This window comes from Macaca nemestrina, chromosome 15, assembly GCF_043159975.1.
Source record: "Macaca nemestrina isolate mMacNem1 chromosome 15, mMacNem.hap1, whole genome shotgun sequence".
Classification (NCBI taxonomy): Eukaryota; Metazoa; Chordata; class Mammalia; order Primates; family Cercopithecidae; genus Macaca; species Macaca nemestrina.
The window spans coordinates 83,914,493-83,975,683 of NC_092139.1; the positions used below are offsets into that span (position 1 = coordinate 83,914,493).

At 47.2% G+C, this 61,191-nt stretch overlaps 1 protein-coding gene across 1 annotated transcript; it reads right to left on the reverse strand.

Annotated features, from left to right (window-relative positions):
• Positions 1-2,743: 2,743 nt before the first annotated feature.
• On the reverse strand, positions 2,744-57,189 carry LOC105480791 (GRB2 associated binding protein family member 4). The gene is given in 12 exon segments (XM_071078922.1): positions 2,744-6,018; positions 6,907-7,011; positions 7,982-8,078; positions 14,324-14,414; positions 14,835-15,099; positions 18,136-18,221; positions 20,083-20,333; positions 38,444-38,651; positions 42,381-42,687; positions 56,655-56,731; positions 56,734-56,838; positions 56,988-57,189. Coding segments are annotated over 12 exon segments (1,938 nt in total). The 3' UTR covers positions 2,744-5,874.
• Positions 57,190-61,191: the final 4,002 nt, after the last annotated feature.

Here is a 61,191-nt window from a genome sequence, read left to right on the forward strand (position 1 = left end):
ATGGGTGAGTAGAGGCTCCTTCGGGGCCTTTGCTTACCCTGGGCACTCCTGCTTTTTTTGTGAAGCTTCAAACACTCTTGGCTTCATTTGAGAACAACTCACAGCCTTTTATTTCCAGGCTGCAGTGGCTCTTTGCCTTCCTGGATCAAGCCTCCCGCTGCCAAGTGTGTGCAGCGGGAGGCATGGGTGGAAAGGTAGCTCCGGTCAGGCCCCCACAGTGACACCCTCCCTGCCCCAGGACCCACCTGCATGTGACTACAAGAGCCTGCTTCATGGAAGAAGCTATTAAGCCCTTGTCCATGCTAGCACAGGTTCATAATGGAGCCTCTGGGGCCATGGCAGGGCCCCCTAGAGCCCCATTCTGTGCTGTGCTGCCCAAATCTCTCTCCAGTGATTCCACCTACTGCATTAAGTCTGGGGCCTTCACGTGCTGTAAGTATCATTCATCTACTGTCAACTTTGAGCACCCACATTGCCAGGCATCCCTGGGCTGTTGAGGGTACAGAAGTGAATGAAGGGGGTGAACAAAAAGGGGGAGAATAGCCTGGGACCAGGGACCCACAGGGACACCACTGCCCTCTCTGTGAAAGCGTTGTGTGGTCTCCAGGGCTCCAGCTTTGACTTGAACCTGGTCAACTACTTCCTGTTCCCTCACAGGCTGACAGCAGAGAGCTGCTGCTCCAGCGAGGTGGGTGCTGTCCCTAAGAGTGTTGAACAGACAGGGGCCTGAGCCAGCGGCCACACTACCTCATCCAAAGATTGCTGTGCTTCCCCTTCGATGCGGGAACTGCAAGATCCTGGGTGACATCGCTGCCCACTTGCTGGTGCCAGGCCAGAGCTGTGAACTAGCACTGAACCAGCACTCTCTGGAGTGTCCCGGGAGAGCTGTCCCAACCACTGCTAAGCCCGCAAGGGTGCTGCTGCCCAGCCCCTATGGGAAACTGCCCACACAGGTGGCCGCCTCCTGCTGTCTACTGCAATGTCCCATCCCTCTTATGCAAGGAAAGTCTGTGTGCTCTTTTACCAGCAGTGGCCCAGGGAGGGGCCCAAGGCTGAGCCGGGCTCTCCCAGAGTCTGGACCACGTCCACCCTCCACACGGCTGGACGGAAGCCATTTCCAAGGACAGCAACATCCTCACCTGTGGGAGAGCAGACCCACCAGATTCCTGGATTTGATCTCCTGGGTGGAGATGCATCCAGTCTCAGCCAAGCATTGGGTCAATATAGTATTTCCCTTCACTTTGAGTCTTTTAAAAATCCATCCATCCGTTCATTCATTCATTGCTCAGTGTCGGAATATATTGGTGATCCAAACAGACCTAACCCCTTACTTCAGAGGAACAGACATTGCATAATGAATTATGCAGTTATTTGGTAAGTGTGCTGTTCTACGAGTGTGAATGGCCAAGTGTCAGTGGGAGGTTAGTTCTAGCTCCTAACTGTGCCTGTGACTCCACCCTTTAGAGTTAAGGGTGGTATCAAAATATTTAACAACTGGAACAGCAAAGGCTTTGGCCAGCAGGATGAGTTTTAGCCATGGACAACCAGAGCAGTACCTGAGGGCTGAGCGGGGGCAGTCCAGTGACCTTCTTGTGCCTTGACCCTGCTATAGCCCCTTTTCTACGAAGAGAAAGACCCTTGTTCTCAAACAGTATGAAACCAGCCTCTCTGGAGTCTTTGAAAGCTGTTGCTCTTCCTGTATGCTGTACCCTTGATTTCCTCACTGCATCTGGGCAGCCTGATAGGGACCCGTGCTCCTCCTTGGTAAGGCGAGGACATACCCGTCCCCTTCACTTGAGATACAGCATGGAGTGAGAGCCCTGTGTGCTGAAGGACTTGCCTAGTTCTGAGGCTGGGAGGACCTAGAGGATTGAATGGAAGAGGGAGGAAGGGTGCACAGGATGCGGCATCCCAGTGGAATACTGTGGAGGGGACTCACCTCTCAGGTGCACCTGAAACCCAAATAACTGGAGATGTTTCAGACCCAAGAATTCTGGACTGCCCACAAACACCTGTTGCAGATGCCACATTCCTTTCCTCGCACCTAAGCAGCTGGGGAGGTTGAGAGGGGGTTGTCACATCTCCAGAGCTGGACTTGACACGGGTCAGGGCTAGCTGGGAGGCAGCCCCGTTTCTCCGGAACTCAAACCCATCTCCTTCCCGTGGGCACCATCCCATCCAGGAGCTGGAGAGGAGCACACGAGCAGCCACACTGGCAGGGCCGAGGACTAGCTGTCACACAGGGCCATGGTGCACCCACCATGGCTACACCCAGCTCCTTACCACAGGCACCATCCCATCCTGGAGCTAGAGAAACGCAGGAGCAGCCACGCTCACAGAGCCCAGGATCAGCCTTCACCACAGGTTTCCCACTCCAGAGCCTGCACCCGGCTCCTTTCCTGGACCCCACCCTATCCTGGAGTTGAAGCAGAGAAGTGGGGCATGTACAGAGCCTGGGAGCAGCCCTTACCACTGGGTCCCCAAGCACCATGCCTGCAGTGCCATTTGGGAGAACATGGTACAGGTAAAAAGGCACCAGGGACCTCAAGGGCTGCCCCACTTGTGCAGTGGGTGGAGGGGAGCTGTGAGATGTCAGACCTCAGGGACCTGTGCCAGAGGCCCAGTGGACACAGACACAGATGAGGCCCTCTCGGAACCCACCACTAGACACCCTTCTGAGAAAGACGAATTGGCAGATGCTAGCACAATGTCCAGTTTACAGATTAGGAAAACAGATTCTGTGATAAAGAGAATTTATTTTCTTTCTGAGCCAGGAAAACTACTTATTTCCTACTTAAGATGAAGTGAACAGACTGGCACAGTGGCCTTCCTCGGTCATTGGAGAAATGATTCTGAAACGCTTTTCTTGTTGACAGTGTGTGTCTGTGCCTACCCAGGGCAGCCAGGTGCTCAGGCTCACCCCAAGGTGGGACTTCAGTGAGTATGGGCTCCACTCCCAGAGAGACCCAAGCAGCCCACCCTGGGCTGTATTCCTCATGCACTTCACTGTTGTCCTGCTCCAGTGCCTCAGTACAAAGGAGCCTGCCAGCACGAGGCCTGTCCCGTGGCCACAGCAGAAACGACAACCACTTGAGCACACTCCTGTCACCCCAGGTCTGCTCACAGGGTAAATACACATAATAAAAGTTGTAGAAAAAAATGGATTAACTTCAGTGATTAGGCACCAACAGTGATTTGAAAAATGAAATGTCAGTTTTAAATGGTACCAAGTCAAGAACTTAAGACGGGGCTTCTCGCCCATTTTCTCTTAAGGAGAAACCAAACATTCTGTACAAAATGATTCTAAACAGCAAGATACAAGTAGCCAACAAATAAAAACAAGAACACACACTGCCGGACCGAATATGCCAGCCTGACTCTGCAGTGGGCTCTCAGCAGGCAGACGGCCCTTGTCCCAGGCCCCAGGGGCCTGGTGTATCCCAGAATGATGCCCTTAGTGCTGTGCAGGTCAGCCTCCCCTCCCCTACACTTCCTAGATCAAGGCCCAGGCCCAGAACGGCAGTGCTCACTTCCCTGTCCTGCATCTCCCTGGAGGTCACAGTCATACCGGTGGTGCTGTGCCAGGGCCTGGGACTGAGATGACAGCCTCACAGCATGCTGAAGGACCACAAGGCAGACTGCAGCTGAGCCTATGATCCCACAACCAGAATGGTTGTGCTTCTGCCATAGGAATGCGGTCTGTTTGACTGGTTTGAACTAAAGAAGTTGTCCATATCAAGCCAGGGAGGGACTGGCTAATTGGCCAAAGCTCTGGTGTTGCTCATCCCTCGTGATGCAGATCCTCCAGAAAGAAGTAACAGAGCAAGGAGCTCCCCGAGACCAGTAGAGCCTCAGCCTAGGAAGGGGCCAGAAAATATCAAATCCAACTACCCACTCCACAGATGGAAAAGCAAGGTCCTAGGGAGATGTCCTTGCCCCTGCTTCTCATTGTTCCCACCTGACTGCTCTCTAACTTTGCAGGTGGTGGGGGTGGGTGAAGGCGGCTCCCCTGGAGAGCCCAGCAGGACAAGCCCTCATGAGAGTTGCACTGGCTGAGGTGTCCCTTTTTGGGGTCTCACTCATGGCCAGGCCACCAGGGGAGGTGGACTTTAACCTCATGATAGGTCCAAGGACCCCTGTATTAAGCTGAGTTGACTTTTCCTTCTGGGCTGGTGGGTGGAGGGGTGGACACATGCTAGACATGACTGGAGTTCAGGCTTGGGAATAGAGCTCTGCTTCCAATAGGCCCGTGTCCTCTTCTCTTGCCCTTCTTTCCATCTCCACCCTAATCTCACCCTCAGGGTTTTGGTGGTCACAGGAACCAACAGCTAGAAGGAACCCCTCTGGAGATGGGACTTCAACACCTCAGTCTCTGAAGCCTCCACCAGGTTCATGCATGCCACGCACACTCAGAACACGCAGCACTTTCTCAGCAGCCTGGGATCAACAAGGAAGGTGACTGGGCTGGGAACTGAGATCAATACTGGGCCCCATTGTAGTCAGCTGGGGACAGGGAACAGCAGTTAAGAGCTGCGCTGTATGGGGTCTCTTGCAGAGGACCTTACAGGGACACAGTCAGGGCTGGGCCAGTCATCCAGCACCCTGCACACTCTGCCCAGTGTGGCCACCCGGCCATCACCATTCCAACTGTGGAAGCACAAAGGCCCGGCCCCTGCAGTTCTGAGCAGCTGGACCTGCACTCCAAAGTCCCTTTGGTCCCTCAGCACAAGGCTTTTCCAGTCTGTCGTTCCTTCTTCCTCCACCGCACCCTGGCCCTGCCCTCCTTCCCTGTAAAAATCTGACCTAACTTCCTCTCAAGCCTAACTCAGGCACCCCTTGTCCTAAAAACCACCTTCTCTGCCTCCACTCCCTGAGGAGTTTCCACTTTCTGGGCACCCCATCAGCACCTTCAGCCCATCTTGCCCATCACCACCGTCTGCGTCCTTGTCCTTTCCCTCACTGATGTGACCTTGTCAAGTTTGGGAAAAGGTCTGATAGACTCCTGTGTCCTCAGTGCCTAAGCCCGGGGCCTGGCCACCTGAGCCAGGGGAGAGGGCTCCTGCTGAGGGGTACATCCCCAGAAGCTGACCAGGCCCCTGGTCTGGTGAAGTGTGGCACTCACAGGTGCTGACAGGGTGTGGAGGCCGCCTCCATCAAACCCTGTGGGCAGTCATTTTTTGGAGGAGGAAAGTCTATTCACCCCAAGGTAGGTTGAAGTGTCTGCTCTGCCCTGTTCATTCTGAAACTCTTAATGTTTTCCCTTCCTTTTGCCTTTCCCTCTCTGCCTCTCCCACCCAGGAGCAGCTGCCATACTCTGGCCTCAGTCTGAAAGTGGGAGACCCTGCAGGTAAGAGCTGCCTTGCTGGGTCTAAGGATCTAATTCTTTTGCTTCTCAAGACCACCTTTAACCTTCCTTCTCAACTATCTCAACGTCTGATGGCCTTGCCTCTCCCCTGACCAAAAAATGCCAGGGCTGAAAAGGTCCATGTCCACTGTGGCCTGCGGGCCTCGGGTCCCAGGGTCAGCAGGGTAGCTCCTCATGTTCCAGGATTGAGGGGAACAGCCCAAAGGCTAGAGGGAAGAGGCTGAGGACCGTGAGCGAAGTGTGAGTGTGGAAATCTGTTGGGAGCCTGGGTCTGAGGAGCAGGAAGAGACTGAGGATGCTTGCTGGCAACCGCTCCTAGCAAGGGGGTGAAGGTGGGGACCACAGCCAGCCAAAGGCAGACGTGGGCCCCGAGTAGGCAGAGGATGTGCCTGGATCAGGCCTCTGCTCTCTGGATAAGGGATGCGGTCCCTGATACCACAGAGCTGTAGAGTGTGGAGGAGCAGCTCTGAAGCACTGTCCTGGCCCCGCTCTGGTTTTGGTGGCCCAAGTCACAGCTTGGCACCCCTGGGAGGCTCCAAGGACTGCCGCAGGCACATCTGTTCATGCATGGTCTTCTGCAGGGCCCAGGTCTTCTCCAGATCCACCTGGACATAGTCCACCTTCTCCCCGGACGTGACAGAGCCTATGGATGACTGAGGGACAGAGGGTGGAAGTGGGAGTGGGAGTGTCTGTGAGTTCCTGGTGAGGAAGGACAGGCTGAGGAGGGGGCTCTCCCAAACTGTCTCAGGGGGAAAGGAACTTCCGCCTCCTGCTCTCAGCAGCCTGTGGGGCCTGGGCTTTAAAGCCTCAACTCCAGGCTAACCTCTCCTGCTGCTGGATGCCACAGCCCTGCCAGCACTTCTCATCTCCCAGCTCGCAGGAAGAGCCAGGCCCTTCTCTGGCCCAAAGATTGGTCAAGGCCTTCCCCTCTAAACACTCATCCAGGGCAGGAAATTTCCCAGGTGTCAACAAGCACCAGCCTAGGCCTTTCCAGGGGTGCCTCGGTGAGCCCTATCTCCCCAAAGGGGGCAATGCACAGAGGTGGAGCTCTCCACCCTGCTGTCTAGACAGGCTGGCTACTGTCTAGTAGTAGACAGTGCTTTACTGTCTACCAGTAGGTGTGCTTTCTCGGGAGGCTTTCCAGGGCCCCGAAGTCCCTTCTGACGCCCCCGCATCAATGGCCGAGCTCTGGAACCCTCCCACACAGTGAGTTCTCCTCATAGAAGAGTTTGGCCTGGAGCCAGGTTGCTGAGTCCTGGGTCTCTCCTGATTTATTCCACAACCTCCACAGATCAAGTCTCCACACCGTCATCTGTCTGTCTCTACAGGGAGTCAGGGCAGGCTAATGAAGGCACCATGCTGAGAGGGAAGGAACAGGAGCCCCAAAATCCAGATCAGAGCACCACTGAGCATAAGAGCCAGGCACTGGGCTGACAGTGGCAGCCCAGCAGCCCGGTGCTGCTGGTGCTGAAGGGCCTGGCCCCACAGTCTCTCTCCCAGGACCCAAGGACTCTGCCCAACCCCAGCTCCACCCCAGGCACCTTGCTCGGCTGGAAGTCCAGGGCCACATAGTGGATGGTACCAGTGCTCCTTGGCAGGGCTGAACTGCTGGTGCCACCGGAAAAAGGAAATGCAGATGCCGCGTTCTGCTGTCACAAGGAGGAAAATCCTACAAATGAGTTTAGGACACAGACAGACGCAGCACCCAGTGGATCACACCTGCGAGCCTACTGGGTCCTACTCTGAGCCATGCACTGGGGCACACTCTGCTCATTCAAACCCTCTCAGCAGTCCTGTGAGCCAGGTTTTACTACTGTGCCTCTCCTTCATACACTAGATGCTGCACCCAATCAGTCCTCTGAAACTCCCACCCATGGCCCAGAGTGGGTCCATCCTACAAAGCAGCTGCCTCCCCCTCCAGCTCCCAGAGATCAGCAGTGCCCACCACCCCAGGCTGCACGGAGCCTACTCCCTTACTGCCCACCACCCCGGGCTACATGGAGCCTACTCCCTTGGCAGCTCTCCAGGAGACACACAGGGTCCCCCAGCCTCCTCCCTAGAAGGCTGCCACCTTGCTGGGACATTCCTGAAGTGTGGCTCTGGTGAGAAAAGCGGCCGCCCTGGGCTCTGGGTTTTGGCTGCTTTGCTGGTTGGCTGGCTCATTCTTCCGGTATCTATGCAGCAACTATCAAGTGCTGGTCATGATGCCCTCTTCAGTGCCAATCTAACAGGTATCCTGTGGTCCACCTGCATCTCCACGTCTCTCACAGCCCTCACCACGGTGAGGCATGTACATTTGTGTCTCCCCATGGCCAAGAAGAGACCTCCAACTCTGCCTCTTCCAGGGTAGGGCACCACCTGTATCACCATCGTGAGGGCGAGGCGGGCTGCCTCTGCTCTTCAAGTTCCAGACTTCCTTAAGGGGAAACCATCATATTCCTAACCCTGATGATTGCCTGATATGCCTGTGCTCAAGAAGGCTTGCAACAGGAGACCAAATCACACCTGACTGGGCTGGGGTGAGTCAGCTGGGGTAGCTACGCTGGGAACCAGGGACGTGAGTGTGGGTCCCAGGGGACTCTGATAGGCGGCTTACAGTGACCCCCAAGGACTCACCAAGAAAATCTCTCTCTCTCCACTGTCTTCTGAGTCTGTGCTGGTGATGCTCTGCATGGAGATGGGGTATTGGGAGGAGCTGGAGTAAAAGGTGTGGCTGTCGTGGGAAGAAGGCAAGGAGGACATCCTGGGTGGGGCTCAGGGCTTCTGTCAGGGCTCCAGCCTCCAGCTGGGCCCTGACTTGAAGCATCCAGACCTCACACTGTTACCAGATCAAGAACTGATGGCGCAGGGATCATTATTCCCCCTTTACAGATGAGAAGGCCGCCACGCCTCATGAGACACAGTCAAGATCAGCTATGTCCAGATCAACATCAGCGTCCAGTTTCCTGACCACAAGCCAATGGCCATCCCACTCACTCCACCACCAACCCAGTCCCAAGCTCCTGTTTCCACTGACAGACACTCACCTGGTCCCAGACCAGGACTCTGTGACAGGTGGCTTGAAGGAGAGCTCACTGATGACCCTGTTGTTTCTCAGGTTGGATGGTGTTGGATTTGCTGGAGCAGGAAAAGAACCTTCAGTCATCAGCCAGGTCTGGTTCCCTGTGGCCAGAATGATCCCCACCCAGGTATCCCACTCCTTCCTTGAACCCTGTGCTGGGCCAAGGCCACAAGGTGAGGTCATAGCAGCCTGGAACCTGAACTCTAGCTCTTCTTCCTGGTCTACATGTGGAGGGCACAGACCAAACTTCACTGGACACCTGCTGTGAGCCAGGGCCACTGTCCCAGACACTCTCTTTCCAAACAAACCCAGGAAGTAGGAGTTACTATCTTCATTTCACAGAGAAGAAAACTGAGGCTCAGAGAATTCACATGACTTGCCAAAGTCAGACGTTCCACATCTAGGATCCACCTGACCCCTAAGCGAATGAAGAGTCCCTGGACATTGTCAAGAGATAGAATGGGGAAAGACTTACCTTTCCGGTTAGGCTTGAGGCTGCGGTTGACAGGGGGCAACTGGACCTCATGTCCCTGGCTGACATCTTGGTGCACAGAAAGCTCCGTGAGTGGGAAGCCAAGCAGGTTAAAGCAAACAGGACATGAGCCCACAGCGGTGCAGACACCCTGAGAATCGCTGCCTGCTTGCTCCACAGCCACCAGGGTAGGGAAGCCTGGGTTCATGGGCACACAGCTGTCCTCAGAAGCAATGCTGTCCGACAGGCCTACGAGTGCTTTTCCTGGCTAGGAAGGGGAAAGTGAAAGAAACACAGCTATCACCAGCAAGAACAAGATAGGAATGAGAATTTCTAGACAAGGCCAAAAAGAGTCATGATTGGGTGTTTTGAACGAAACTCTTGATCACCTTGGCTGGGGGCTGCTGTCTTCAGCAGCCACCAGAGGCCCAGACAGAAGTGCTCCAGCCAGGAACCCCATGCATGGGGCCCCTCTGGGCAGCCTCAGGGGTCAGACTTTGGAGCAGCTTCCATGACACAGTCACACGTAAAAGTGGAAGAGTTTTCAGTTCTTACAGGTCCGGGGAGGTCAGGGAGCACAGAAAAAGAGAGCAACAGGAAAGAGGGTGGCAACTGGCAGTGTATCTTGCGGAATGGGGTGTGGATCACTTAATTAAGGTTGGAGTAAATGCCTGGATGATCCATTTAAAGGGAGCAGCAAGACAGTGGCGAGCCCAGTCTGCTGGCTGGGGGAGGTGAGTCTAAGTTCCTATCTCTGGCCACTGACTGAAGCCACATGGGTGTGATGTAGAACTGGAAACCATCGGGGTGACTAAGTCCTCTGCCTCTGTTCTGAGAAAGTTAAACCTGCATTCAATGTGGATGCCAGGGCAGCATACAATTATAAGCCTTCATTACATGGGGAGGGCTACACTTTGAAGCTATCAGAGTGACCCTGGAAAGACTCTGAAATCAAAGTAGAGGCAAGAAAAAATGAGATGTCTGGGCCCTTCTAGCTCTCAGGACCCCATGGGGTCCAACTACAATTTGTGACAAATCTATAGGATAAAATATCTTTAGTGGTTGGGTCCACTCTGGTTTCTGGATACTGGACCCAAGCAGAAGGCAGCACAGGCCGTGCACCATGCAGGTGTGGCCTCAAGACCCACCATCCACCTCAAGTCCTGACTCAGCACTGGCGGGTGTGGGGAAAAGAAAGAGAGATCAGACTGTTACTGTGTCTATGTAGAAAGAAGTAGACATAAGAGACTCCATTTGTTCTGTATTTGAGATACTATTAACCTGTATCACTACCCCTAACCCTGTCCTTGCCAGAGACATGTGCTGTGGTGACTCAAGGTTTAATGGATTTGGGGCAGTGCAGGATGTGCTTTGTTCAAAAAGTGCCTGAAGGCAGTACGCTGGTGAAAAGTCATCACCATTCTCTTAATCTCAAGTACCCAGGGACACATACACTGCGGAAAGTTGCAGGGACCTCTGCCTAGGAAAGCTAGGAATTGTCCAAGGTTTCTCCCCATGTGATAGTCTGAAATATGGCCTTGTGGGAAGGGAAAGACCTGATCGTCCAAAACCCATGAAGGGTCTGTGCTGAGGAGGATTAGTATAAGAGGAAAGAAGGCCTCTGGGCAGTTGAGATAGAGAAAGGCATCTGTCTCCTGTCCGTTCCTGGGCAATGGAACGCCTCAGTGTAAAACCCGACTGTATGTTCTACTTACTGAGATAGGAGAAAACCGCCTTAGGACCGAAGGTGGGACGTGCTGCAGTGCTGCTCTTTATGCACTAAAAAGGTTTATGGAGATGTTTGCATATGCATATCAAGGCACAGCACTTTTCCTTAAACTTATTCATGTCACAGAGATCTTTATTCACATGTCTTTCTGCTGACCTTCTCCCTCCTATGATCCTATTTGTCCTGCCACTTCCCCTTTTCCAAGATGGTAAAGATAATGATCAATAAATACTGAGGGAACTCAGAGACCGGTGCTGGTGTGGGTCCCCTAGGCCCACTTTTCCTTTGTCTCTGTGTCTCATTTCTTTCCTCAAGTCTCTCATTCCACCCAAGGAGAAACGCCCAAAGGTGTGGAGGGGCAGGCCACCCCTTCAGGCAGGTCAGCATCTCAGGCCCTGATCAAGGCAAGGACCATATCAGATGTCTTGGCCCTGGAAGGTGAGGTGTGGGGCGAGGTGCACTTCAGCAGACAAGGAGATTCCTCTCCCCCAACGGCTGTGATTAACAGACAAGGTATCAGGGAGGTACAGGGAGCTTGGGGCTCACTCAGGCTTGTGGGTGACCATCAAGCTGCAGGCAGAGCTGCCACAGAGTTGTGCAATGCAGCAGACCTAGGTACAGCCTTCCTCCAGCTCCTGCCCCATCTGCCCTCTGCCTTGGTTACCTAATTCCCACCATCTTTATAAGGGGCCTGAAGCCAGGCTTTGTTGCTTGTCTGACACCTTGGACAACTGTGGTTACCCTTTCCAGGTGGCAGCCTGGAATCCATCCACCTCACCTGACTCTGAGTACTGCCCTTGCCTTGAGGCTCACATGGAAGCACCCCTTCTCCAGAGGATCTCCTGGATAAGGTTGCTGAATCACATCACCCACCACCCCGGTAGCCTGTCCCCTCCGCCTACCCATACCAAAGGCTCACAGGGAAGCACTCCTGCTCCAGGGGACCTCATGGGTTAGAGCACCTGCTTAGAGCACCCAGAACCCCAGCATTCTGCACCCTCTGCTACCCACAGGGCTGGTGAGCCTTGTGATCCCATCTACTTAAGTACTCACTTTCTTCCAGACCTGGATACCTGTATCTCACTTATCCAAAAACTGAACCTATGATTCTGAACTGAGGCAAGAACCCAGGCGGGCTCCTAGGAGGGAGATGCTGTCACCCTTTGGGGGATGTGCTTTTAGTTCCCTGGAGTGTGACCTTTACCTCCCTGAGCCAGCCTGGGGACCCCTGGTTCAGTCATACTCACCAGGAAAGAACTGACTCCCTCATGCATGGACTCAGCAGGCCGGCCGGCATTCCCTGCACCATGCCGGGGGTAACTGCAGGAGGAAGCTATGACAGAGGAAGGAGATCCACATGTATCACAGCTGATCCATGTGTTGATGCCTCCCACACCCTCCCCAGTGCTGCTCAGGGTCTCACTGACGCTCCAGAGGACACGACTCTCCACCCCAAATGACAAGGTGTTACCTCTAACACAACCTTGCTCCCTACCACAACTCCTCCTGGGTTTCCAGGTCCAGCTCCAGTGTTACCCACAGAGTGTCTCTCCTAGACATCTACCCACAGGATACACTTCTCCTTCAACTCCTATGGCACCCACCACCCATCCCCTTCACCCACCTGCCACCTCCAGGAACAGTAAAGAGGGCTTGTACTGACTTCTGCATATCGGTTTCATTTCATTGTGTACATAAATGTGAGCTCTGAACAGCAAACCTGTTTTATATATGTCTCTATCATTTCAATTTCACAGCACAAGGGCCTTGCTCAAATTGCTGAAACACTGAAAAGACTGCAAAGAGTTCTAACCCAGGATCCAGGACCTCAGCATGAGGTTCATCTTTGCCACTTCTGACTTGCAACCCTGAATAAGCCTAAGTACCACGGGCCTCATATAAAACAGAGAAAACAAGGCTTTGCCCCACCAAACTCCCTCATAACGGGAAGAACAAACAAAGGCTTTGCAAGATGTAAGAATGGATGCAAAAGGAAAGGAGTTACTATTGATCTATTTCTTTTCATTGAGGAGAGGAGGTTATATGCAGATATAAAATACTCTCAGTGGAAAACAAATGACAAAAAAATCTAGGTATTTCAAATACAAGTTTAGACTTCAATCAAAGAGATCCAAATATAGGTTGGAAAATATTTTGAAGATCTCGTTTTGTTTCAACTGTGAGTCCACACTGGTTTGGCTCTAGTTTGGACTGATCTCCTCAATTTCTATTTTAAGTCTTTGCTTTGATTTACACATACATACGCGATTATTTAGAATTCCAAACCCATAATGTGCTGTACTGCAACGAAGAATGTTCTGTCTCCCTTAGTAGAGGCCGAGTCTGCCACAGTCTTGCCACTGTGGTTGTCTACTAACACCCTGCAGTGCTGGGGGACACAGCGGTCTCAAGGTCCAGACAGGAGATCAACTTGACTATCAGTGACCTGAGTGGCTCCCAAGTCTCCCTTGGCCATGGGAGACCAAGGACTAGCTAACCACTGAGAACCCGGTGCCACCTCCCCTCTCCCTCTATTTCTCGGTGAGGGCTCATACTGACCGTGGCAACATCGGCTGTTGTCTATTGCAGGAAGGGTATTCCGCCTGGGGATGGCAGCGTCAATGGACCACCTGCTGCTTTCACTGACTGAAGGTCTCTGCTGAGGGCTGCCCCACTGACATGCTTCTGCCTGACTTGCCTTGGGCAGAGGAAGGGAGCCAATAGGCCCAGGAGTGGCCATGGCCGTGGCACAGAGGTTCTTGTCTAACGTGACTGTCCTAGGGATCTGGTGCGCTGAGAGTGGGATGGCCGGAACACCACTGTTGTTCACCAGGTGGCCCCCAAACTCCTGGCACAGGGTGCTTCTGGGTGCCTTGAAGGGGTACACACCCTCATTATCTGCCTCAGAGCCTGTGAGGCTGCCTCTGGTGTGGCCATGGGAGGCCAGGCTCCAGGGGGTTCTGCAGGTGCTGCCTCTGAATTCTGTATTGTGCTGGCTCGGCTTGGAAAGGCTATGGAAGCCATGGATGTGACCGCTGACTCCATCGACACTGCATTCACTGTGCTGGGCAAGATTTTGCAGAGCTGTGCTTCTCCTCATGGGGAATGGGGCCCTGGAGCCCTGCGAGAAGCTGGCACTCCTAAGACAGAGAAAGAAGGGAAGGGGCAGGGGTGAGAGGAGTGCCCCAGGGAGGCAGGCGGGGAAGTTCACAGCCCCATGTAGTGAGATGGTATGGAGAAAACACAGGAAGAGGAATTGGGCAGACCTGAGGTTTGTCTAGTTTGGGAGTTCACTACCTTGTGGCCTTGAGCATTTTCCCTTTCTGAATCAGTATCTCCATCTATAAAATGGTGATTAAAAACTCATTTTGCAGGTTGCTTCGAAATCAGACTCTATAAGAAGGCAAGGAGGACATCCTGGGTGGGGCTCAGGGCTTCTGTCAGGGCTCCAGCCTCCAGCTGGGCCCTGACTTGAAGCATCCAGACCTCACACTGCTACCAGATCAAGAACTGACGGGGCAGGGATCATTATTCCCCCTTTACAGATGAGAAGGCCGCCACGCCTCATGAGACACAGTCAAGATCAGCTATGTCCAGGTCAACATCAGCATCCAGTTTCCTGACCACAAGCCAATGGCCATCCCACTCACTCCACCAACCCGAACCAAGCTCCTGTTTCCACTGACAGACACTCACCTGGTCCCAGACCAGGACTCTGTGACAGGTGGCTTGAAGGAGAGCTCACTGATGACCCTGTTGTTTCTCAGGTTGGATGGTGTTGGATTTGCTGGAGCAGGAAAAGAACCTTCAGTCCATCAGCCAGGTCTGGTTCCCTGCGGCCAGACTAATCCCCACCCAGGTATCCCACTCCTTCCTTGAACCCTGTGCTGGGCCAAGGCCACAAGGTGAGGTCATAGCAGCCTGGAACCTGAACTCTAGCTCTTCTTCCTGGTCTACACGTGGAGGGCACAGACCAAACTTCACTGGACACCTGCTGTGAGCCAGGGCCACTGTCCCAGACACTCTCTTTCCAAACAAACCCAGGAAGTAGGAGTTACTATCTTCATTTCACAGAGAAGAAAACTGAGGCTCAGAGAACTCATATAACTTGCCAAAGTCAGACGTTCCACATCCAGGATCCACCTGACCCCTAAGCGAATGAAGAGTCCCTGGACATTGTCAAGAGATAGAATGGGGAAAGACTTACCTTTCCGGTTAGGCTTGAGGCTGCGGTTGACAGGGGGCAGCTGGACCTCATGTCCCTGGCTGACGTCTTGGTGCACAGAAAGCTCCGTGAGTGGGAAGCCAAGCAGGTCAAAGCAAACAGGACATGAGCCCACAGCGGTGCAGACACCCTGAGAATCGCTGCCTGCTTGCTCCACAGCCACCAGGGTAGGGAAGCCTGGGTTCATGGGCACACAGCTGTCCTCAGAAGCAATGCTGTCCGACAGGCCCACGAGTGCTTTTCCTGGCTAGGAAGGGGAAAGTGAAAGAAACACAGCTATCACCAGCAAGAACAAGATAGGAATGAGAATTTCTAGACAAGGCCAAAAAGAGTCATGACTGGGTGTTTTGAACGAAACTCTTGATCACCTTGGCTGGGGGCTGCTGTCTTCAGCAGCCACCAGAGGCCCAGACAGAAGAGCTCCAGCCAGGAACCCCATGCATGGGGCCCCTCTGGGCAGCCTCAGGGGTCAGACTTTGGAGCAGCTTCCATGACACAGTCACACGTAAAAGTGGAAGAGTTTTCAGTTCTTACAGGTCCGGGGAGGTCAGGGAGCACAGAAAAAGAGAGCAAGAGGAGAGAGGGTGGCAACTGGCAGTGTATCTTGCGGAATGGGGTGTGGATCACTTAATTAAGGTTGGAGTAAATGCCTGGATGATCCATTTAAAGGGAGCAGCAAGACAGTGGCGAGCCCAGTCTGCTGGCTGGGGGAGGTGAGTCTAAGTTCCTATCTCTGGCCACTGACTGAAGCCACATGGGTGTGATGTAGAACTGGAAACCATCGGGGTGACTAAGTCCTCTGCCTCTGTTCTGAGAAAGTTAAACCTGCATTCAATGTGGATGCCAGGGCAGCATACAATTATAAGCCTTCATTACATGGGGAGGGCTACACTTTGAAGCTATCAGAGTGACCCTGGAAAGACTCTGAAATCAAGGTAGAGGCAAGAAAAAATGAGATGTCCGGGCCCTTCTAGCTCTCGGGACCCCATGGGGTCCAACTACAATTTGTGACAAATCTATAGGATAAAATATCTTTAGTGGTTGGGTCCACTCTGGTTTCTGGATGCTGGACCCAGGCAGAAGGCAGCACAGGCCGTGCACCATGCAGGTGTGGCCTCAAGACCCACCATCCACCTCAAGTCCTGACTCAGCACTGGCGGGTGTGGGGAAAAGAGAGAGAGATCAGACTGTTACTGTGTCTGTGTAGAAAGAAGTAGACATAAGAGACTCCATTTTGTTCTGTATTTGAGATGCTATTTACCTGTAACCCTACCCCCAACGCTGTCCTTGCCAGAGACATGTGCTGTGGTGACTCAAGGTTTAATGGATTTGGGGCAGTGCAGGGTGTGCTTTGTTTAACAAGTGCCTGTAGGGCCGGGCACGGTGGCTCACGCCTGTAATCCCAGCACTTTGGGAGGCCGAGGCGGGCGGATCACAAGGTCAGGAGATCGAGACCACGGTGAAACCCCGTCTCTACTAAAAAAAAAAAAAAAAAAAAAATACAAAAAATTAGCCGGGCGCGGTTGTGGGCGCCTGTAGTCCCAGCTACTCGGGAGGCTGAGGCAGGAGAATGGCGTGAACCCGGGAGGCGGAGCTTGCAGTGAGCCGAGATCGCGCCACTGCACTCCAGCCTGGGCGACAGAGCGAGACTCTGTCTCAAAAAAAAAAAAAAAAAAACAAGTGCCTGAAGGCAGTACGCTGGTGAAAAGTCATCACCATTCTCTTAATCTCAAGTACCCAGGGACACATACACTGCGGAAAGTTGCAGGGACCTCTGCCTAGGAAAGCTAGGAATTGTCCAAGGTTTCTCCCCATGTGATAGTCTGAAATACGGCCTTGTGGGAAGGGAAAGACCTGATCGTCCAACACCCATGAAGGGTCTGTGCTGAGGAGGATTAGTATAAGAGGAAAGAAGGCCTCTGGGCAGTGGAGATAGAGAAAGGCATCTGTCTCCTGTCCGTTCCTGGGCAATGGAACATCTCAGTGTAAAACCCGATTGTATGTTCTATTTACTGAGATAGGAGAAAACCACCTCAGGACTGAAGGTGGGATGTGCTAGCTGCTCTTTATGCACTAAAAAGGTTTATGGAGATGTTTGCATATGCATATCAAGGCACAGCACTTTTCCTTAAACTTATTCATGTCACAGAGATCTTTATTCACATGTCTTTCTGCTGACCTTCTCCCTCCTATGATCCTATTTGGTAAAGGTAAAGATAATGGTAGAGATAAAGATCAATAAATACGGAGGGAACTCAGAGACCAGTGCTGGCGTGGGTCCTCTGTATGCTGAGCACGGGTCCCCTGGGCCCATTTTTTCTTTGTCTCTGTGTCTCATTTCTTTTCTCAAGTCTCTCATTCCACCTAACGAGAAACGCCCAAAGGTGTGGAGGGGAAGGCCACCCCTTCAGGCAAGTCAGCATCTTAGGCCCTGATCAAGGCAAGGATCATATCAGATGTCTTGGCTCTGGAAGGTGAGGTGTGGGGCGAGGTGCACTTCCGCAGACAAGGAGATTCCTCTCCCCCAACGGCTGTGATTAACAGACAAGGTATCAGGGAGGTACAGGGAGCTTGGGGCTCACTCAGACTTGTGGGTGACCATCAAGCTGCAGGCAGAGCTGCCACAGAGTTGTGCAATGCAGCAGACCTAGGTACAGCCTTCCTCCAGCTCCTGCCCCATCTGCCCTCTGCCTTGGTTACCTAATTCCCACCATCTTTATAAGGGGCCTGAAGCCAGGCTTTGTTGCTTGTCTGACACCTTGGAGAACTGTGGTTACCCTTTCCAGGTGGCAGCCTGGAATCCATCCACCTCACCTGACTCTGAGTACTGCCCTTGCCTTGAGGCTCACATGGAAGCATCCCTTCTCCAGAGGATCTCCTGGATAAGGTTGCTGAATCAGATCACCCACCACCCTGGTAGCCTGTCGCCTCCGCCTACCCATACCAAAGGCTCACAGGGAAGCACTCCTGCTCCAGGGGACCTCATGGGTTAGAGCACCTGCTTAGAGCACCCAGAACCCCAGCATTCTGCACCCTCTGCTACCCACAGGGCTGGTGAGCCTTGTGATCCCACCTACTTAAGTACTCACTTTCTTCCAGACCTGAATACCTGTATCTCACTTATCCAAAAACTGAACCTATGATTCTGAACTGAGGCAAGAACCCAGGCGGGCTCCTAGGAGGGAGATGCTGTCACCCTTTGGGGGATGTGCTTTTAGTTCCCTGGAGTGTGACCTTTACCTCCCTGAGCCAGCCTGGGGACCCCTGGTTCAGTCATACTCACCAGGAAAGAACTGACTCCCTCATGCATGGACTCAGCAGGCCGGCCGGCATTCCCTGCACCATGCCGGGGGTAATTGCAGGAGGAAGCTATGACAGAGGAAGGAGATCCGCATGTATCACAGCTGATCTATGTGTTGATGCCTCCCACACCCTCCCCAGTGCTGCTCAGGGTCTCACTGACGCTCCAGAGGACACGACTCTCAACCCCAAATGACAAGGTGTTACCTCTAACACATCCTTGCTCCCTACCACAACTCCTCCTGGGTTTCCAGGTCCAGCTCCAGTGTTACCCACAGAGTGTCTCTCCTAGACATCTACCCACAGGATACACTTCTCCTTCAACTCCTATGGCACCCACCACCCATCCCCTTCACCCACCTGCCACCTCCAGGAACAGTAAAGAGGGCTTGTACTGACTTCTGCATATCGGTTTCATTTCATTGTGTACATAAATGTGAGCTCTGAACAGCAAACCTGTTTTATATATGTCTCTATCATTTCAATTTCACAGCACAAGGGCCTTGCTCAAATTGCTGAAACACTGAAAAGACTGCAAAGAGTTCTAACCCAGGATCCAGGACCTCAGCGTGAGGTTCATCTTTGCCACTTCTGACTTGCAACCCTGAATAAGCCTAAGTACCACGGGCCTCATATAAAACAGAGAAAACAAGGCTTTGCCCCACCAAACTCCCTCATAACGGGAAGAACAAACAAAGGCTTTGCAAGATGTAAGAATGGATGCAAAAGGAAAGGAGTTACTATTGATCTATTTCTTTTCATTGAGGAGAGGAGGTTATATGCAGATATAAAATACTCTCAGTGGAAAACAAATGACAAAAAAATCTAGGTATTTCAAATACAAGTTTAGACTTCAAACAAAGAGATCCAAATATAGGTTGGAAAATATTTTGAAGATCTCGTTTTGTTTCAACTGTGAGTCCACACTGGTATGGCTCTAGTTTGGACTGATCTCCTCAATTTCTATTTTAAGTCTTTGCTTTGATTTACACATACATACGCGATTATTTAGAATTCCAAACCCAGCCGGGCACGGTGGCTCAAGCCTGTAATCCCGGCACTTTGGGAGGCCGAGGCGGGCGGATCACGAGGTCAGGAGATCGAGACCATCCTGGCTAACACAGTGAAACCCCGTCTCTACTAAAAAACACAAAAAAACTAGCTGGGCGAGGCGGTGGGCGCCTGTAGTCCCAGCTACTCGGGAGGCTGAGGCAGAAGAATGGTGTAAACCCGGGAGGCGGAGCTTGCAGTGAGCTGAGATCTGGCCACTGCACTCCAGCCCTGGCGACAAGCGAGACTCCGTCTCAAAAAAAAAAGAATTCCAAACCCATAATGTGCTGTACTGCAACGAAGAATGTTCTGTCTCCCTTAGTAGAGGCCGAGTCTGCCACAGTCTTGCCACTGTGGGTGTCTACTAACAGCCTCCAGTGCTGGGGTACCCAGCGGTCTCAAGGTCCAGACAGGAGATGAACTTGACTATCAGTGACCTGAGTGGCTCCCAAGTCTCCCTTGGCCATGGGAGACCAAGGACTAGCTAACCACTGAGAACCCGGTGCCACCTCCCCTCTCCCTCTATTTCTCGGTGAGGGCTCATACTGACCGTGGCAACATCGGCTGTTGTCTATGGCAGGAAGGGTATTCCGCCTGGGGATGGCAGCGTCAATGGACCACCTGCTGCTTTCACTGACTGAAGGTCTCTGCTGAGGGCTGCCCCACTGACATGCTTCTGCCTGACTTGCCTTGGGCAGAGGAAGGGAGCCAATAGGCCCAGGAGTGGCCATGGCCGTGGCACAGAGGTTCTTGTCTAACGTGACTGTCCTAGGGATCTGGTGCGCTGAGAGTGGGATGGCCGGAACACCACTGTTGTTCACCAGGTGGCCCCCAAACTCCTGGCACAGGGTACTTCTGGGTGCCTTGAAGGGGTACACACCCTCATTATCTGCCTCAGAGCCTGTGAGGCTGCCTCTGGTGTGGCCATGGGAGGCCAGGCTCCAGGGGGTTCTGCAGGTGCTGCCTCTGAATTCTGTATTGTGCTGGCTCGGCTTGGAAAGGCTATGGAAGCCATGGATGTGACCGCTGACTCCATCGACACTGCATTCACTGTGCTGGGCAAGATTTTGCATGGCTGTGCTTCTCCTCAAGGGGAATGGGGCCCTGGAGCCCTGCGAGAAGCTGGCACTCCTAAGACAGAGAAAGAAGGGAAGGGGCAGGGGTGAGAGGAGGCCAGGACTGCCCCAGGGAGGCAGGCGGGGAAGTTCACAGCCCCATGTAGTGAGATGGTATGGAGAAAACACAGGAAGAGGAATTGGGCAGACCTGAGGTTTGTCTAGTTTGGGAGTTCACTACCTTGTGGCCTTGAGCATTTTCCCTTTCTGATTTAGTGTCTCCGTCTATAAAATGGTGATTAAAAACTCACTTTGCAGATTGCTTAGAAATCAGACTCTATTATATCTAGAGCTGGTATATCTATATCTGGGCTGTGATTAGCAGGGTGATCAGTTTCACCCCCACAAAACAGACAGCAGCAAGCCAGGTACACTGCCTATTGGTTCCCTGCTGTGAGCATTCCAGAATGTGCATGTCTGAATGCCCAGGCGGAGAAATGGTGGGGAGAGCTTTGAAGTGGGTGGCAGGAAGCAGCAAGCAAGTCATCTCATCTCTGAGTCTCAGTGTTCCCCTGTAAAGTAAACCAGCAGCTCATGGGTGTCAATGTGGTTAAGTTATAAAGAACTATTCAGAAGTAAGCAACAGATTCATCTTCTACCAGGTATTACGGTGGTTAGAGAGGCAATTAGAGGGAAAAGTTTCTCTCCCCAGAAACCTAAACATCTAAAGAAAAAATGGTTTCCTGTTTGGCAACTACATTTGGGATGGAAAAAGGTCTGAAGCCAGGCACAGTGGCTCACACCTGTAATCTCAGCACTTTAGGAAGCCCAAACAGGCAGGTGGCTTGAGTTCAAGAGTTCGAGACCAGCCTGGACAGCATGGTGAAAATCTCTCTCTTCAAAAAAACAAAACAAAAAAAATTAGCCGGGCATGGTGATATGCACCTGAAGTCCCAGTTACTTGGCTGGGAGGCTGAGGTAGGAGGATGGTTTGAGCCCAGGAGGCCAAGGCTGCAGTGAGCTGAGATCATGCTATTGCACTCTAGCTTGGGCAACAGATCCAGACCCTACCTCAGAAAAAGAAGAAAGTTTTGAATTATTAAAATGTAGGTTTTGGGAGATAAGGCAAGTAGTAAAAAGAGAATCAATGAATGAGAAGGGAGCTGTGTCATGTTCCAACGCTGCCACTGATAAGCTCTGTGTGCCTTCCTGATTGCCCCAGACATGACCCGGAAATCACAGTGATTTTCAAGTGTCCATCTGGCTCTGCAGCTCTACAGCCTTCGGCTTTATGAGAGTGGTTTGGAACTGGGTTCTATGTTCTGTGTGGGTGCTCTGGGAAACTGGAGGATGTAGTTTTGAGCAAGTATGGATCTAGGTCTTCTTCCCTATCTTTTATATTATTATTCCTCCTAGGATTTAATGTAGGGAAAAAAGTAAGACTGGATCCTTATAGCAGTGGTTCTCAGCCTCTTCATGGCCACAGGCATCTTTAAAAAGCTGAGCAGGCTGGGCGCGGTGGCTCAAGCCTGTAATCCCAGCACTTTGGGAGGCCGAGACGGGCGGATCATGAGGTCAGGAGATCGAGACCATCCTGGCTAACACGGCGAAACCCCGTCTCTACTAAAAACACAAAAAATTAGCCGGGCGTGGTGGCGGCACCTGTAGTCCCAGCTACTCAGGAGGCTGAGGCAGGAGAATGGCGGGAACCCGGGAGGCGGAGCTTGCAGTGAGCTGAGATCCGGCCACTGCACTCCAGCCTGGGCGACAGAGCGAGACTCCGCCTCAAAAAAAAAAAAATAAAAATAAAAAATAAAATAAAATAAAAAGCTGAGCAAAAGCTCTTGGGGTATCTCCCCAGAATGAGGCATATCTCACACACATGCACATTTGCAAGCTGTTTCTAGGGGTCATAGCCCTCTGAGACCAATTCGTGGAACTGCCTCACTGGTGTGCTCTCAGCCTATGGAGAGCTTTCCCTTAGGGACGTGGCCAAAGCTGGCCCAGAAGCTTAGAAAAATGAAGGGAAGCAGGTGTTCAGACCAGGCTACCTCCTCTGTGAACATGGGCCACCAAGCTTCACACCCTTCCTCCCTGGGCCTGTGCATTCCTTCTCCCTTTCTATTCCTCTCCACACACGAGACCAAGCCAACAGCATGGGCCTCCATAACTGAACACGTGTCTCTAAAGCATGCTGTGCTTCACCAGCAGACACGAGAGTGGAGGAAGATGCAGGATCCTCATGTTCATATTTGTCTTTGGTGCCTTTCACTTGGTCTTTTGGAGTTTCCAGATCTCTGGTAGATATGCCACCTGGATTTGCTCCTGTGATGTTGGCTCATGCCTCACTTTCCATCTAGGCCAGGCACAGCAGACACAGATGCCACCTGCCCTGCAGGACAGGCGTCACAGCAGTGGAGGAGGTGTCATGAACGCACACCACCACAATCAGATGGGATGAGCACACGGCTACCGACAGATCTGGATGAGCCCTCCCTGGTGGTGGTCGAGACCACCAGGAAAGCCTTCTGCAAAGCCTTCCATCTGAGTGAGCCCAGAAGAATCAGCAGCAGCTGGCCAGACAAAAGTTGAGACAAGGGAAAAGCTGTTCCACTTGGAAACAGCAAGATGCAGAACACAGCCTGGCCATTCAAGGGGCTGCAATCTGCTCAGGCTGAGAGATGACAGTGGAGGGGCCAGGCCAGCACTGAAGGGATCAGGAGCTTCGGAAAGACGTCAAGGTGGGGATAGAGTGTGGGAAAGCACCTCAGGTGTCCTGCGGTAATCTCACACATATTCAGAATAAGCCCATCATCTTCCTCCTGAAATCTACCTCTCCTGATTGTTCTGTCTTACGATTGGCACCAGCCTCTCAAACCCAAAACATTGGAGTTACCCACACTCTCATTCACTCACCGGTCAGCCTTAGTGAGCCCACCCCACTCATTTCCTCCTGATCCTTCTTCTGGACCACAAAAGGTCTCATAACAAGTCTTCCTCACATCTTCCCAGGGCCTCTCCAGCCCTCTGCATCCTGCTATTTACCTTCCTAACCTCCCAGCTTGAACATCTTCACCACTGTCACAGAGACTTTAGGATGAAGTCCAAACTCCCAGCTTTACTCCATTCCATCTCTCCAGTCTTTTCTCCCTAGTTACACTTCCCACCTAGGATCCACTCAAACCAGATGTTACTGCGTCCTCAGCGTGCTCCTCAGTGACACTTCTGGGCTTTGTCCTGTTGTCAGCTGTCCCTGGATGGCTTTTGAGGTCCCTCTGGCAAGCTCCTACTCCATTTATCCTTCAAACTCAGCTCAAAAGGCACATTTTTAAAAGCCTCTCTTATATCCTCTTCCTCCAAGCGTAACCACTCACCTGCATAACTGTTCTTGGAGTAGCAGCAAATTGCTATCTGCATCACACTCCATTGTTACTTATCTCCTCCACCAGACTATGATTTCCCTGAGGAAGGAAACCCTGTCTTACTCATCTTTCTTTCCTCAGCACCCAGGTTAGTGCTTGTCACACAGTAAACAATGAATAAATGTTTGCTGAAGGAAGAAGCAAATGAATGCAAAAGTAAATAAAGAAACATGGGGTGTTGCCATCCTTTTTCCTGAGCTTGGCCCAAACACTTTGAACCAGCAGATCCAAACTCTTCCTCCTTAAACCCCACTTTCTTATGTCCCAACATCTGCCTGCCCAGGTCCTTTATTCCAGCTCAGATACTTCTCAACCCTGAGCACGTCCCACATGGTCTAAACCCCATCCCTGGGTTTGCATGCCTCATCTTGCCTTGGAATGCTTCTCTTCAAAATGTTCCACCAAGTCCAAAAGACTTTCCATCTACAAAAGAATTACTGGTCCCTAATTCTCCCTCCCATTTTAAGCACACCCTCCTCTGTGCCCCCATAGCACCTGAGCTCCCATCAGGATACGCACTCGCTCTGTCTTGTGTGTGTTACCAGTGTATGAGTCTCCCCACTCCCAGCAGACCCTGTGCTCTTCCTCCCTGTTCCCACAGCACCTGGGCTACCATCAGAACATGGATCTGTCTTGTGTTGCTCTGTCTTGTGTTGGTTTCTGGGTCTATCTCTCTCTACTCCTAGCCAACCATGTCCTCCAAGACAGCAGAGGGCCACATCCTGTCCCCTGGAATTATGCCTGGCTTATGGTAGATGACACTGATGCATTTTGAGCAGGACTAATCATCACTTCAGGCATCAGGTAAAAGGTAATCAAGGGAAGCCAACATGCCCGAAATTACCTACTCAAAGAACAGGAGCACTGTGCCAGCACCCAGGGCTCTGGACACCCTGCTCAATCCCTGCTGCAGTGTGCTCCCCTTGGGCAAGAATCAGGAGGAGAACTCTGAGGACTCAGAGGTCCTGGGGACTCCATTACTGACATGCACACCCATGTGAGGCCAATGTTACTATGATGTCCTGCATTGCTTCTGTTGGATGGACACCTGGGAGCAGTGGATTTGGAGAGAGGCTTCTCTTCCAGGACTGCAGGCTGACAGAAGCCGCATAAAACACGTAAGACCCTGTGTCAGGCGCATGACATGTGATGCCACTTTAATTCTTCCTAATAGGTCTGAGAGACACGTGTTACCCCTGTGTAGCAGATGAGGAAGGCAGTATATGGCCAAGTTGGTACAGGCAGACACTAAAGCACAAGTGCACAGGGTGCTTCCTGGAGTCAGCAAGCACTTTGGGAGGAAACACTCACTCCAGCCAGCAGCACACTGCACCTGCCCTCCTGTCCTAGGCTTCTGGCTGCACAAAGGCTGTGGCATGTGGGGCTGTCACACCACCTCCTGCATATTCTTTGGTGTCAATATCAACCCAGAGCTCTCCCCTGACTTTTAAAAATGGTTTCCTAGTTTTTGTAGCCACTTCCTTTTGCACTTGGTCACTACATTTAAATAAATAAATAAACACTGTAAAAATCTAAATGATGGGTGGCTGCTAAGATGGCCAAATAGGAACAGCTCTGGTCTGCAGCTCTCAGCAAGATCAATGCAGAAGGCGGGTGATTTCCACATTTCCAACTGAGATACCCGGCTCATCTCACTGGGACTGGTTAGACAGTGGGTATAGCCCACAGAGGGTAAGCCAAAGCAGGATGGGGCATCACCTCACCAGGGAAGCTCAAAGGGTTGGGTAATCCCTCCCCTTAGCCAAGGGAAGATGACAGGGACTGCGCTGTGAGGAATGGTGCATTCTGGCCCAGATACTACACTTTTCCCATGGTCTTCACAACCCACAGACCAGGAGATTCCCTCGGGTGCCTACACAACCAGGGCCCTGGGTTTCAAGCACAAAACTGGGCAGCCATTTGGGCAGACTCCGAGCTAGCTGCAGGAGTTTTTTCTACACCCCAGCAGTGCCTGGAATGCCAGAGAGACAGAACTGTTCACTCCCCTGAAAATGGGGCTAAAAGCCAGGGAGCCAAGTGGTTTAGCTCAGCGGATCCCACTCCCATGTAGACCAGCAAGCTAACATCCACTGGCTTGAAATTCTCACTGCCAGCAGTCTGAAGTCAACCTGGGATACTCAAGCTTGGTTGGGGAAGGGGCATCCACTATTACTGAGGCATAAGTAGGTGGTTTTTCCCTCACAGTGTAAACAAAGCCTTCAGAAGTTCGAACTGGGCGAAGCCCACCATAGCTCGGCAAAGCCACGGTGGCCAGATTGCCTCTCTAGATTCTTCCTCTCTGGGTAGGGCATCTCTGAAAGAAAGGCAGCAGCCCCAGTCAGGGGCTTATAGATAAAACGCCCGTCTGCCTGGGACAGAGCACCTGGGGGAAGAAGCAGCTGTGGGTGCAGTTTCAGCAGACTTAAACGTTCTGCCTGTGGCTCTGAAGAAAGCAGCATGTCTCCCAGTACAGCTCCCGAGCCCTGCTAAGGAATAGACTGCCTCCTCAAGTGGGTCCCTGTCCCCTGTCCCTCCTGACTGGAGACACCTCCCAGCAGGGGTCAACAGACACCTCATACAGGAGAGCTCCAGCTGGCATCTGCCAGGTGCCCCTCTGAGACGAAACTTCCAGAGCAAGGAACAGGCATCAATCTTTGCTGTTCTGCAGTCTCCACTTGTGATAACCAGGTGAACAGGGTCTGGAGTGGACCTCCAGCAAACTCCAGTAGAGCTGTAGCAGGGGCCTGACTGTTAGAAGGAAAACTAACAAACAGAAAGGAATAGCATCAACAAAAAAAATCCACACAAAAACCCCATCTGAAGATCACCAACATCAAAGATCAAAGGTAGACAAATCGACGAAGATGAGGAAAAAATAGTGCAAAAAGGCTGAAAAACCAGAACACCTCTTTTCCTCCAAAGGATCACAACTCCTCGCCAGAAAGGGAACAAAACTGCACTGAGAATGAGTTTGATGAACGGACAGAAGTAGGCTTCAAAAGGTGGGTAATAACTCCTCTGAACTAAGCAGCATGTTCCAACCCAAAGCAAAGAAGCTAAGAACCTTGATAAAAGGTTACAGGAATTGATAACTAGAATAACCAGTTCAGAGAAGAAAATAAATGACCTGATGGAGCTGAAAAACACAGCATGAGAACTTCATGAAAAATACACAAGTATCAATAGCCAAATCCATCAGGCAGAAGAAAGGATATCAGAGATTGAAGATCAACTTAATGAAATAAGCATGAAGATGAGATTAGAGAAAAAAGAATTAAAAAAAATAGGCAAAGCCTCAAAGAAATATGGGACTACATGAAAAGACCAAGCTATGTTTGATTGGTGTACATGAAAATGACAGAGAAAATGGAACCAAGTTGGAAAACACTCTTCAGGATACTATCTGGGAGAATTTCCCCAACATAGCAAGACAAGCCAACATTCAAATTCAGGAAATACAGAGAACATCACCAAGATACTCCTCGAGAAGAGCAACACCAAGACACATAATTGTCAGATTCAGCAAGGTTGAAATGAAGGAAAAAATGCGAAGAGCAGCTAGAGAGAAAAGTTGGGTTACCCACAAAGGGAAGCCCATCAGACTAAGAGCAGATCTCTCTGCATAAACCCACAACCCAGAAGAGAGAAGGGGCCAATATTCAACATGCCTAAAGAAAAGAATTTTCAACTCAGAATTTCATATGCAGCCAAACAAAGCTTCATAAGTGAAGGAGAAATAAATTTCTTTACAGACAAGCAAATGCTGAGAGATTCTGTCACCACCATGCCTGCCTTATAAGAGCTCCGGAAGGAAACACTAAATATGGAAAGGAAAAACCAGTACCAGCCACTGCAAAAACATACCAAAATGTAGAGACCATCAACTCTATGAAGAAACTGCATCAACTAACAGGCAAAATAACCAGCTAGCATCATAATAACAAGATCAAATTCACACATAACAATATTAACCTTAAATGTAAATGGGCTAAATGCCCCAATTAAAAGACACAGACTGGCAAATTGGATAAAGAGTCAAGACCCATCGATGTGCCGTATTCAGGAGACCCATCTCACATGCAAAGACACAGATACGCTCAAAATAATAGGATGAAGGAAGATTTACCAAGCAAATGGAAAGCAAAAAAAGCAGGGGTTGCAATCCTAGCCTCTAATAAAACACACTTTAAACCAAGAAAAATCAAAAGAGACAAAGAGGGCATTACATAATGGTAAAGGGATCAATTCAACTAGAAGAGCTAACTATCCTAAATATATATGCACCCAATACAGGCACACCCAGATTCATAAAGCAAGTTCTTCTAGACCTACAGAGAGACTTAAACTCTGACACAATAACAGTGGGAGACTTTAACACCTCACTGTCAATATCAGATTGATGAGACAGAAAATTAACAAGGATATTCAGGACTGGAACTCAGTTCTGGAACAAGCATACCTAATAGACATCTACAGAACTCTCCACCCCAAATCAATAGAATATACATTCTTCTCAGCACCACATAGCACTCACTTATTCTAAAATTGACCACATAATTGGAAGTAAAACACTCCTCAGCAAACACAAATGAATGGAAATCATAACAAACAGGCTCACAGACCATATTGCAATCAAATTAGAACTCAGGATTAAGAAACTCACTCAAAAACGCACAACTACATGGAAACCGAACAACCTGCTCCTGAATTTATTTACTGAATAACGAAAATAAGGCAGAAATAAATAAGTTCTTTGAAACCAATGAGAACAAAGACACAACGTACCACAATCTCTGGGACACAGCTAAAGCAATGTTCAGAGGGAAATTTATAGCACTAAATGCCCACAACAGAAAGCTGGAAAGATCTAAAATTGACACCCTAACATCTAGAGAAGGAAGTGCAAACAAATTCAAAAGCTAGCAGAAGACAAGAAATAACTAAGATCAGAGCACAGCTGAAGGATATAGAGACACAAAAAGCCTTTCAAAAAATTGATGAATCTAGGAACTGGTTTTGGAAAAGATTAACAAATTAGATAGACCTCTAGCCAGACTAATAAAAAGAAAAGAGAGAAGAATCAAACAGACACAATAAAAAAAATGATAAAGGGGATAACACCAGTGATCCCACGGAAATACAAACTACCATCAAAGAATACTATAAACACCTCTAAGCAAATAAACTAGAAAATCTAGAAGAAATAGGCAAATTCCTGGACACATACACCATCCCAAGACTAAACCAGAAAAAGTAAAATCCCTGAAGAGACTAATAACAAGTTCTGAAATTGAGGCAGTAATTAAACACTACCAACCAAAAAGAGCCCAGGACCAGATGGATTCACAGCCGAATTCTAGCACAGGCACAAAGAGGAGCTGATATCATTCCTTCTGAAACTATTCCAAAAAACAGAAAAAGATGGACTACTCCCTAACTCATTTTTTGAGGCCAGCATCATCCTGACACCAAAACCTGGCAAAGACACACAAAGAAAGAAAATTTCAGTTCAATATCCCTGATGAAGATTGATGCGAAAATCTACAATAAAATACTGGCATATTGAACTTAGCAGCACACTAAAAAGCTTATCCACCATGATCAAGCCGGCTTCATTCCTGGGATGCAAGGCTGGTTTAACATACGCAAATCAATAAATGTAATCCATCACATAAACAGAACCAATGACAAAAACCGCATGATTATCTCAATAGATGCAGAAAAGGCCTTCGATAAAATTCAACACTGTTTCGTGCTAAAAACTCTCAATAAACTAGGTATTGATGGAACATATCTCAAAATAATAAGAGCTATTTATGACAAACCCACAGCCAATATCATATTAAATGGGCAAAAGCTGGAAGCATTCCCTTTGAAAACTGGCACAGGACAAGGAAGCCCTCTCTCACCACTCCTACTCAACATAGTATTGGAAGCTGTGGCCAGGGCAATCAGGCAAGAGAAAGAAATAAAAGTATTCAATTAGGAAGAGAGGAAGTCAAGTTGTCTCTGTTTGCAGATAACATGATTGTATATTTAGAAAATCCCATCGTCTCAGTCCAAAATCTCCTTAAGCAGATAAGCAACTTCAGTAAAGTCTCAGAATACAAAATCCATGTGCAAAAATCACAAGCATTCCTATACACCAATAACAGACAAACAGCCAAATCCTGAGTGAACTCCCATTCACAACTGCTTCAAAGAGAATAGAATGCCTAGAAATAGAACTTACAAGGGATGTGAAGGACCTCTTCAAGGAGAACTACAAACCACTCACTGCTCAAGGAAATAAGACAGGACACAAACAAATGGAAAAACATTCCATGCTCGTGGATAGGAAGAATCAATATTGTGAAAATGGCCGTACTGCCCAAAGAAATTTGCAGATTCAAGGCTATTCCCATCAAACTACTTTCTTCACAGAATTAGACTTTCTTCACAGAATTAGAAAAATCTACTTTAAATTTCATATGAAACCAAAAAAGAGCCCGTATTGCCACGACAGTCCTAAGCAAAAAGAACAACCTGGCAGCATCATGCTACCTGACTTCAAGCTATACTATGAGGCTACAGGCACCAAAACAGCATGCTACTGGTACCAAAACAGAGATATAGACCAATGGAACATAACAGAGGCCTCAGAAATAACCACACATCTACAACCATCTGATCTTTGACAAACCTGACAAAAACAAGCAATGGGGACAGGATTCCCTGTTTTAATAAATGGTGTTGGGAAAATTGGATAGCCATATGCAGAAAACTGAAACTGGATCCCTTCCTTACACCTTATACAAAAATTAACTCAAGGTGGATTAAAGACTTAAAAGTAAGATCTAAAACCATAAAAATCATGGGGAAAAAAAACTAGGCAATACTATTAAGCAAACAGGCATGGGCAGAGACTTCATGACTAAAGCACCAAAATCTATGGCAACAAAAGCCAAAATTGACAAATAGGATTAATTAAGCTAACCAGCTTCTGCACAGCAAAAGAAACTATCATCAGAGTGAACAGTCAACCAACAGAATGGGAGAATATTTCTGCAATCTATCCATCTGACAAAGGGCTAATACCCAGAATCTACAAAGAACTTAAACAAATTTACAAGAAAAATCCAAACAATCCCATCAAAAAGGGGCCGAAGGATATGAACAGATGCTTCTCAGAGGAAGACATTTATGTGGCCAACAAACATATGAAAAAAGCTCATCATCACTGGTCATTAAAGAAATGCAAATCAAAACCACAACAAGATACCATCTCATGCCAGTTAGAATGGTGATCATTAAAAAGTCAGGAAACAACAGATGCTGGAGAGGATTTGGAGAAATAGGAACATTTTTACACTGTTAGTGGGAGTGTAAATTAGTTCAACCGTTGTGAAACACAGTGTGGCGATTCCTCAAAGATCTACAACTAGAAATACCATTTGACCTAGCAATCCTATTACTGGGTATATATCCAAAGGATTACAAATCATTCTACTAGAAAGACACATGCACTCGTATGTTTACTGCAGCACTATTCACAACAGCAAAGACTTGGAACCAACACAATGCCCCTCAATGATAGACTGGATAAAGAAAATGCAGCACATATACACCATGGAATACTATGCAGCCATAAAAAGGAATGAGTTCACATCTTTGGCAGGGACATGAATGAAGCTGGAAACCATTATTGTCAGCAAACTTACACTAGAACAGAAAACCAAACACCACATGTTCTCACTCATAAGTAGGAGGTGAACAATGAGACCACATGGACATAGGGAGGGAAACATCACACACCAGGGCCTGTCAAGAGGTGGGGAGATAGGGGAGGGATAGCATTAGGAGAAACACTTAATGTAGATGACAGGTTGATGGATGCAGGAAACCACTATGGCATGTGTATACCTACGTAACAAACCTGCGTGTTCTGCACATGTATCCCAGAATTTAAAATATAATAAAAATAACTAAATAAATATAAAATAAAATATAGTGTGGGGTAGAAAAAAACTAAATGATGCCCCTCAAAAAAGTAGAAAAGTAAGAAAAAAACAAACCCCAAATTAGAAGGAAATAAATATTACAGTTCAGAGCAGAAATAAATAAAATTTAGAGTGAATAAAATAAAATATCAATGAAACAAAAACTTTGTTTTTTTGAAAAGATAAACAAAATTGAAATCCTTTAGCTAGATTAACAAAAAAATGAGTCAAGCCTTAAATAAAATTCGAGACAAAAAGGAGACATTACATCTGATAAGACAAAAATTCAAAGGACCATCAGAGATTATTATGAGCAACAATATGCCAAAAATTGGAAAACCTGGAAGATACGGATTAATTCCTACACAAATACAACCTAGCAACGTTGAATCATGAAGAAATAGAAAACCTGAACAGACCAACAAATCACAAGATACATGCAGTAATAAATAAACTCCCATCAAAGAAAAACTCAAGACCTGATGGCTTCACTGCTGATTTCCACCAAACATCTAAAGAACTAACATCAATTCTTCTCAAGCTATTCCAAAATGTTGAGGAGGATGGAATACTTCCAAACTCATCCTGTAAAGCACTATCCTGATACCAAAAACAGACAAAGCTACAATAAAAAAGGAAACATCCCTGATGTTTATAACGATATATTATAAAGATAATTCATCTTGATCAAGTAAGATTCATCTCAGGGATGCAAGGTGGGTTCAACATATGCAAATAAATAAACATGATACACCACATTAACAGATTCAAAAACAAAAATCATGTGATCATTTCGAAATATGACAAAAAGTTATTTGATAAAATGCTACATCCCTTCACAGTAAAAACTCTCAACAAACCAGGTATAGAAGGAACATACCTCAAAACAATAAAAGGTTTTATATGCAAAACCCACAGCTGGCATCATACTGAACAGGGAAAAATTAAAAGCCTTTCCTATAAAATCTGGAATAAGACAAGAATGCCCACTTTCACACTGTTATTCAACATGGTACTAGAAGTCCTAGCCAGAGCAATGAGAAGGGAGAAAGAAAGGGCATCCAAATTGAAAAGGAAGAAGTAAAATTGCCCTTGTTTGCAAATAATATAATCTTATATTTGGGAAAACTTAAAAATGCCAAAAGGTTGTTGGAATGGATAAATAAATTCAGCAAAGATGCAGAAAACAAAATCAATGTGTAAAAATCAGTAGTATTTCTATATGTCAACAGCAAAGTCTAAAAAAGAAATTAAGAAAGCAATCCCATTTACAGTAGCTACAAAAAAATACTTAGAAATAACCTTAAAGAAGTAAAAGATCTCAACAACGAAACTATAAAATGCTTATTAAAAAAATTAAAAAGGACATGAAAATGGAACAATATTCCATGATCATGATTATAAAAATTAATATTGTTAAAATGTTCATACTACCTAAAGAAATCTGCAGAATCAATGCCTATCAAAATACCATTCAGTATTCTCTATGGAAATAGAAACAAAAATTCTAAAAGTTATATGAAACCACACAAGAATCAGAACAACCAAAGCAACCCTGAGCAAAAAGAACAAAACTGGAGGAATCATATTACCTGACTTCTGTCGGGGAAAATCTGAGTGTTGGGAAAAAAGCTGAGGCAGGGCTTGCATGTCTGAAATAATGTAAAAGAGTCTTGGAACATGTCCAGGGTCCAGGGTCTAAAACCCCTCTTGGCCTTTGCAACACCAAGTTCTGTGCCAAAGGGTGGAAGGCTGCCCTGCCACACCATAATCTAAGTCCAAGGCATAAAACCCCTCGTGGCTTGGATAGAATCCAGGACTCAGGGCATAAAACCCCTAGTGGCCTCTGGAAAGTGTCTAGACTTGGTGGCTCCTTGCTTCTAGCCCTCCCAGGCTCATAGATTGATTGTATCTTAAACTAGAAGAACATGTTTCCCATTATCTCAAGTAGCAGAACATGTTCTGTATGCTTCAAAGAAAATGCTAAACCATCACAGCTGTAGATCATGCCCTTGACGCATCGCTACCTTTCAATCCCCACATCCTCACCACCTGTTTCTTGTTTGATCACCAACAAATAGCATGGGCTCCCAGAGCTTGGGACCTTTGCACCCTCCATACTAGCATTGGCCCCCTGGTCCCACCTTCACTCTTAACTTGTCTTTTCTCAATCCTTTGACTCCGCCAGACTTCGTAGCCCCCATGGCCTGGTGTTGGGTCTTATCATCCCAACACTATCTAAAGAAACCTGCAGAGTCAATGCCTATCAAAATACCATTCTGTATTCTCTACAGAAATAGAAACAAAAACTCTAAAATTTTTGTGAAACCACACAAGAATCAGAACAGCCAAAGCAACTCTGAGCAAAAAAGAACAAAACTGGAGGACTCATATTACCTGACCTCAAAATATACTACAAAGCTATAACCAAAACAGCATGGCACTGACTTAAAAATGGACATACAGGCCAGTGGAACAGAATACAGATGCCAGAAACAAATTCATGCATTTACAGTCAACTCATTTTCAACAAAGATGCCAAGAGTATACACTGGGGAAAGAATAGTCTCTTCAATAAATGGTGCTAGGAAAAATAAATATCCATGTGAATGTATGAATGAAACTAGAGCCCTATCTCTCACTCTATACACAAATCAACTCCAGATTGATTAAACATGTAAATATAAGACCTGAAACCATGAAACATCTAGAAGAAAACATTGAGAAAACACTTCAAAACACTGGTCTAGCCTTTAAAAACGTTCTTGCGTAAGACCTCAAATGCACAAGTAATCAAAGCAAAAACTGACAAATGGGATTATATCAAGCTAAAAAGCTTCTATACAGCAAAGGGAAAAATTAACAAAGTGAAGAGACAATCTATGCAATCGGAGAAAGTATTTTCAAACTATTCATCCAATAAGAAATTAATAGAATATATAAGGAACTCAAACAACTCAATGGACAAAAAATCAAATAATCAGATTACAAAATGGACAAAAGATCTGGACAGACATTTCTTCAAAGAAGACATCCAAATGGCCAACAGGTAAATGAAAAAATTATCAACATCACTAGTCATTAGAAAAATGCAAATCAAAACCACAATGAGATATCATCTCCCCCAGTTAAAATGGCTATTATCAAAAAGATAATAACAAATGCTGGCAAGGGCATGGAGAAATGGGAACACTCTATATATTCCTTGTAGGAATGTAAATTAGCACAGCCACTATGGAAAACAGTATGAAGGTTCCTCAAAAAACTAAAACCAGAACTACCGTGTGATCCGGCAATCTCACTGCTGAATAGATATCCAACATCTGTATTATCTTGAAGTTCACATCTATGTCTTCCAATTAGAACTGGTTACATTCTACTGGTTCTCCATAAGCTGAGAAATTGTGAATAGCATCCTGAATGTTGTGCATGTTGTGTTTTGTGTAGACTGTGGGTTGCCATAATCCTTGGGAGAATGTTGATGTTTTGGATTCTGCAGAAAATCAAGCTGGTTAGGTTGAGACTGCAAGTTCCATCTCTCCTACGTGTGGTAGTTCCAAGCTGTGCTCAGTTCATATAGCTCTGTTACAGTGTTTTGGGACTTTCCACACATGTCTAGCTCAAGGTGAGCATAAGACTTTGGTGGTTTCATGCTCAGAATTAGCAGATCCCTTCTCCAGCTCACTCTGCTCTAGAATCCTTTCCAGCTCCACTGGGCTCTTTTCTGGTTCCTCTACCTAGAAAGACGGGGTTTCCAGGAAAGTTCTAACCACTGGCCCCACTGTGTTGCTTTGTGTGGGCGCACCCTGGAGGCAAATCCATGGAAGACAGAAAATTGACCTCTGCATATTCACTGCTCCAAGTTTTTCTCCAGTCCACTCTCTGCCTCCTTTCATTTACTTCCCAGGGTCTTTGGGTAATCATACTTTGTATGCGTCCAGAGTTTTAATCTGTGATCTGGGAAGGATATCCTGCAGTGGGTCTGCCACCACAGTGGAGCTGGAATTTCTAAGTCCTTTTCCAGAGTCCCTGTATCTCTCCCAAAATCCATCATCTCTTCACCCATTACGTACATTTTTTGCCCATAGATTTAAAAAGTTAACATACTTATTTTAAAGTCTTTGTAGGCTAGCTCCAAAATCTGGGTCTATTCTGGTTTGTTTCTATGTACTGAGTTCTCTAAACTGTGGGTCAACTGTTACCATTTACTCATACGGCTAGTAATTTTTCATCACACACTGAATATCTGGGATCTGTTCTAGGAAAAGCCACAGAAATTGAATCTCAGTTCTTTCAAGAGTCAAATCTGTTCCAGTTCCTGCCAGAGTTTTAATTGTTCTTCAGTGCCTTCAAACAGTTGTTTTTTAATGTCTCAGTTTCTAACTGTTCAGTAATTTAGTATGATGCAAGCTATGCCACTACCATTAGAAACAATATCATCTTTCAGGACTTAAGAAAGCTTCCTTCCCATTTTCCATCTCCCCTTGCAATCTGGCAAACAGTGTTTGAACTTTTCTGAAGAAACTACCCTGAAATATTGCTCATTGCCCTCTCACTCCCTCATCCACACAAGCGAAAACAAAGAGAGAAGACAGCACAGCCCGGCCAAGGGCCTGTGGCAGTGCTGTTCCCAAGCTGTAGACAGTTCTTTCTCCTCCACTGTGCCATCTCACTACAGCACACGACCATCAAACACTGATCATGTACCGATGCAGACGTACTACATGCCTTGCCTTGTGTCCTCAGAGCATCTTAACACGGAAATCCGTAACACAACCTCCATAACATCCAGAACATCTTAACATGGAAATCCATTAACATGAGGCAGACAGCCCCAAATGCTGGGAGAGAGAACATAAAAAACTGCTGTGGTGATTCAAAGAAACCAACTCCTGCTGGTAAGACTAACAGGAATTTCACAGAGGAGGAAGGAATGCAGAAAGTGGACCCTCACTGCTCATGCAGGCAGAGACATTTATGTGTCTGTCTCCTTTTGCTTCAGCTGTGTCATTGGAGTACAGGTGGTAGTGGCTGTTAGTATACCAAGCCTTCTACATAAAGTGTGTCCTGCAGATGAGCTGCACTGGTAACCTCAGTCCGTGTCAGCAAGGTTCACTGATGAAAACAAGCATCTCAGCAAGCTCACTAAGTGTTCTATGTGCATGTGAAAGCGTGAAGGGCACCAACACGAAGCACTGTGTCTTTTACAAGAACGACTGTAAGACCTCCCTTCTCTCTGTCCAGGCATTCATACATGCAGTAGAGGGAAAGGGGCACAGGGAGAACCACAGGTAACATGGACTGAGCTTCTGCCACTGTGCACCTCATGTGTGTTCTGCCACCTTACACCCATCCGCCCTTGAGTTAGTCATTTCCATTCTGAAGATAAGGAAGTTGAAGGTCAAAGAGGTTAAATAAGTGGCCTAAGATAACAAGAAAAGTGGCAGAACCTGAATTTGAAGCCATATCTGGCTGATGCCAAACCTGTGCCATGCTTTCCATTGCACTGTACTGCCTATCCCTGGTCTGGGACTCAGGAGAGGCAGGTACTGGTGTGGTTCTGCCACTAACTAGTTCACTGATCTTGGTTAATTCTTTTATCTTTCTAGAACACAGATCTTCATGTATCAGTTGATGAAGGTGGAACTGCTGAAAGTTCACAAATGAAGGAATAGCGTTGCTTCAGGAAAATGGCTGATGGAACCAGCCTTCAGATTGAGTGTTGGAGCCCCTGCTGTGTTACAGAAAAATAATTAGAAAACCAGGAGTGCAGCAAAGTGTGAGACAAAGAGTTCAGGACAGATGTGAGGGCACCTGGGTTCTAGTCCCTCCTCTACCATTTGATAGCTGTGAGCCTCAGCTGCTTCACCTATAAAATGGACATAAATGATCTTTCTAGCTATCTCTCATATGTTTGACTGGTTCCAGTGAGATTATGTATGAAAATATTCTCGGAGATGTCATGAAGTAATCTATTAACACAGGCATTTATCTGTCTGCCTTCATTTTCACAGCATGATTTAGGTATTTCTAAACTAACAAATCAAGGAATATGACTGTGATCTGTGTGCCATGGTGGCAACTGAGTACCAGCTCTGGTCAAGCCCATCCCCTCTGCACATTTGCCGGCCCTTACACTGGGAATTACAGGTGATAAAACTGGTGCAGGCTCTGCCCCTGTGAGACATCCAGTGGTGTCAGAGAAGCAGAGGTCATGGTTCCAGAGCAAGGAGTCCCTTGTGAAACCATCTGTGGTGATGGACATGCTGCCTATCTTTGCTAGTCACTTTGCTGGCTACTATAACTGAGAAACTGAACTCGAAATTTAATTTAATTTTAATTAGTTTAAATTTAAATAGCCATGACTGCAGCTACTGGGGAGCAGCACAGCTTAGAATTCAACTGAGCTGTGGATCTGTTCATCAATCTTAAGGTTTCATAGCTGTCCTCTTAAGGCCAACACATAAACTGACTTTGTTATTTGCAGTTCTGAAACTCTAGCCACTAATCCTTTTTTCCCCAAAATCAAACAAAATTTTCATGGCATGATTTTCTACGATGGTAGGTTTCTTAGGAATCCAATTATCACTTTGTAGCAACATAAATAAAACCAATAAAATGTGAAGGCTACATAAACAAAAAATTAAATTTTGTTATGTATGTTTGCTAACCTGAAAGATACAATATTTTATGTCCTTCTCTTTGAAATTTAAAAAAAATCAGGGACTGAAAAGAACAAGACCTTGTGGGGGTCACTCCCCGCACTGGCTGTAGTGGTCCCCTACCTTACATGTCCTGCTTTCTGGCTGGCGTGCTGGTGCGAGCAGAGACACCCCCGAGGTGCAAGGATGGGCCAGATGGGCGGCACATGGTGAGACACAGGGGGTTCAGACGCACGTTCTCGTTCTTGGGGGAGGTGCTGATGGGAGCGGCTGGGCTCAGCTGCAGAAGAGCAGGGGCCGTGACTGGCTGAGGAAATGTTTCCCAGGGAGCCTGTGAATGAAACAGGAAGGAAAGACATCCTTGTCCTAAAGTGGGCTGCTAGAGGCAGAAACACATGCAGGCAGAGGCGATAATCCAGCCCCAGCACCCTTCCTCCCACACGCCCGCCCCTGTGTCCTCCCAGAGGAGGGCTGGGGCCTCCTGGCTATCCTGGCTGAGGAGCAGACGCTCTGCCTCTTTCCTACCCTACAGCAGCCTGGAAGCCTCATAGTGCCCTGGGCCATGACTGTGCCACTCCCAGATGGTGTGACTCCCCACAGTCCAGGAGTGTGGTCCAGGCTCCCAGGCAAGACAGCCCTTGCAGTGGTGAGTGCCACCACCTCCCTCCTCCACGGTGGCTCCTCTATCATGGCCTCCCTCAAAGCTAAGGCTGTCTGGGTCAAGTGAGGCTTGCCAACTGAAGCCGCATTCCTGGAAACCCCGCTTTCCTGCCTGTCCTTCCACAGCATCTCAGACTCCTGATGTGTTGGCAAGGAAGACAGGTATCATGGACAGGTGGTACTTTGCTGCACCCCAAGCCCAGCACACTGTTCATCTGGCTTGCTCCCTAGGACCTGTCCACACTCCTCAACAGAACCTACAAGGCCTTTCGCAGTCTGACCTGTTTCCTGCTTTCCTACACCCACAACCAAGGTATATGGTAGCATTGGTCATCCTGCACACACCAGCCTCTTTCAGGCTTCTTTGCTTTGGCTTATGCTGTTCCTTCTGCCTGGATTTCACTTCTACTCAAACTCACATGCAGACTTTAAGCCCTGCTCAAATATCATATTCTCTCTGAAACTTCCTGGACCAGCTTTCTTCTGGGTGTCACAGCACTTGGCCCATGTTCCCATTATATGCATGTTCCCATCCCATCATAGGCACTTCCTTGCCCAGTCCATGGGTTTTTGAGAACCGCAACTGATGTTGTTACCTCCATGGCCCAAGCATTCACCTAATGGAGGCCGGTTACATAGACAGTTTTTAGTTTGTGTTTGCAGAATAAATAAAAACATACTTTCAGCAATAAAAAATCCCAACAGCAAAACTTGTTCAAAAGAAATGAAGGTCTACAGGTGTAATTTTAAATGATGTGATCGCTAGTGGGGTTATGTTTGGGTGGTGTTGATGGTAGCCTTCTAAGCGTTCTTCAAGTCATATCAGAGGGGACAGAGTTCTCTTTCTGCCTCCCTGATATCTGGCCTATTTCTGGCTGTGCCACCTCATGGCCTGTAGCAGGAACCCCAGCTGGCTAATGCCCCTGAGTGTCTGCTGCTCTCCAGCTGTTTCTGATGCTGGGCAAGACAAGTTCTGCCAGTGAGCAACAGAAACATCTGACAGGGCTCTGGGAAAGATGGCTCTATTGATAGCTATGTGCACTCCAAGATGAGCTCCCATGCAGGTCTCCTGGTGAGTGGGATGTCTGCTAACAGAATCAATGGCCTTGCAGCTCCAAAAGACCTGCAAGATGAATGCTCTACCAGTGGAGGAGAAAGAGTCTATGCTAGGGGGCCAAGCAGCCACGGCACCAAGGATGAACGCAGCTGCTGCCCGGGGAGGGTGCAACAGGAAGCTCTGCCGAGCCTCTGCTCCTGCCATCTTGTTGGATCTGCTTCCTCTGCCTTCAATGGAGCTATTCTTCAGGATTCCGCTCTAGACCCTCCTCAGCCTCACCCTGACTCTGGATACTGCAGGATGATCCTGTCCTCCCACAGCCCCTGGTACCGCCTAAGTGATGGCAACGCTAAAATCTGAACCTGCAGCTCAGGCCTTTCTGGGGCTCCCTGCTGCAAGGCAGACACCCCAAAAGCAGGTGTCCCCAATGCTCCAAGTGAGCCCCTTGCATGCCTGTGTTCCCTCTAGGTGAGGCACATCAGCATGACTGTCCACTCCACTCTCCAAGCCAGAGCCCAGGCATCACTATGACGCTTCACTGTTTCTCACCAACCATGTCCTGTCTTTATGGCATTGCTCATGGAAAGCTCTTCCACAGTGCCCTGCATCCTTAAGATGACTCACAAAGCATTCTCTCTCTTTCTAAAACCATATTTCTGTCTATTTCTTCAACCAGTTTCTTGCCAGTAATTGCTCGTGTTTCAAATGGAATTCTTGTAAAACACCAACCTTTCTCTCATCGCCCCATACATTCAGCTCGAAACTCAGTGAGGGCAGAGATTTCATCTCTTTTGAAATGGTTTTGTTCTCAGAATCAAGCCCACTGTGTGATACAACCAGTATGCGTTGATCAAACAAAGGATGTAGCATAGTAAGGAACTACTCCCCTGGTGACAGTCACTGCTCCTCATTGCCCTCCCAATAAAGTCCAGGCACCTCAGTCCCGGTAGGAAAGGCCACTTTTCCACAACCCACTCACCCTGTCCTGTCACCCCAAGCATCCTTCATGCCCCCAGTTGTATGTGTGGGCTGTGAGGATGAAAGAGTGACCCACCCTCACCTCCACAGCCCCTGTCTAGCACTCAGGCAGTAGAGTCCTATCCATGACCCAGAGTCCATTTATATGCAGACCTGGGGGTCTATCAGCACCAAGTCATGGCTATAAAACCGATCAGCTCTCTCAAAAGACCTATAGCTCCAGAAACATCCTTTCAAAGCAGTTCTGACAATAAACGTTGCCTGAAGAGTTCTTAAAATCAGACTGCTGTGTTTTGTCCCAGAGTTTCTGATTCAGTAAGTCTGGACTGGGGTGCAGACTGACTTACAAGAATGAATTACTTACTGACATTCTTACAAGAATGTACAGGTCTAACAAGTTCCCAGGTTATCCTGATGCTGATGAGCTAAGAATGGTTTTTACATTTTCAAAGGATTGTAACATTTTAAAAAAACAGGAATATAAAATAGAGACTATATGTGACCTTCAAAATCTAAAATATGTACAGGAAGTATCTGCTGAGCCCCAGACCCTTGTTACTCAAAATGAAGCTTTTCTTTTCAATTTTACCCTCCCAAAAAAGTGGGAAAGAGTGGAGCTTCCAAAAGACACTAATGCCTGGGTCCACCACTCAAAGATTTCTAGGTAACTCACTTGGCACAGGTCCTTGGCATCAACATTTTTAAAATGTCCCTCAATTCTGATGTGCAACCAGGTTCAAGAATGACCAATTTAGACCATATACCTGCCTCAGAAAAAAAAAAAAAAAAAGAAAAAAGCCTGCTCCTTAACCTTCCTGGTGAGTAGAGGATGAGCCCGAACACATGTGAAGGAGCATTTCTGCAACTTAAAACTCATTTTTAAAAGCTGAACTACTCTTTTGTGAAGGTTATTAAAACCCAAGCATAACTCTGTATTTGCTCCTTTCACCTATCCCCTCCTAAGTGATTATAAATCAGTAAGATTCACAAAGCACCCCTAAACAAACCCACCAAGGGTCAAGTGCAACTGTGCCAGGCGGTCTGAGGTAGGTGGGCCAGAACAGCCAGAGATGGACCAGTAGAGGGCGAAGGAGAAGTCTTCCCTAGGGGTGGCTGAGAGGCGACAGGGCAAAGGTGCTGAGAGGCGACAGGGCAAAGGTGCTGAGAGCTCAGGGAAGGGGGAGAGGTGGAGGACTGAGGATGGTACTGATATCGAGGTATCAGAAGAAACACCCAAAACGCCTTTAGCTTCATCACGAGCCCAACACTTCTTGGCAGTGTTGGCAGCTAGAGCTGCCCTCCTTGCTGGAGATCAGAGGGCCTCATCTAGCCCCTCCTGAGACAGGGCTGTGTGTGCTCCCATACCTGTGCTTTCCTCAACCTGCCTGAAGCCGCAGATCTGACAGATGCTCTGGACCCACTCGTTCATGTCCTCCCTGGTCTCAGCCACCAGGTAAAAGGTACGCTCACTGGTCTTGATGTCAAACATGTAGCCCTTCTGAATCTCCTTCTTGTTGAAGTTCAGAGTCACACCAACATCCAGCTGCTCACAGAGGTTCAGGTTGATGGTGCGCAGGGGATTCTTGGAGCCATCATTCTTGTAGTATTCCAGAACATCTGGGTCACTGCTAGTCTGGCCCCTCCGCAGGATAAACCAGCGTTTCCTCCAGGCCTAAATCCCACCAGGAAGGAGTAAGAAGAGGGGAAACATTCATTTGTTATTACCAAGCTTTTAACAGATCTAAGACATCACTAAGTTGAGGACGGGACTTGGACCTGCACTCAGCCTATGTCTCCCTTTCGGATTTCCCCAGAGTTTCAAAGGTGGAGAGTGACTTTGAATGCATTTTACCGCAGCATCTCACTATGTCAACAGAGTCTCATCACTACAAAATAACGTGCATTTCCACACTTTAGAGCAGGAGGTTGGGTGAGAACACTTTATAGCAACAATGTCATTAGGCTAGAACACTGACCTCAGTGCATAGCACTTTTAGACAGAGCAGAACTCTCAAAGCCACAACATCTTAGTTTATAGATGGGGACCTCCACTAAGCATGGTGAGTTGAAGCAACAGTGTCAGAAGCAGAAGTATTAGCAGTAAACAAGTAGCAGAAAAACATGTTTCCCAACTTTTAGTAAAATGTGCTTTTTACCATATCATGATGCTTTAGAAGAGTCACAGAAAAACCCTTCTAAAACTTCTCCCAAGCACAGGACTTCAGGATGCTTCTTTTTTAAGGGACACAGTCTTACTCTGTCACTCAGGCTGGAGTGCAGTGGTGGCACAGTCACAGCTCACCGCACCCTCTAATTCCCGAGCTTAGGTAATCCTCCCACTTCAGCCTCCTAAGTAGCTGGGACTAGAGCACACGCCACCATACCTAGCTAATTCTTTAATATATTTTTCTGCAGAGATGGGGTCTCGCTATGTTGCCTACGCTCATCCTGAACTCCTGGCCTCATGTGATCCTCCTGCTGCTGCCTCCCAAAGCACTGAGAGGCTTTTTTTCCATCTTGTTCACTGCTGCATCCCTAATACTTATAATAGTGTCTTGTACATGTTAAGTGCTCAGTATGTATTAGTGATCAGATAAACTCCTTACACTACTCCACCCCGTAGAATTGAATGCATGATTACATTTTCTCTCAGGCTCTCTTCTTCCATCTCTTCAACAAGACTGAGTGATCCATGAGCAGACACCACATACAGGGATAAAAGACTACCCATGGTAGAGAACTGTGGATGAGTCTATGCTTCTCCACTGGCTCCAGGTGTGACTTTCCAGTAAGCCATTTACCTCTTTGGAGCTTGTCTCAGCTACTGGAATCACCACCACCACCACCACCACCACCACCCTGAGTACCTCATAGTTTTATTATGCAAATAAACCCAAACCACTTGGTATACAACCCTGAAGGACTACAGACACCAAGCATCGGGTTATTATCACAACTCTTTAGAACCCAGAAGACCTACACTCTAGGACTCCTACCACCTTTTCCTACTCACCTTTCATCCCTGTTATTCTCCCCCTTATCAAACTTCCTTTCCATGGCTCTAATATAATCACACCCTTGCTTCTGTCTCCATTCCTCTTATTTATCTGGCAAAACCACAGCCCCTGGCTAAGCCTAATGCTTTGCCTACTCCACCTGTTCCCATTCAGCTGTGAACAGCTGGAGAGAATTACATAACCATGCTGCCTGGTCTCACTTTAACTTCAAGGGGCCCTCATGTGGCCCAACGTCCTACCATATTTACCTAGTTCATGGCTTTCTCCTGCTGTTTTGCAACAACCTCTCAACTTCTCTCCCTTTAAACCTCCAACACCCCTATTTCTTTGTTTCTTATTCCATGAGAAAATATAAGCAATGCAAAGGGAATCCGCCTCCACACCCACCAGCCTGCCTGTGCCTATAGCCCTGGACCTTGTCACTGGGGAGCACAGAGTCTTCATCCATACTAAGGCCAACCTTCTTGCATTTGTGAACACCCTCTCGCTCACAAATGGACATCACCCCAACAGTTCTCCACCTCTACTAGGATCATTCCCATCAAGACACAAACTTCTCCCATCTTAGAAAAAAATTAAAAGTTTGGCTTTAGCCCACATTCTCTTCCAACTATGGCCCAGTTTTTCTACCCTCTTTACCTTAAAACTCTGAAGAGTTTCCTCACTGCTAATCTTCATTTCCTCTTCTCCTGTTTTGTGAAATCACTCTAATCAGGCTGTTCCCTTTCTGTACCACTAAAATGACTCAGGGAAGGTCCCAAAGACTTCATTGCTGCTATATCAACTCCTGGGCCTCACTTAATCTCCCAACCCAATAAGCCTTGGATTGAAAAAGACTGAAGATTGAGGCACAGTCAGACAGGATAGAGTTGAGGAACATAAAAACAAGTGCCACTTATTTACAGTCACCTGAAGTCTTGCCCAGGCTGCTGCCTTCACGATTCTGTGTGTGCGTGGTGCAGGTGCATGTATATTATGAGCATAGCAAGTGTACTGTTACTACTCTAGCTGGCGTTTACTCTCATATATTGTGAGGGTTTTTATGCTACCACATTATTTCAATTTTGTGTAAATTATGCAGCTGTATTTCCATATATTAAGTTTATATGTTCACCTTATATTCTGTGGTCTTGCTATATTCACCTAGTTCTGGGAAGGTTTTTTGAAGTAGATTTCCTAGAAGTTCCTGTATATCCAATCATGCCTTTTGAGAATAAAGACAATTTTACTTCATCTTTTACAATCTCTATGACTTTCATTTCTTTTTAATGCTTGTTACACTGACTAGACCCTTTGGTACAACACTGCATAAAAGTCATATGCACAGACATCCTTGCTTTGTTCACGATCTTAGGGCAAAACGTTCAGTATTTTATGATTAAGAATGATGTTAGCTATAGGTTCTTCATAGATACAACTAATTTTCTATGGTTTGTTGAAATTTGGTCAAATACTTTTTTGCGTCTATTCAGATGATCAGGTGATTTTTCTTCTTTATTCTCTTACTGTGATGAACTGCACTGGCCTGTTTTTAAATGTTAAGCCAACTTTGCATTCATTCTATAAATGCCTTGGTTATAAAGCGGCAGAGCAAGACTTCAAGCCCAGCAGCCTGGTTTCATGGGCTCTGCTTGTTCTCTCACCAATATTGCTTTACGTGTAGAATTTGGGCTGAGGCTAGGGGAGAGGGAACAGTGATGACGATAGCTCTGCAAAGATAGTTGGGTGGATAATGGAATACAGTTTCCCAAATCTGTAAGCAGATCCTTGAAAGCTGTGGATTGCTCAGCTCCAGTCTTCATCCTCCCAATACTTTCTTCCAGTGCCTGTAATTTACTGGAAATCCTTCTGCATCCATGTTGTGTATCAATATCATTATACTCCCCAGAAGCACACTGCTGAAGTATTTCTTTTAGCACTTCTCATATTGTGGGTTGTCTGGTAACATACGGTCTTAGTTTGTTGTTGTTGTTTTCTATCTGATGCTCTGACAGTGTGTTGGTTTTGCCTTCATATTTTAAAGCAGAATTTTCCACTGGAGAATCTAGGATGACGGCACCACAGACTGTGTCATGGCCTGTGTTCTCCATGTCTTCATTTCCTCACCTGAGAAATGAGGACAACACTGTGTCTATGCTATCAGGCTGTTCTAAGGATATGAAGTGACTCAGCTAAAAGCCTTGGTACTGTGCCTCACAGCTAGCAAATATTCAATGAACACTTAAAGAAAAACAAATGTGTGCCTACAGTGATCAGATTCTGTTAGGCAGACTACATATAGGATAAAAGCCACAGGTCATGGTTTCCAGGAGCCTGAAATATTTCTTTTAGCATTTCTTATATTGCATGCTTTCAGATAACACCCTTCTTAGCTTTTTTAAAAATGTGACAATGTTTTTATAGTATCTTCACTTAAAAAGAAAATTGCACTGGGTGTAGAATCTCAGATGATGGTTTTCTTCCTCCAGGGCTGTTGACACGTCAGTGCACTGTCTTCTGGCCTCCACTGTTTCTGATAAAAGCTGACTGTCAATCTGGTACAGTGTGGGTTACCCCTCTGGCTACTTTTTTGTTTGTTTTTTGTTTTGAGACAGAGTCTTGCTCGGTTGCCCAGGCTGTAGTGCAGTGGTGCAATCTTGGCTCACTGCAACCTCCACCTCCCGGGCTCAAGCGATTCTCCTGCCTCATTTTCCTTACCTTTGTCTTCAGCGATTTGATCATGATGAGCTTATGTACATTCTCCTTTGTGTTTATCCTGCTTGGAATTAGCTGAACTTCTAGGAGCTGTGGACTACTGTTTATGATCAAATTTGGCAAAACTTCAGCTAAATTTTCTTCAAATATTTTTTCTCTCCTCTCCCTCAACCCCTTTCTGGAACTTCAGTTAAACATATGTTCAATTTCATGATACCATCTCACAAAGTGGCTATTCATTTTTCAATTCATTTTTTTCAAGCAGGATAAATAGCATGAAGACAGACAATAGAAATAAACCCAAGTATGTCAGTAATTACATATCCGAATATGACAATAATCACAGCAGCCTGGGGGAGACTGCTAGATGACCTGGGCAAGGAAGGTCTCTTCGAGGTAGTGACATTTTATAACAGCAATCACTTCTACAGAGCCTTACTACACACTGAGCACCATTCCAAATGCTAAATATGTGCGTGTATGTACACATATATACGAATTTATTTATCCTCACAACCTAGTCAAATAGATATTACTACTGCAATGAACAGTTTAAGAATTGGGATGCAGAGAAGTAACTTGCCCAAGGGTCACAGAGCCAGTAAGTGGTAGAGCCAAAATTTGAAACCAGAGCACATGCTCTCAATCACCTTACAACACTGCTTGAAAATACCCGCTGAACTAGAAGAATGAGAAGGAGCCAGGCATGTGAAAGTGGTGGAGGAAGCTGCTGCATCCCAGGAAGAGGGAACTGCAAGTGCAAAGGCCCTAAGTGAGGAAGAACTTGGCTCTTTCCAAAGCGAGAAAGGGGCCACTGTGGCTAAATGACAGTGAGAGATGGGAGAATGTGGCACGGGAAATTTGGAAGGTAGCACATGCCACACTAAGCAGTTTATTTCATGGCTAACTCTACCTCAGGGACTGAGCTCCATGCCTTGTATCAACCTTACATTATACAATTTCTTAATACAACAGTCACCTGTGATATAAATTATTTGCACACCACATTTTGTAGAAAGTGAAGCTTCATTCACTAAGTAGATTTGCCTATAATGCAAAGCTATTAGGTAGAGCCACGATTCAAACTACGTGGGACCACCTGCAAAATTCAGGCCACAACCACACAAGACATCAGGTCAAGCTAAATACAATCATTTGTCCAAGAATCATCTCCACCTCCCTAGAGAAGCACCTGGCTATGAACAGAAGATGCACACAGACTTCTAAGAGACTTCTGAATAAGGTGACTGTGAGGGAAATGCTTTGTGCTATGGAACTTCAGATCAGGATTACCTTTATTCTGAACTTGGCTTTGTCCCAGAAAGCCAGAGTTTCTTGTTAATTTCTTCCTTTGTCTACCTCTTGGTTCTAAAACTGCATCTGTATTTCAGATTTATGTCAATATTTAATATTCACTGCTGCTGGAGTTGCCTCCTTTCAGGGCCTCAGTTGAGCCCTGGTAACCTGTATTGATCTGTGGCATTTGTCTCTACCTCAGGCCAGCAGAATGCAGTCTAATGGCTAAGGATCCTCATAAAAAGGGACAATGACCAGCGGTAGGTAAAACAGAGAAAGAGGCCACTGGGAAGTTTAAACATGGTGCAGAACCCACCACAGCACAGCAAAGCGGCTGTAGCCAGACTGCCTCTCTAGATTCTGCCTCTCTGAATAGGAGTGGTGAGAGAGGACATCCCTGTCCTGTGCCAGTTTTCAAAGGGAATGCTTCCAGTTTTTGCCCATTCAGTATGATATTGGCTATGGGTCTGTCATAAATAGCTCTTATTATTTTGAGATACATCTCATCAATACCTAATTTATCGAGAGTTTTTAGCATGAAGGGCTGTTGAATTTTATCAAAGGCCTTTTCTGTATCTATTGAGATAATCATGTGGTTTTTGTCTTTGGTTCTGTTTATATGCTAGATTACATTTAGTGATTTGTCTATGTTGAACCAGCCTTGCATCCCAGGGATGAAGCCAACTTGATCTTGGTGGATAAGCTTTTTGATGTGCTGCTGGATTCGGATTGCCAGTATTTTATTGAGGATTTTTGCATCGATGTTCATCAGGGATACTGTTCTAAAATTCTCTTTTTTGTTGTTGTTGTGTCTCTGACAGGCTTTGGTATCACGATGATGTTGGCCTCATAAAATGAGTTACGGAGGATTCCCTCTTTTTCTATTGACTGGAATAGTTTCAGGAGGAATGGTACCAGCTCCTCTTTGCACCTCTGGTAGAATTCGGCTATGAATCTGTCCGGACCTGGACTTTTTTTAGGTTGGTAGGCTATTAATCACTGCCTCAATTTCAGAACCTGTTATTGGTCTATTCAGGGATTCAACTTCTTCCTGGTTTAGTCTTGGGAGGGTGTCCAGGAATGTATCCATCTCTTCTAGATTTTCTATTTTATTTGCATAGAGGTGTTTATACTATTCTCTGACGATAGTTTGTATTTCTGTGGGATCAGTGGTGATATCCCCTTTAACATTTTTTATTGCATCTATTTGATTCTTCTTTCCTTCTTTATTAGTCTTGCTAGTGGTCTATCAATTTTATTGATCTTTTCAAACATTGAATCAAACATTGATTCACTGATTTTTTTAAGGGTTTTTTGTGTCTCTATCTCCTTCAGTTCTGCTCTGATCTATTTCTTCCCTTCTGCTAGCTTTTGAATGTGTTTGCTCTTGCTTCTCTAGTTCTTTTAATTGTGATGTTAGGGTGTCAATTTAAATCTTTCCTTCTTTCTCTTGTGGGCATTTAGTGCTATAAATTTCCCTCTACATACTGCTTTAAATGTGTCCCAGAGATTCTGGTATGTTGTGTCTTTGTTCTCATTGGTTTCAAAGAACATCTTTATTTCTGTCTTCTTTTCGTTATGTTGTTCAGTTTCCATGTAGTTGAGCGGTTTTTAGTGAGTTTCTTAATCCTGAGTTCTAGTTTGATTGTACTGTGGTCTGAGAGATAGTTTGTTATCATTTCTGTTCTTTTACATTTGCTGAGGAGTGCTTTATTTCCAACTATGTCGTCAATTTTGGAATAAATGTGATGTATTGCTGAGAAGAATGTATATTCTGTTGATTTGGGGTGGAGAGTTCTGTAGATGTCTATTACGTCCACTTGGTGCAGAGCTGAGTTCAATTCCTGCATATCCTTGTTTACTTTCTGTCTCGTTGATCTGTCTACTGTTGACAGTGGGGTGTTAAAGTCTCCCATTATTATTGTGTAGGAGTCTAAGTCTCTTTGTAGGTCTCTAAGGACTTGCTTTATGAATCTGGGTGCTCCTGTATTGGGTGCATATATATTTAGGATAGGTAGCTCTTCTTGTTGAATTGATCCCTTTACCATTATGTAATGGCCTTCTTTGTCTCTTCTGATCCTTGTTGGTTTAAAGTCTGTTTTATCAGAGACTAGGATTGCAACCCCTGCTTTTTTTGTTTTGTTTTGTTTTCCATTTGCTTAGCAGATCTTCCTCCATCCCTTTATTTTGACCCTATGTGTGTCTCTGCATGTGAGATGGGTCTCCTAAATATAGCACACTGGTGGGTCTTGACTCTTTATCCAATTTGCCAGTCTGTGTCTTTTAATTGGAGCATTTAGCCCATTTACATTTAAGGTTAATGTTATTATGTGTTTGAGCTTCCAGGCCGCTTTGTTTACCTACTCAAGCCTCAGCAATGGTGGACGCCCCTCCACCAGCCTCCCTGCCGCCTCACAGTTTGATCTCAGACTGCTGTGCTAGCAGTGTGCACGGCTCTGTGGGCGTGGGACCCTCCGAGCCAGGCGCAGGATATAATCTCCTGGTGTGCCATTTGCTAAGGCCTTTGGAGAAGCGCAGTATTAGGGTTGGAGTGTCCTGATTTTCTAGGTACCATCTGTCATGGCTTCCCTTTGCTAGGAAAGGGAATTCCCCAACCCCTTGCACTTCCTGGGTGACGCGATACACTGCCCCGCTCCATGGGCTGCCCCCACTGTCTGACAAGCCCCTGTGAGATGAACCTGGTACCTCAGTTGGAAATGCAGAAATCACCCATCTTCTGCATCACTCACGCTGGGAGCTGCAGACCGGAGCTGTTCCTATTCGGCCATCTTGGAACCTCCATTTTCAACATTCTTAAAGAAAATAATTTTCAACCCAGAATTTCATATCCAGTTAAATGAAGGTTCATAAGCAAAGGAGAAATAAAATCCTTTACAGACCAGAAAATGCTAAGAGATTCTGTCACCACCAGGCCTGCCTTACAAGAGTTCCTGAGGAACCACTAAATATGGAAAGGAAAAACCAGTACCAGCTATTGCAAAAACATACCAAAATGTAAAGACCATCGACATGATGAAGATACTGCACCAACTAACAGGCAAAATAACCAGCTAGCATAATGACAGGATCAAATTCTCACATAGCAATATTAACCTTAAATGTAAATGGGCTAAATGCCCCAATTAAAAGACAAAGATTAGCAAATTGGATAGAGTCAAGACCCATCAGTGTGCTGTATTCAGGAGACCCATCTCATGTGCAAAGGCACACATAGGCTCAAAATAAAGGAGTGGAGGAATATTTACCAAGCAAATGGAGAGCAAAAAAAAGCAGGGGTTGCAATCCTAGTCTCTGATAAAACACACTTTAAACCAACAAACATCAAAAGAGACAAAGAAGGCAATTACATAATGGTAAAGGGATCAATTCAACAAGAAGAGCTAACTACCCTAAATATATATATGCATCCAAGACATGGGCACCCAGATTCATAAAGCAAGTTCTCAGAGACCTACAAAGAGACTTAGACTCCCACACAGTAATAGTGGGAGACTTTAACACCCCATTGTCAATATTAGGCAGATCATCAAGACAGAAACGAAACAAGGATATTCAGAACTTGAACTCAGCCCTGGACCAAGTGGACTTAATAGACATCTACAGAGCTCCCCACCTGAAATCAACAGAATATACATTTTTCTGAGCACCACATAGCACTCACTTATTCTAAAATTGACTACATAATTGGAAGTAAAACACTCCTCAGCAAATGCAAATGAATAGAAATCATAGCAAACAGTCTCTTAGACCACAATGCAACCAAATTAGAACCCAGGATTAAGAAACCCACTCAAAAATGCACAACTACATGGAAACTGAAAAACCTGCTTCTGAACGATTACTGGGTAAATAACAAAATTAAGGCAGAAATAAAGATCTTCTTTTCTGAAACCAATGGAAACAAAGACACAATGTACCATAATCTCTGGGACACGGCTAAACCAGTGTTTAGAGGGAAATGTATAGCACTAAATGCCCACAAGAGAAAGCGAGAAAGATCTAAAATCGACACCCTAACATCAAAATTAAAAGAACTAGAGAAGCAAGAGCAAACACATTCAAAAGCTAGCAGAAGGCAAGAAATAACTAAGATCAGAACAGAGCTGAAGGAGATACAGACAAAAAAAAAACTTCAAAAAATCAATAAATTTAGCAGTTGTTTTTTTAAAGATTAACAAATTAGACAGACCACTAGCCAGACTAACAAGAATCAAATAGACACAACAAAGAAGAATCAAACAGACACAACAAAAAATGATAGAGGAGTATCACCACTGATCCCACAGAAATCATCAGAGAATACCATAAACACCTCTATGCAAGTAAACTAGGAAATCCATATGAAATGAATAAATTCCTGGACACATACACCCTCCCAAGACTAAACCAGGAAGAAGTCAAATCTCTGAATAGACCAATAATAAGTTCTGAAATTGAGGCAGTAATTAATAGCCTATCAACAACAACAAAAAAAGTCCAGCACCAGACCGATCCACAGATGAATTCTACCAGAGGTACAAAGAAGAGCTGGTACCATTCCTTCTGAAACTATTCCAAACAATGAAAAAGAAGGACTCCTCCCTAATTCATTTTATGAGGCCAGTATCATCCTGATGCAAAACCCTAGCAGAGACACAACAAAAAAAGAAAATTTCAGGCCAATATTCCTAATGAACATCAATGCAAAAATCCTCAATAAAATACTGGCAAACCAAACCCAGCAGCACATCAAAAAGCTTATTGACCACGATCAAGTCAACTTCATTCCAAGGATGCAAGGCTGGTTCAATATACACAAATCAATAAATGTAATCTGTCACATAAAAAGAACCAATGACAAAAACCACATGATTATCTCAAGCGATGCAGAAAAGGCCTTCAATAAAATTCAACACCCCTTCGTGCTAAAAACTCTCAATAAACTAAGTATTGATGGAACATATCTCAAAATAATAAGAGTTATTTATGACAATCAATAAACATAATCCATCACATAAAAAGAACTAATGACAAAAACCACATAATTACCTCAATAGATGCAGAAAAGGCCTTCGATAAAATTCAACACCCCTTCGGGCTAAAACCTCTCAATAAACTAAGTATTAATGGAATGTATCTCAAAATAATAAGAGTTATTTATGACAAACCCACAGCTAATATCCTACTGAATGGGCAAAAGCTAGAAGGATTCCCTTTGAAAACTGGCACAAGACAAGGATGCGCCTCTCTCACCACTCCTATTCAACATAGTATTGGAAGTTCTGGCCAGCACAATCAGGCAAGAGAAAGAAATAAAGGGTATTCAAATAGGAAGAGAGGAAGTTAAATTGTCTCTGTTTGCAGATGACATGATTCCACATTTAGAAAACCCCATCGTCTCAGCCCAAAAACTCCTTAAACTTCAGTGAAGTCTCAGGATACAAAATCCATGTGCAAAAATCACAAGGATTCCTATACACCAATAATAGACAAATAAGAGTACCAAATCATGAGTGAACTCCCATTCACAATTGCTACCAAGAGAATAAAATACCTAGGAATACAATTTACAAGAGATGTGAAGGACCTCTTCAAGGAGAACTACAAACCACTGCTCAAGGAAATAAGAACTACAAACCACTACTCAAGGAAGTAAGAGAGGACACAAACAAATGGAAGAACATTCCATGCTCATGGATAGGAAGAATCAATATTGTGAAAACGGCCATACTGCCCAAAGAATTTACAGATTCAATGCTATTCCAATCAAGCTACCATTGATTTTCTTCACAGAATTAGAAAAATCCACTTTAAATTTCATACGGAACCAAAAAAGAGCCCATATAGCCAAGAAAATCTTAAGCAAAAATAACAAAGCTGGAGGCATCACGCTACCCAACTTCAAACTGTACTACAAGGTTACAGTAACCGAAACAGCGTGGTACTGGTACCAAGACAGACATATAGACCAATGAAACAGAACAGAGGCCTCAGAAACAACACCACACATCTACAACCATCTCATCTTTGAGAAACCTGACAAAAACTAGCAATGGGGAAAGGGTTCCCTATTTAATAAATGGTGTTGGGAAAACTGGCTAGCCATATGCAGAAAACTGAAAGTAGACCCCTTCCTTACACCTTACACAAAAATTAACTCAGTTCTGAAAGAGGTCAGGGTCAAGATGGATTAAAGACTTAAACGTAAGACCTAAAACCATAGAAACCCTAGGAGAAAACCTAGGCAATACCATTCAGGACAAAGGCATGGGCAAAGACTTCATAACTAAAACACCAAAAGCAATGGCAACAAAAGCCAAAATTGACAAATGGGATCTAATTAAACTAAAGAGCTTCTGCATAGCAAAATAAACTATCATCAGAGTGAACAGGCAACCTACCAAATGGGAGAAATTTTTTCCAATCCATCTATCTGACAAAGGGCTAATATCCAGAATCTATAAGGAATTTAAACAAATTTACAAGAAAAAAACAACAACACTGTCAAAAAGTGGGCAAAGGATATGAACAGGCACTTATCAGAAAAAGATATTTATGTGGCCAACAAACATGAAAAAAAGCTATCACTGGTCATTAAAGAAATGCAAATCAAAACCACAAGATACCATCTCATGCCAGTTAGAATGGCGATCATTAAAAAGTCAGGAAACGACAGATGCTGGAGAGGATGTGGAGAAATAGGAATGCTTTTACACTGTTGGTTGGAGTGTAAATTAGTTCAAGCACTGTGAAAGACAGTGTGGCAATTCCTCACGGAATTGCCTTCAACACCCCTTCAGAAAACTACACTGCAGTGCACACTGTCCCTCAGGATCTCGAACTAGAAATACCATTTGACCCAGCAATCCCATTACTGGGTATATACCCAAAGGATTATAAATCATTCTACTATAAAGACAAATGCACCCGTATGTTTATTGCAGCACTATTCACAACAGCAAAGACTTGGAACCAACCCAAATGCCCATCAATAACAGACTGGATAAAGAAAATGTGGCACATATACACTATGGAATACTATGCAGCCATAAAAAAGTATGAGTTCATGTCCCTGGCAGGGACATGGATGAAGCTGGAAACCATCATTCGCAGCAAACTTACACTGGAACAGAAAACCAAATACCGCATGTTCTCACTCATAAGTGGGATTTGAACAATGAGAACATATGGGCACAGAGAGGGGAACATGACACAACGTGGCCTATTGGGGTTGGGGGGCAGGGGAAGGGAAAGCATTAGGAGAAATACCTAATGTAGATGACGGGTTGATGGGTGCAGCAAACCACCATGACACGTGTATATGTATTTAACAAATCTCCACGTTCTGCACATGATAGTATCCCAGAACTTAAAGTATAATAAAAACTTGAAAAAACAAATGGAGAAAGACAAGAACGCAGAATTGGTTATAGCCCAGGGAAGCAGAGGAGAGGGAAGATGACTATAGGATCAGCTTATTCTGGATAGATTCTTGAAGGGCTGGACCTGGGGCTAAGGAATAAGCGAGAAAAGCCTCTTTTATATACCTTGGCATAATCATACTGACTTCCAACAGTTACTGTTTCCTCAATAAAACTGTTGAAATTGGCCGGGCGCGGTGGCTCAAGCCTGTAATCCCAGCACTTTGGGAGGCCGAGACAGGCGGATCACGAGGTCAGGAAATCGAGACCATCCTGGCTAACACGGTGAAACCCCGTCTCTACTAAGAAATACAAAAAACTAGCCGGGCGAGGTGGCGGGCGCCTGTAGTCCCAGCTACTTGGGAGGCTGAGGCCGGAGAATGGCGTGAACCCGGGAGGCGGAGCTTGCAGTGAGCTGAGATCTGGCCACTGCACTCCAGCCTGGGCTACAGAGTGAGACTCCGTCTCAAAAAAAAAAAAAAAAAAAAAATTGTTGAAATTTAGAACGACACTCTTCAAATTAGCCACTAGGAGGAAGGGCAGCCAATCTTCTTTTTTTCTAAATCGTTTAACCATGTGAATTAATATATAGAAAACTACACTGCAGTGCACACTGTCCCTCAGCAGGCGTGGAGGCGTGGAAGGACGCGAATGACCCCGGGAATGGCGGGCGAGGAGGGAAGAGAAGCTGGTGTGAGGCGCCTGCGTTTTCTTGGGGACCGGGAGGGAAGAGGAGGGGGTGTGAGGTGCCTGCCTTCTCGGGGCTCGGGAAGGAAGAGAGCAGGTTTGAGGCGCCTGCCTTCCTTGGGGCCTGGGAGGAAAGGAGAGGGTGCGAGGTGCCCGCCATTCTCAGGGCCTGGGAGGGAAGGGGAGCGGGTGCGAGGTTCCTGTCCTTTGTGAGGCTGCGGAGCCTGCTGTGAGTCCGCAAAGCCTGGTCTCCTTTTCCGCCCACTCTCCGACCTGCAGGCCCACGGCGCTCAGGGTAAAAGGGTCCCCAGCCCCGGAATCAACTCCCTGGGACTCGGAACGCAACCCACGCAAACCCGGACCCCGTCTCTCGCTGGCGGGGAGTGGCCTTCGCATGCAGACGTGGAGAAGTCGCCTCCACCCACAGCTCCTCCCGTGGACCCAGGCCGCCTCCCCCACACCCCTCCCGGAGCCCCCAGACCCTCCGCAGCGCTCCTGGTCCCTCCCCCACTGCCCGCACTCACAAAGAGCCTCAACTTCTCCTCGGGGGGTGACTTCCTCAGCCAGCCGCTGTGCAGCACGTGGCCACTTGTCATGCTTCGCCTGCGGGGCCGCTTCCGGGCCACGAAGACGAAGCCGCAAATGTTGGGTCCGGTGGTCACAGCTCCCGGGAGGGGGAAGGGGACAGCAGGGAAATGGGGTCCGCGGCTCACAGTGAAGGTGCGGTGACAGGGCGAGAGGGTGCTGCTGGAGGTGGGGTGTGGGGGGCGGCTTGCGGTTCCCTGGGACTGCGGGGTCGAAAGCGCAGTTTTGGGGGAGGTCCGGGTCAGAGGTGAAGCTCGTGGGCAGGGCGGGACCTGCGCGCAGGCGCTCACAGGCGGGGGCGGGGTTCAGGTTCCGGCTGGGTTTTGAGTTCTGGTTAAGGCTTGCGCCTGGTGGTTCGGATTCCAATTTGAGGGGGAGTTTGGGAGTAAAGTTTAGACAAGGCCTCTGGTTTAGGGTTTGGGTTGGGGATTGGGGTGGGGACTTGCACCCTGGGTCAGCCTGGGTGCATCTCATCGGGACCACCGGGGTGGGGGACATGGGCTGGGCGGCTCCTTGGGAGAAGGGGGACAGGGAGCACAGCTGGTGGGGAGGACAAGAACGAGGCGCACAGCAGAGCGTCAGATGCTGAGTCCCAGGCGCCAGGTGAGGAAAGACAACGGAAGAGTTCAGGTTCCTGCTGGGGTTTGAGTTCCAGTTCGGGATTCGGCCTGTGGTTTACCTTCTGACTTGAGGTGGGGTTTGGGGTCAAGGTTCAGGCTAGGACTTGAGTTCTGGGTTGCAGTTTGGGGCTGGGGTTAGGTTTTAGAGTGAGGGTTTGGGCTGTTTGTGTTGTGTATGTTTGTGAAAGTATTGGGATGTCGCTGTGTGCGCGTGTGTGTACTTATGTCACGTGCGTGCATGTGTCAGCGTGTGCATGCATCAGTGTGTGCATGTGTGAGTGTTCGTGAAGTGTGGCACCGAGAGCCAACCCCTCTCCTCGCATTTATGCCCCACTGTCTTATCCTGGTTAGGGTGCGCTTTACAAGTTCCTTCCCTGGGCCAGTTGGAGGTTCGCATGTTGCCTGGGGAGAGAAGGGAAGGAGAGAAGAGGTGGAAGAGGAGGGCGGCTTGGCCTCAACCAGACCCTGCGTCATGGGGACCAAGAAGCCGGAGGTCCTTGTCTCCTGCCTCTGGAGGAGCTTGGTTTGCTTCTTTGTTCACATACTGTGTGAAAGCACAGCTGGGGGCATCTGATGTGCACAGGATCTGTTCTTGCCCCTGCAGATGTCTTAGAGAACAGGACAGACAACGGGCGTCTTCAGTAAGCCATTGCCAATGTGCACTGCGTGTCAGCTTACAAGAGGGGCACAGGGGCCTCATCAGGTAGCAGGGAGGATGCAAGGAAGAGTGTGTGGGAATGGGGGTGCTGGGTGGGGCCAGGTGAGTGGGTGCCTGGCTTCTCCTTAGAGCAAAGGAAAGTGCTGAAGAGCGTGAAACTGTGACATGTTATGCTTTATGTTTTGAGAATGGATTGCGGGAACAAGCAGACATGGGGGACCTGATGAGGGCCAGTGGGATGTCCACAGAGATAAGATTTGGTTTGAGCTGGTAAGAAAAGTGGAGATGAAGCCAAGTGGAGGAAATTGCAGGGTCTTGAGACTGAGGAGACGTGTGGGTGGATGAGATATGAGTAGTGACCCTGAGGTGGGGAATGGGGGGACAACCCGGAGGGGAGGTTGGTGAGGTGTATTTGGACCTATTGGGTTGGAACCCTAGGCAACATCCTCATGGGAGGACCAGTGGGTCCTGGTCAGGCCGACATGGTGCTCAGGGAGACATTGGATGAGGTAGGAGCCGTAGACCCTCTGCTGATGGCAAGGATGGGGTTCCTGGAGGTGCTGGCTCCCTCTACAGGCTGCAGTCATGGCAAGTCAATTCTAAACTCACCATCACAGCTCACACTGTATAGGACGTATGCCTTAGTATAAATCAGTTAGCCAGGGAGGCCACAGGGTACCCAGTTGGATCCCGCCCTGAGAGTAGGTTTGGATGGGGTGAGAGGGGAGAGAGGCAGTGGCAGGGATGAGGCAGATGAGCTCTTCCTGGTTGGAAGGGAGCTCAGCCCCTGCAGTGACCTCATGCCAACTGGGGCCTCAGCAGGAGCCCCTACCTGGGTCCCCATGGACCTCTGACTGTCTTCTGGCCTCGGGGTGGAAAGAACCCTCTTCCAGAATATGTCCTCTCCAGCAACATTCTTCCAGCCCCCTACAGTGCGCGCAGTGGGAACTTCAGGAGCGTGCAGAGACTGCCACAGCGCATGGAGGGCAGGTGTTACCCCAAGGTCTAGCCTGCCCAGGATGTTGGCTTTGATGATGGTTGGGGGACTTATCAGTGTCTTGAGCCTTTTATATATATATATATATATATATATACAGTGAGTTTAAATTTATCCTCTGTGTCTCAAGTGGACAAAAAAAAAAAACCACTTTACTTTCCATTGATGATTTATTTTTCTTGTGTCTTCCGTTGCGTGGCTGATGGGAAAATGTAAGTTTCTCATAACTTATCTCTATTTCCTCTGGTTTGCAGCTGTCTGCGCCCACCGTAGGGCTCACGTCCTCCTTCTGTGAGGGTCTGTCCTGTGGCCATGGGGAAAGGTCCCTGGCACTGATGCTGCCCTTGGGACCCTCACTGACCCTGGGCTCCTGGTCTGCCCACCCCTTCGGTTCCCCTGGGGTCACACATTGGTACCAGAGGCAGGAATGGGCTCTGCATTTCCTCCTCTTTGAGCCCTGTCTGGCTCCTACAGCCCATGTATTGGTGAACTACTTGGGGGTCACATAGACCCTCCCCTCCCTGCTGAGCTGGCAGTTCATGCCCCATGGGTGGGAGGAGGGGCAGAGGGAGAGCTCTGGGAGGTGGGCTCCAGTGTCCTCCCTCAGGCTTCTCACTGTGGGCAAAGGGCACAAGGCATGAGGTCCCTGGGGTCCGGACCAAGCTGACCTGGGTCTTCAGCAATCAGGAAATAACTTTTATCTTAGAAATGCAAGTGTTTCTAATTATCAGGTCCAGAAGGAGGCATTAAAATGAGACCACAGTCATGTCCTACTCCCTCACATTGAGCTGTGTATTCATTTCTTGATACTGCTGTTGCCAGAAGTAGCTTTGAATTTACCTCATAATGCCACACCAGATGCCATACCCCACACCCTATAGCTTAACAGTGTCACACCGGATGCCATACATCGCACCCTGTAGCTTAACAGTGTACAGCCCATCACTAAGGAGTGTCATTGCTATGAACCAACTAACATTCCTGAGGAATTGTATCTGCCCCTTCCCTATCCCCCTTGTTTTGCCTTTAAAAATCGGCTCATAACTGCTGCTAATTGGAGTGTATATTCAGGATAACTTGAATCTATGCTCCGGAGTTGCAATCCTGAAGTTTGTCTCAAATAAACTCTCTACTAACATTAACTTTGTCTCAACTTCTTCCTTGTAGGGTGACACCAGGGTCTCCTTTCCTGGTCCTGCGGCTTCCCTGGACCCTGTGTGGCAGAGACATTCCCTCCACACAGTATTGCCAGCATATTATGCAAAAAAAAACCATTTTCCCTTTCAACAGGGGACCTAGTTCTTAGGATTGTTGTTGAAAAATATAATTTAAAGCTTAAAACTGAGCACCTGGGTCTTGGCAGAGTTCCCGTCTTTCCTCGGAGTGGCAGATGTGACTGTCAAGAGCCTGGGCAGCTGAAGACAAGGCTGAGTGGGGCAGAGGTTGTGATTGTACCCTGACCTGTGTCATCCACTTGCAGGCACCAGCCCTTCTCTGTAGAACCAGGGCATCTGCCAGGGATTATTCAGGCCCCTGGGTGGGGGTCTGGCAGGGAGCAGTGCAGTGATGGAAGGTGTAGTGTGTGTGTGGTGCGTTGGGTGGATACTTCTGGTCCCACCAAAGGAAGAGCTTCCTTTTGGAGGCAGAGGTCTCCTATGTCTCCACAGAGGGATTCAGGTCAGCTGGCCTTTCCCAAGTACCTTGAAAGTCACCAGTCTTAGTGTCACCTGTCTGTCATGCTGTGTGTGCGTGTGTGTGTGTGTGTGTGAGAGAGAGACAGAGAGACAGAGAAAATTGTTCAGGTGGGCGTATCCAGTCTCTGTAGCTGCTGAAAGGCCCTGGGACACACGCTGCATGCTGCCAGGCGTTTTTTCTGTCCTCAGCACATGTCACCATCTGTACCCTGGTGCAGGCTGCTGTGAGCACCAGGCTCTGTGCTAGGGGAGCAGTGAGGGGACTGAAGAGACTCAGGGTCCCGTGTTGAGGCTGAGCTAGCACATAGTAAGGAAGACAGAATGTTCCTGGCACAGGTGCTGCTTGATGTGGACATCAGGAGGGCTTCTTGGAGGAGGAGGGAGGGCCTGCTGAGGAGGAGGTTACCACTCCCAGGGTGAGTTCTGATCATGCTGCCTGAGCCCTTCCCTCATCCCATACTCTGCTCCAGACCTGGATGGAGGCCCACGTGGCTGGTGTGCAGCCGA